Below are 72,089 nucleotides of genomic sequence, written 5' to 3'. Positions count from 1 at the left end.
AGGCAGCTAGTGGCACAGTGGATAGAGCACCAGCCTTGAATTCAGGAGGACCCGAGTTCAAATCTGGTCTCAGACAGTTAACACTAGCTGTGTGACCCTGGGCAAGTCACTTAACCCCAGCCTCAGGGGGAAAAAAAAGAAATTAGAAAATTAGAGGAGACATTAATAAATAAAATGTTAAAAAAATTTGAACAATTTAAAAAAAAATCTGTGACATGGAAATAGCATCTGTCTCCCAGGATTGTTGTGAGAATTAGTTAAAGACCTGGATTTGAATCCCAAATCTGCCACTTAGTACCTGTGTGACCTTAAACAAGTGATTTGCCCTTTCTCTTCCTCGGTTTCCTCATCTATCAAGTGTCAGTGATGGAATTGATGGCTTAATGTACCACATTTTGCAGCTGAAGAAACTGAGGCCTGAGGAAAGTAGCAAGCTGTGAAAAATCCTAAGATGGTGATTTTAAATTGCGATTGTAGAGGTCATTGAGTCCATTTTCCTTATTTTTGTTGTTTAAAGATGGGATTTCCTATTCTTACTGAAGCTGGACATTCAGTGGTCACAGCCTGATCCTTGCCAATTGTCAGGGCAGTTTGGGCCAGTTCCTTTGCCAATCTGAGCTGGTTTACCCCGTCTTAGTAAGTATTCCTATGCGTTCACCATATTGGTATGGCTGTGTAGACACTCAACATTAGCCCTGTTATGGCTCAGACTCCCAAACTTGTCACCCCATAGCCTCAGCCATTCCAGTGACAAACTACATGCATGTGCTTATACACTGGATCAATCCCTTTATTTACAGAAGAAGAAACCAAGATTCAAGATCACATGGTTAGTAAAAGTCTGAGGTAAGACTTGAATACAGGCCTTCATAATTCCCTTTACCACATCAATGCAAGGTAAAGAAGGAAACACATCCCAAATTCTCCATGGCACAAAGGCCATCTTTCTTGTAGTGCTAATCTTTTCCCAGTAACATCATGATAGGGGTGGGGGATGGGAGGTTTCCTCCAACTTCCAGCTTTCCTCATTAAGCAGTAAACCAATGAGAAGGAAAAATGAGTCTCTTGGGGGGCTTCCCCCACTTTGTGAGACCCCGCTTTGGTCTCCTCTGTTCCCGCCTGACTCCAGGAGAAGGCTTGTTTTCTGTTCCACTCCTGCTGGTCCTGCAGTCTGTCATTGACAGAGCTGCCAGCCTCCTCGAAGAATGACCCTTGAATGGCACCAAGTTGTGTTTAAATTTTCAAAATTCACCTCTCTTTTCATCTTCCTTATCGGAGCCAGGTCAGTCCCAGCCGGGAGAGTGGTTTGGCTGCTTTCCCCTGGTATTGAAACAGATGGGCTGGGACCTGAATGCTTCAATCTAAGCCATTCTTCTTAAGTGGGAGAGGAGAAAAAGAGAAGGCTGGAAAAATGGGAAGGAAAGAGAGCTCCTTTCTTTTTTGATTCTTCTTTTTTTTTAAAGAGATTTTAAAAGTTTTCTTTTTGTTTTATACATCACCTAGATTTCTGCCATGCCCTTCCCCCTACTTTTCCTTATATTTTATAATGAAGATTTTCTTAAAAGAAGAGAAAAAAGAAAGAGAAACAATTCAGTAAAATTGATCAATATATTGAAAATAAAAACTGATATTAATATACAATATATCACAATTACGATCCCGCCATTCTCCACAAAGGAATGGAGGAGTTACTTCTTTTTTCTCTTTGTAAATTTCACAATATTCATTTTGGAAGCTGTTGTTTGCTCCACTGTATCATTGCAGTCATTATTTGTATTTTTTTTTTGCTTCCTTCACTCTGCATTGGATCATACAAATCTTTCCATGATTACCTGTATTTATCACTATCATTATCTGCTATAGCACATACTAGCATTTGTTTGGGCATTCCTCAAAATAGGGGAATTTATTTTGTTTCTAATCAATTTTGTTTGAATCTAAAAAGCAGCTGTTGTTGCAACAACATACACATAGGCACAAGGCAATTACTATTTTGGGTCATATAGAACTTTTCTTTTTGATAATGATATCCTTGGTTTATGTGTCTAACAAGAAATCTTTGGGATATGCCTATGGAATTAAAAGGTATGAAGATTTTAATGACTTTATAATTCCACATTGCTTATAAGAAGGGTGGTACTAATTTACAACTCCACTAAAAATGCATCAGTGAACCTATCTTTCTATAACTCCTCCACTGACTATTTCCATCATCTGTTACCTTTGCCTCTTTGTTGAGTGTGAGGTGAAACTTCAAGGTTGTTTTGATTTGCATTTCTCTTATTTTTAGTGGTTTGAAACATTTTTTAACATGATTGTTAATATTTTGCAATTCTTCTTTGAGAACTGGTTGTCCATATACTTTGAATATTTGTCTATTACAGAATAGCTTTTGGTCCTAAATGTTGCACTTTTATCTATTAGGGAACAGCCTTTGGTTTTATACATTTCTGTTAGTTCTCTACATATATTCAATCCCAAATCCATATTGAAGCAATTTAGTAAAATATTTTCCCATTCATCTATTTCCTTTATCCTAAAAGCACTGAATATTTATACAAAAACATTTGTATTTTATGTAGTAGAAATTGTCTAGTCTATCTTTGTAATGGTCTCTAGCTCTTATTTAGTTAAGAACATGTCATCTACACAGATCTGTGAAAGGTATATGATGTCCTTTTCTTTTAGATTTTTTTTATAATCTTTGTTATTCACACCTTTTTATCTACTTTGAATTCTTTGTGGAATATCTGGACATGTGTCACAGGCCCATTTGGCAGTCTAGAAGAACCTAATACAATTGTTTGTTTCCTACATTCAAAATTAAAAAAAAAAAAAAGATGTTAACTTTCAGTTAGAGGTTAATGAAAATATATTATTCACACACATATTTCACACACACACACACACACACACACACACACGTGTGTGTGTGTGTGTGTGTGTTTTCCTCCATCCAAATTCACAGGCTTAATAAATCTGTATACAGACCCCTTGAGGGTGTAAGAAACCCAGGTTCAAAACCCCTCTTCTGAGCCTCATGTTTGCCAGAATGTTTTCCAGTTTTCCCAGAAGGTCAATGTATGTTTTCAAGTTATTAAACACTAAATTATTGTGTTCCTTTGTTTCTGATTTTACCTTTTGTAATCTGTTCCATTGAGCTAATTTTCTATTTTTAAAACTAATGCCAAATGGATTTGATCACTGCTCCTTTATAATTTGATGTTTAGAAATACTAATCCCCTACTCTTTTTTGTGTATATGTGACTTCTCTTACTTTTCTAAAATATTTTCTTCCAAGTTAATTTTTTATTTTAAATATAGTTTTTAATACTATCACTTTGGTAGTTTTATTGGTGTGGCATTATAGTAATCTGTATAATCTATAAATTAATTTTGATAGTATAATCATTTCAAAAATAGATTAGCTCAATCTAGCCATGGATATTAACCGTCCTCTAGTCATTTAATTTTTCCTTTATTCCTTTAAATAGAAATTTGTAATTGAAGCTATAAAAATATTGAATGCACTTTTGTAGATTTAACATCTAAATTCTTTTTTTGCATTTTGTAATTATTTTGAATGAGTTTTCCCATAATGCATTTTGAAAAAGAAAAAGCAATTTCATTTTGAGTAGTTAAATTTTAAATATATTTTTATCTAAGAAATTTCAAAATTTTGCAATATATAAAGTTGCTTTTTATAAGGCTTTATAGTGATGTGTATAATTTTGATTTGTCCATGTGCATTTTCTTTAGTTTTCTATTCCATACAGAATAGACAAGGCATTTGGGAGAAGTATTCAAGTACTGTATAAAGATTTTTAGCTAGCTTCTCTTTTTTTATCCATATAGAAATGTTGTTGATTTTGGGGAGGTTATATTACAATCTACAATTGTGCTCAAAGCATTATCTCAATTAAGTTATTTTCTTGGAATTCTGTTATTTTAACATCAGTAGCAGATGGAATTAAAATAATATATATTGGTGTTGCTGGATTTGAATCCCAAGACCACTACAATACCTACTATACTAAGGCATCAAATACACAACTTGGGGAGACAGATTAAAGTGTAATAATTAATATACAAAATGTAATTAAAATTTTATTTAATAAATATATAATAAAACATAGATAATGTTAATATGTGGTTTTTCAAGTTATGTAGCCTACAGGGTTACTTGTAGACAGTTTAATGGTGTTTTATTTTAGGTTGACATCACTGCCCAACATAACCTGGGTTTGGAATGACCTAGCTTTGAGCAAGAATCCACTCTGGTCCCTGACAGTATAACTAGGGTCAATCAACAAGCCATGTCCTGTGCTGAAGCCTTGAGGTTAAAAGAAAAAGGATAAAGAGTGCCTGCTTTCTCCAAGCTTACATTTCAGTGGGGAATGGATGGCCATTGAGGTTCCTTCCATGAAATGGAAGTCTGGCAAATTCTAATGGCATCTTCCCCACTTGGAGATCTTTGGGAGACAGCTTCCTACTTCTAAGTGATGACATGGAACTTAAGAGTGATTATAGAGCATTATGGATATTCTGTAATGGGTTCAGGTTGGCCAACCTTTTGGTAGAGAAGCTCTTTGATCAGAAGCTGAGACATTCAAGGTCAACCATAACCTTTTTGTCTCAACATTCTCAGGAAGCTTCATTCATAGCAACCAGTGAAGAGAGTTGATCTTGAGGATTCAAAAGGTCTAGAAGGAGCCTTAAAATATCAATATTCCAGAGTTTAGGTTGGGGGCTAGGCCAGATAGTGTGTCCTAAGAAGCTGCCTTCTGAAGAGATCTTTGGGTTCCCAGCCCAATTGCAGTTGAGATAAGGACTCATCCAGCAGTGATGCTGTTTTTGGTATTCTGACATTTCAAAGTTTAGATTTTGAATCATCAAGTTCACGTCTGAGACATTTTTTATTCTTTTCTAACTCACAAGATCATAGACTCTACTGTCTTTACTGGTTACCATGAGTGAAGGAGGCACTGATCACCCTACAAGAATACTGTAACAAAGAAAAGAAAAAAGCAGGAGTCTGAAGCCAATGGGCCACAATGACTCTCCAGGAAGCAGACTCTATGACAATGGGTTACCCATGAGCAGATTCAGATGGACAGGACCTCTGCCAAGTGGAGACAAAAATTCAGGTCATCCAGCAAAGAGTGAAGAAAAGAAAAGTAGAACCTGGGAGGAAAACTAAAAGAAGAGACTCACAAGGAAAGAAGATGAGAGGAGGAAAAGGACATCTCCTCTTGGACTAGCTAAAGATTTCTACTGAGAGTGGATTTTTAAAAAATTCCCATTATAATTTAACCAGTATGTGAGTGAAATATGGAATAGAAATACCTAGAAAGATATAAAAATAAAAGAACACAGGCAAATCAAAATGACATAGCTCACATTATAATTCATATTGCACGAAATATTTCCAAAATATATCTTAAGATTTTTTTTTTTTGGAAAATTTCAACACTCATTTGATGCAAAATATCAACCAACTGGAATTTATCAAGTCCACATTTTACTACTGATATAAAGAAAGACAAACTACAGCCCTTGCTTTCAGAGAACTTCCAGTCTAGAGTTTAAGAGCCATATAAACAGTTCTGTAGAAACAAGACATAGACTAACTGGGAGAATTCTCAGAGACTTCAGATTCCTTCTGACTTATCAGACTGATACCTTATTTGCACTAAAACTGTGGAATACTGGGAAAACCTTCTTATGGATGATGAAACTTTAATTGAGACTAAAGGAAGCCAGAGAAGTCAGGAATATGAGGAACATTGTTCCAGGCACAGGAGATAGGCCAATACCATTGAATCCAGTTTGAGGTGTCTAGAAAGCATTTCAAGACTGAATCTTTGGGAAAGAGGTTGGGAATGGGCAAATTGATCTGAAAGTCAAAGAGAAGTCCCAATCAGTCAATCATTGGACCATTTGGAGTTTCGTTGGCATAGAACCTGGAGTGGTTTGCCATTTCCTTTTCCAGTCTATTTTACAGAGGAGAAAACTGAGGCCCAGAGAAATTGCAAGATCTTAGATTCAGAATTGGAGGGGACCTCAGAGGTCAACCTCATTTTACATATCCTCACAAAAAAGCAAAGTGACTTACCTACTAAAATCATGAGGGGTATTTACAACAGAACTTGTACTCAAACTCAGGTACTGCTGGATGAGTCCTTATCTCAACTGCAATTGGGCTTGCAACTAAAAAAGCTAGGAAAAGAACAAATTAAAACTCCCCAGTCAAATATCAAACTTGAAATTCTAAAGTGTTCTGAGTGTTCATTAACTAATTAAGTGTTCATTCTACTGTACCCTAAGATCACAGAGCAGTTGGAGGGGGGCATAGTGCATTTCAATATTCATCTTCTAGAGTTCAAATCCAGCTTCCAACAGCTGTTATGTGACACTGATCAAGTCACATCACTCTGTTTGTCTCAGTTTCTTCATCTGTTAAATGAGCCAGAGAAGCAAATAGCAAATCAGTTCAGTGTCTCTGCCAAGAAAACTCCAAATGAGGTCTTGAAGAATCAGACATGACTGAAAAGTGACTCTCTGTCTCTCCGTGTGTCTTTCTGCCTCTGTCTCTGTCTCTTTCTCTATCTCTCTCACTCTCTGTCTCTTTCTGTTTCTCTCTCTATCTCTATCTTTTTCTCTCTCAACAGTTGGGGTTAAGTGATTAGCTCAGAGCCACACAGCTATTAAGTATCTGAAGCTAGATTTGAACCAAGTCTTCCTGACTCTGTGAATCTGACAGAATGAATGCTAAATACAAAAGTGAGACAATCTCTGCTCTTAGCAAGCTCCTGTTCTAATGAGGGGAGATAACACATAAGGGAAGGTCTCTGACAGATGCAAAAGCCTCAGAGTTCTTTTGGATATACAAAATTAAAATAAGGTATGTGTATATGTGTATGTGTATTTTCTTTAGTTTTCTATTCTGTACAGAGTAGACAAGGCATTTGGGAGGAGTGGTATATCAATTCAAGTACTGTATAAAGATTTTTGAATTTTGAAAGTGAATATTAGCACCTGGGGAAGGAGGAGTAGTTCAGGAAAAACCTCATAGAGGAATTAGAACTTAAATTTAGTCCTGAAAGAAACTAGTGATTCTAAGAATCATAATTGAGATGGGAGAGCTTTCCAGCACAGTATATATATATATATATGTGTGTGTGTGTGTGTGTGTGTGTGTGTGTGTGTATATATGTGTGTATATGTGTATATATATATGTGTGTGTGTGTGTGTATGTGTGTATATGTGTATATATATATGTGTGTGTGTGTATGTGTGTGTATGTGTGTGTATATGTGTATATATATGTGTGTGTGTATGTATATATATGTATGTATGTATATGTATATATTTACTTTTGAGACAAGCTGGAATTGTAAAAGGAAAAGTTCTTTAGAGTTTTCCTATTTGAAAATTAATGGTTAGATTAGATGATGTACAAGAGCCCACCCAAATCCCTGTCAGCTCTTACACAGTCTGTTCTAAGGTTCTCCCAGCCCCGACATTCCCTGTTCTAAAGGCTCTCTAAAACCTGATATCCCTGTTCTAAGGGCCCCCCCAGCTCTGACATGTTCTGTTCTAAGGCCCTCCCAGCTCTGACCCATCCCCTCTTCTAAGATCCTCCCAGCTCTGACATCCCCTGTTCTGACATTCTAGGTTTTCTGGTCTCTCCCAGATGTCTGGCATTCTGCATCCTAATGTTGTATATTTTGAGGCCATGTCTAGCCCTGAGAGTCTATGTTCCAACACCCTGTATAGAAGTCTGATGAGCTCAGATGTTTCTTGCTCTGTTCTAAGCTACGTCTGTACCCCCTCTTTATGAACTGATGATTCTGGGCATGGAGCAGTGCCAGCAAGCCAGCTCTGGTGGCCCAGCTGCCTTCGAATGAGTGACTATAAGCAAAAGCAGAGAGGTCTGGGTCCTAAGAATGAAAGGAGATGTTAGGAGACCCCTCCCCCTGCCTCCAGCCCTCCCGGATGTCTTGCCAGGGCTAGGAGCAGGCCAGCTCTACCCATTCATCAGAGATGTCAGGCTCCCCGTGCTGGACAAGGCATAAATCAACTGCAAGAAGGGATGAAGGGGGAAAAAAGAAGTCGTGGGGAGAAGAAAAATTGGTCAAGTGAGGGGAGGAGAGAAAGGGGGAGAGAAGAAATGAGATCAAAGGCAGAAATTCGTCAGAGATAACGGAATTATTTATTTTCCCTGCTGCTCCAGCGTCTCTGCCTTTGAGGCCTCTCTGATGATGTATTTGGATGTCTCTGGCCCGTCTGTTCTCCAAGGCATCCCCCAGCCCCAAGCCAACACGTTGGTTTCATCACCCACGCCCCGGCTGCCCCCCACCCTGCCTGCCCACCAAACCTTTTGATCTCTTGCTCTGGTGGTGTTTACGTGCCACGATTTACAGTATTCACAGCCCAAGTCTGATCGTGCCTTTGGGGCTGTCTTGGGGGAGGGAAGCCAAGCTACCAAGATGTCCCTTTGAATTTCCCTCATCATTCTTTTATGTGTTTATTTATCAACCTGCTGGGACATTTCATCACTTATTAGTCAATGTCCTCAAGAAGCTCTCTCTGTATTTCAGGGAATGAACTAAGAAGGAGAAGGAAAAAATTACAGCGTTCTATGATTCTGTCCCTCAACAGCATCCTCAGTAAACTCTCTTCATCCCAACCTTGTAATGGAAAAGGCAATGGATTTGTAATCAGAAAACCAAGCTCTGGGTCCCAGAGAAGGGACGTGACCCTCATCCTATGTAAATTATGTTAGAGTGATAAAGGTTCAGTTTATTTATTCTCAACACATTGGGGAACATCCATAGGGGGAGAGAAACAAATAATTATTAGGCACCTACTGTGTGCCATGGACTGTTCTAAGTGCTTTGTAAATATTATTTCACTGGAGTCTTAAACCCTTATACAGTAAAGTGCTGTTTTGATGTCCATATTATAGATGAGGAAACTAAGATAAATAGGTTATTACAGATAGTGTCTGAGGCTGAATTTGAACTCATCTTTCTGATTCTAGGCCCTGGGTTCTATCCACTGTGCCACCTAACTATTGTAAATGTTAGAGCTTTCCCAAAAGTACGATGAAATGTCAGGAGAAAATGAGCTTCTCATCATTAGAAGTATTCAATTTCCTCAAAAAAAGGTGGATGGTCATTTATTGGCAACATAACAGTGAGGGAGTACAAATCAGATCAGATAATTTTTGATGTCTCATCCAACTGAGATCCTCTGATCAAGTCTATTTATTGAACTACTTTTCATCTCTCACATATCTAGGAGATTCTGAATATACCATCATTCCCAGAACTTGAAAAATATTTGTTTCTATTCCATTATTCATTTTAGGAAAATACAGGGAATCCCAGAAGCCTTAGGAAAGCTTTTATAGTTAGAAACTATACTTTTATCTTCTCTGGAAGGTTTTATGAAGTAGTAAGCACATTTGCCTCTATTTCTTGTAAGACTAGATCTGTGATTATTGGTATAGGGCGGAAGTGTCAAGCTCACAGAGGCAATGGTTCTTGTTTGCCTTTCATTCTCAAAAAGGGCCATATAATCAAGGAGGTGATTCCATGGCGTGCAAATGCATTGGATTTAAGTGAGGGAGGGCTTAGCAAGCTTACCTGCTTCACTTTTCCCTCAGAGCCATCTGCGTCTAGTGTCAGTTATAGATAGGGATGATTGGAGATGGTCCTGGATGTGATGGGAGGCCTTGGCCTTTTAAAACTCACTAAGAACTGGGGCCACAGAACTATTCATAAAAGTCCCTATAGGCTGCACACTTACATGAGTAATGTTAATGTGTGATTTTCCATACTACCTGTGTGATCCTGGGATCACAAAAAGTTATTTTGAGTCTGGCCTCTTTGGTTTAAAGATGAGGAAACGGAAGAAGCCCAGAATTAATGGCTTCTAAGTTTCCTTGAAATCTCTGATCTAATAAAAATCTAGAGGCCATCAAAACTGAATTTTTGATGAGTCCCAGATCTCTCCAACATGTGTTCTGAATGCTAGGACTCTGTGGACATTTCTAGGCACTAGGAGCTGGCCCAGGTAACATGCCAGACACCTGACTTCCATAGCTTCCGTTCAAATGGGATTCAATTGACTCTTCCAACATGATGTTCTTCTCAGTAAATAGGAGTTTAACTCATGCTCTCCTCTTCTTGAGATTATTTTTTATATCTTGCACTTATCTGTGTTCATGGTGTCAAAATTAGGAGGGATGTGTTAGGTCATTTAGAGACAACATCCTAATTTTACAGATGAAGAAACTGAGGTGTAAAATCGTATAGGTGATTAAATAGATCCAATGCTTCCCTCCTTACTCTATTAAGGGAATCGCTGTCCAAGTTTCTAGTGTAAAAAGCTGGAGATAGGATACAATGGAGACTGTCCCTCCTCCCTTGTCTTCCCAAAGATTTTTTTTCTTAAGCAATCTGAAGTGGGGTTGTTCTCTTCCATTTTCCCTTAAGAAGCTTGAAGCCAGAAGAGCCCAAAACAACCCTAGACTCTTAGAAGGCTGAAGCTTGATGAGTCCCAAAAGGGGCTGAATAAGGGTGAAATCCTGCTCCTGCAAGGCAAGACATTCATCTCTACCAAGGAAAATAAAAAGAGTCTCATACCAATGGGCTTTAAACAGGGGTTACATTGAACTAAAATTTATTTGCAAAAGGAAATCCTTGTATTGGAGGTATTACCTTCCTCATCACCACCAGGCACAACTGCTGGCCAACTGCCCCCAATGTGGTATAACATTTGTGGATAACAATTCTTCAAGTCTGGTGCCCTCAGATAGCATCCCTTGGAAGCAACTCCTAGAGAAATCAACCGATAATTATGTCGACAGGAGTTACAGTCATAGTTGCTGAAATCTCAAGTTCTTGGCCCTGTCTAATGGTTCAGAACCAGAAAGTGAGATAATTTTATCGGCGGAATTGACATTACAGAAGAGAAGTTACCATCTGTTTTCCCTTAAGGACCAGATTTTCCATTTCAATTGCAGCTAAAAAATTACTAATGTATTGTCTTCATTATTAGAATGTGAGCTCTTTGAGGAAGGACAGAAAGGAGGAAATACATATTTATTAATCCCTGTTCTCTGCCACACTTAGCAAATATTATCTCATTTGATCTTTATATTAACTTTATGAGATAGATACTATTATTATTCTCATTTTACAGGGGAAGAAATTAAGATAGACAGAGGTAAAAGTGACTTGCTTAGTTACTGAGATAATAAAGTAGGTTGGATTTAAACTCTTCTTTCTGACTCCAGATCCACTGCTTCTAAGAGTTGGAACTTTTACTTTTCTGTTTTGTATCTTCAGTACTTAGGATAGCACATAATAGGTGCTTAAACAATATACTTTTTTCATTCATTCATAAAACTTTATTCTTGCCTTCTGCCTCCATTCTACTGCATGAAAGGGTAGAGGATGCAACAGTACTCAGAGATCTGGATCTAGAGTTAATGTTATCTCAGACATTAGCTGTGTGACCCCTCATCTGTAAAATGGAGATCATTATACCACTTACCTTCCAGAGCAGGATAAAATGATAAAAATAGGATAAAGTAAAGATAAAAAGATCATATTTATAAAGTACTTGGCAAACTGATAGCATGATATAAATTTGAGTTTTTAGTTTTACCCAGAAGAACCACATAGGGGTAGGTAGGACAATTAAGAAAGAAGATTGATTCTGACACACTCTAAATGAGTAGTCCTAAATAATTTAACTTTCCTTATATAAGCACTCTGTAAACATCAATGGCTCCCTATTGACTTTAGGATAAAATATTAATTATGGCATTGAATAGCCCTTCAACCTTCTTCTACATTAATACATTCATACTTGATTAGTCAGCTTTCAGTCTATATATTAAGTCAAACTGGACTTCTTATTGTTCCTCACAGTAAACTTGACCTCTCAGTGAAATCATAGGTTCAATACCTATTCTTAGAGTCAGTATTTATGTGCTGTTATTGAGTCATTTCAGTCACGTCTTACACTTTATAATCTCTTTTGGGGTTTCTTGCAAAAATCTGGTGTGATTTGCCATTTCCTTCTTTAATTCATTTTATCTATGATAAAACTAACATGATTAAATGATCTGCCCATGGTCACATAGTAAATGTCCGAGACTGGATTTGAACTCAAGAAAATGAGTTTTCCTAACTCCAGGCTGTCACTCTAAGTCCCCAGCATTTATATAAAGTATCCAAATATAAAAACATATATGTGTGCAAATAACGTTTGCCTCAGTTTCCTCATCTGTAAAATGGGAATCATAATAGCACCCACCTCACAGAGCTGTTCTGAGAACCAAATTAAATAATATATGTGTAAAGTGTTTTGCAGAGTAAATATTATTTAAATTTTCTTCTTTCTCCCTATTTATATGTATATTAATTTCTGTATTCTAATCCTAATTTTCTACCAGATAATGCTTCAGATGTTGAAGCTGATGGAAATGAACTCTTTGTACATTTATTAAGGATCTTTCATATACAGATCTGTCTCCCTTTGCCCTTCAAGTCTTTTCTTTTGACAAAGCATCCTTGGTTCCTACAACTCTTCCTCACAGGACGTGAGTTCTTGGGGCTTTATTGGCTAGATTACATTATTTACGGTATTCTTCAGTTCAATATTTTTCTCAAAATGTGCTGTCCAGAGCAGCATTGAGTATTCCAGGATGGTCTGCCTAACACAGAGACATTGTTAATATAGACCCTTGACTTATCTTAAGGTCCAACCAGCTAAGAGCATTTATTTTGATGGACATGGTATATTGTTCACTCAGACCAAGGATATCCTGGTATACAGGATGAACTGGTACATGTTTAATGACTGGCTCTATGAAAAAAAAAAAAACATTCAAATATAATCTACCTTATTAGTATTCTCTCTTTCACTTTCTGAAGTCCAGAAATCAACAAAACAATAAATCAAGCATTGATCTATAGTCTTTGTTAAGTTTGCAGTGTCAGTCTTTATACCTCAGAAATCAGCAATCAGTTCTCAAGCCACTTCCAAGGGACCCCGATACACCCCAGAATCATGTTGAACTTTCCAGATAAGATCCCTAGGGGCTTTTCAAGTGAGCCTCAGTTGTTCTCAATAATTGTACAGTTGAATTTTTGAACTACAGTACAGAATTTGATGAGTAACATGAAGTTCAGAAAAATAAACCATTATTTAGGAAACTATACTTTAGGATAATAGTGACATTACTATAATTATTAATATAAGAGAAAATACTTAGCATATTAATTGACATATAAATATATTTGATGTCATGATGAAGTGATATAATCAACATATTAGTTAATAAAAATAATGGCTATATCAATCAATAGAACTAGAAATATTAAGTAGCAGGGTAATTAATAAAGCTGGTATTAATGTAATTAAAATAATTAGTGTATTAACACAATGGATAATATTAATCAATGTGTTAATTATTTATGCTATTAATGGTAATATTAATACATACTAGTACTAGTAACTATTGTTTATATAGTACTTTAAGATCTTTATGTATGTAATCTCATAAAATAATAAAAATAACAATAATAGTTACTGTTATATATAAGCACTTTACATGTTTTCCTTTAATAAATGAGATAGTAGCAATAATTAAAATAATATTCAGCATTTGCATAGCATTTTTTACTTAATGGTATTTTCCACTTACATGTAAAGATAATTTTCAACATTCATCTTTATAAGATTTTGAGCACCAAATTTTTCTGCCTCTTTCCTTTTCCTTCTCCCACCTTAAGACAGCAAGCAATCTGATATAGGTTATACATGTATAATCATGTTAAATATATTTCCACATTAGTCATATTATGAAAGACTAAGAACAAAGGGAAAAACTACAAAAGATAAAAAACAGAAAAAGTGAAAATAGTATGCTTTCATCTGCATTCAAACTCCACAATTCTTTCTCTGATGTGGTCAGCATTTTCTATCACAGGTCTCTTGGAACTGTCTTGGATCATTGCAATGGTGAGAAGAGTTAAGTTGATCATAGTTGATCCTCACACAATGTCACTCGTATTGTGTACATTGTTCTGGTTCTGTTCACTTCCTTTTGAATCAATTCATATGTTTTTCAATGTTTTTCTGAAATCTGTCTCTTCATCGTTTCATATAGGACAATAGTATTCCATTACATTCATTTATCACAACTTGTTTAGTGATTCCCCAGTTGATGGGAATCCCCTCAATTTTCAATTCTTCACCACCACAAAAAGAGCTGCTATAAATATTTTTGTTCATGTGAGTCCTTTCCTTTTTTATGATCTTTTTGTGGTACAGATTCTAGTAGTGACACTGCTGGATCAAAAGGTATGCACACTTTGGTTGCTCTTTGAGCATAGTTCTAAATTGCTATCCAGGATGGTTTAATCAGTTTACAATTCCATCAACAATACATTAGTGTTCCAATTTTCCCACGTCTCCAACATTTATTATTTTCTTTTTCTGTCATATTAGGCAATCTGATAGGTGTGAGGTTGTACATCAGAGTAGTTTTATATATATTTCTCTAATAAATTATGATTTAGAACATTTTTTCAAATGACTATAGATAGCTTTAATATTTTCATCTGAAAATTGCCTATTCATATGCTTTGACCATTTATCAATTCGGGAATGACTTGTATTCTTATAAATTTAATTCAATTCTCTATATACTTGATAAATGAAGGCTTAATCACAAACCCTAGCTGTGAAAATTATTTCTCATCATTCTGCTTTTTTTTCTAATCTTGATTGACTTAGCTTTGTTAGTGCAAAACCTTTTTATTTAATGTAATAAAAATGATCCATTTTGCATTTCATAATGTCCTCTATCTCTTATTTGATCATAAATTCTTACCTTCTCCACAGATCTGACAGATAAACTATTCCTTGTTTTCCTAATTTGCTTATGGTTATCACCCTTTATATCTAAAACATGTATCCATTTTGACCTTATCTTAGCATAGGGCCTTTTATGTTGGTCTATGCCTAGTTTGTGCCATGCTGTTTTCCAGTTTTCTCAGAAGTTTTTGTCAAATAGTGAGTTCTTATGCCAGAATCTGGCATCTTTGGGTTTATCAAATAGTAGATTACCACTGTAATTTAATATTGTGTTTTGTGTATCTAATCCATTTTTTGCTGATCTACCTCTATATTTCTTAGCCAGTACTGAATGATTTTGATGAATGCTGCTAAAACTGGTCTATCTACCTTCTTTTGCATTATTTTTCATTAATTCCCTTAATACTCTTGATCTTTTGTTCTTCAAGATTAATTTTGTTATTATTTTTCTATCATTTTTGGTAATTTGTTATGGTACTGAATAAGTAAATTAATTTAGATATAATTATCATTTAAAAAAATATTTTAGACTAGCCTACCCATGAGCAATGTATATTTTCCCAATTATTTAGATCTGACTTTTTGTGCAAAATGTTTTGTCATTGTGCTTATAAAGTTCCTGGGTTTTTTTCTTAGGTAGACTCCCAGATATTTTATATTGTCTACAGGTATTTTAAATGGATTGTCTTTTTCTATCTTTTGCTGTTGGGTTTTATTAATAATATATAGAAATGATGATTGCTTTATGTGGGTTTATTTGATATCCTACAACTTTGCTAAAATTGTTGTTAATTGTTTCAAGTATCTTTTAAATTGTTTCTATAGGATTCCCTAATTATACCATTTGCAAACCATATCATCCACAAAGTGATATTTTTGTTTCCTCATTACCTAGTCTAATTCCTAAAAGTTTTTTTCCTTATTGCTAAAGTTATCATTTTTAGTGTGATATTGAGTAACAATGGTGAAAACGAATGCTCTTTCACCCCTGATCTTATTGGAAAGGCTTCTAGTTTATTCCCATCAGAGATAATACTTGCTGATGGTTTTAGATAAAAATTGCTTATTATTTTAAGGAAAATTCAATCTATTCCTATGCTCTCTAGTGTTTTTAATAGGAATGAATTATGTATTTTGTCAAAATCTTTTTTCCATATTTATTGAGATAATCATATGATTTCTGTTTGTTTTATGTATTGATATGGTCAATTATGCCAATAGTTTTCCTAATATTGAACCAACCCTACATTCTTGATATAAATTCCACCTAGTCATAATTTACTAACCTTGTGATAAATTATCCTAATCTCTTTGCTAGTATTTTATTAAATTTTTTTGCATCAATATTCATTAGGGAAATTGGTCTATAATTTTTTTTCTCTGTTTTCATTTACTCTGATTTAGGTATCAGCATCATATAAAAGGAAATTAGTGAAACTTTAAAATTTATTTTCCCTAATAATTTATGTAGTATTGGAATTAATTTTTCTTTTTCTAAAATAGTGGGGTTTTTAATATTTTATTTCCCTTTTGTTGATCTGGGCAATTTATATTTTTGTAGATGTTTATCCATTGTCAGATTTATTGGCAAATAGTTGGGTAAAACAATTCCTAATTATTGGTTAAATTCCATTGGTAGTGAATTGTTTTCATTTTTGAACTTTTTTTCTTTTTAAAAATAAAATTAACCAAAGGTTTATCTACTTCATTATTTTCCCCCAGAAAACCAGCTCTTAGTTTTTTCTTATTAGTTCAATAGTTTTCTTACTTTCAATTTTATTAACCTCTCCTTTGATTTTCAGAATTTATGTTTTGTTATGTAATTGGGGTTAAATTTTATTCTGATATGATCTATAGTATTCTTTTTTCTAACTTTTTAAGTTAAATGACCAATTCATTGATTTGCTTTTTAAAAATTTTATTGATTTAAGCATTTAGAGATATAAAATTTCCCCTAAGTACTGTTTTAACTGCACCCCATAAGTTTTAGTGTGTTACTTCATTATTGTCATTCTCTTTGGTGAAATTATTGATCATTTCTATAATTTATTGTTTACCTCACTTATTCTTTAGGATGGGATTATATAGTCTCCAATTAATTATGACCCTTTAATACATGTAAATTTTGTTGCATCATGATCTGAAAAGGATCTTTCTGCATTTGATTTTGAAGGTTTTATGCTTTGACATATGGTCAATTTTTGTGGAGGTGCCATTTGTTGCCAAGAAAAGGAGATATTCAAATCTATCTCCTTTCAATTTCCTCCTCCCCACATATCTAACTTTCCAAAATTATTATTCACCTGTTTAATGTTTTTCTTGTTTCTTTTGTGATTAATGTCTAACTTTTCTTAAATTTTATTCACATCCTTAATGTTTTTCTTGTTTATACTACTTGGTGCATATAGGTTTAGCCTTGATATTACTTCATTGTCTATGGTATCTTTTAGCAAGTAGTTTTCTTCTATGTATCTTTTAAGTGGATCAAATTTTGCTTTTGCTTTGTCTGAGATTGAGATCACTACCACGTGTTTTTTTTTTTTTAACTGAAGCATAATTTATTCTGTTCCAACCCTTTACTTTTACTCTCTTTCTCTCTGTGTTTGCTTCAAATGTGTTTCTTTTAAGCAACATATTGTAGGATTCCAGTTTTTAATCCACTCTCCTATTCATTTTCATTTTATCAGAGAGTTTGTCCCATTCACATTCACAGTTATGACTACTAATTATATATTTCACCACCTTACTCAATCTGCTTTCCCTTCTATCAGCCCTCCTTTCCTTTTATTTCTTCTTTTCCCTCCTACTTATCTATAGTGGAAGTACCCAACTTTCTGTGTATGCTATTCTCCCTTTGAGTCAAATGTAAAGAGAATAAGGCTCAAACAATACTCACCCCTCTCCCTTCTTTCCTTCTGCTATAATAGGTCTTTCATGCCTCTTCATGTGACATAATTTAGCCTATTCTATCTCCCCCTTTCCTCTTCTTTCAGTACAATACTTTTTTTTCATCTTTTAATTATTTTTTATGATCACATAAAAGTCAACTTACACCCACACCCTTTGACTAAACACACTCCTTTTAACTGCCTTAATAGAGATATTGTTCTTAAAAGTTGCAAGTATCATCTTCCCATGTAAAAATGTAAATTTTTTCACTTTACTGAATAACATGATTTTTCTCTCATTTTTCTTTCTTTACTTTTTTATGCTTTTCTTCAGTCTTGTACTTAAAGACCAAATTTTCTCTTCAATTCTGTCCTTTTCATAATGAAAGTGTGAAAATCCTCTATTTCATTGAATGTTAATTTTTCCCCCTGAAAAATTATACTAAATTTGGCTGGGTAGTTGATTCTTGTTTGCGATCCAAGCTCTTTTGCCTACTATTATATCATATTCCAAGTTCTCTGATCCTTTAACAAAGTTGCTAAGTCCTGTACAATTCTGACTGTGGCTTCTTAATCACTGAATTGTTTCTTTCTAGTGCTTGCATTATTTTCTTCTTGACCTAATAGTTCTAGAATTTGGCTACCATATTCCTTGGAGTTTTCATTATGAGATCTTTTTCAGGAGGTGATAAGTAGATTCTTTCAATGACTATTTTATCCTCTGATTCCAGAATAATAAGACAATTTTCCTTGATAATTTCTTGAAAGATGTTGTCCTGGCTCCTTTTTTATCATAGCTTTCAAGTAGTCAAATCATTCTTAATGATCTCTCCTGAATCTATTTTCCAAGTCAAATTTTTTTTTCCAGTAAGTAATTTTACATTTTCTTTTTTTCCCCTTCTTTTGATTCTTTGTTGTCCCATAGCTTCCATTTGCCCAATTCTACTTGAGGAAGTATTTTTTTTCAATTAGCTTTTGTATCTCCTTGATGTGGTCAATTCTACTTTTAAAGGAATTTGTTTTCTTCAAGTCAATTTTTGTGTTTCTTTTCTAGAAGTGTTCATTCCTTTTTTCATAACTCTCCTGTGTAGAGAGCCATAACTCTGGAGAAGTATACTTGAAACAAGGTGTTAACTCAGAGGAACTGATGATACAAGGGTTATCTAGTTTACATATATACTTAGTACTTAGCATGGTGATGTAACGATTCTCTCAGTTCACACATAATCAGTATGCAGTAATGATATAGTTACAATAAGGTATATAATAGCCAACAAGGACTGGAAGAGAGACATTCCATTTCTCACCATCCTGGTGGTTATATACCCCTCCTTACTTGATTTTTTTAAATCCATTGTGAGCTTTTCCAAGAGGACTTCTTGGACTTCAGACCAATTCATATTCACCTTTGAAGCTTCATTTGTAGGCATTTTGACAGTGTTCTCCCCTTATGAGTCTCTGTGTTGATTTTCCTTGTGGCCATAGTAACTTTCTGTTACTATCAGGATTCTTTTTGTTTCTTGCTCATTTTTTAGCCTATTTCATGACTTTTAAAGATGAGTTCTGCTTCCGTCCTTGGGACAGAGTGCACTGAGATAGATTTCTTATATTGGGGGTTAGGAGAATGGCTTAATCAATATACTGGGATGACATAGCCTAATCATGCTTTGTTTTGCTGAGATTCCAGATCACAATTAACCTTTTGCCTCACAGCTTGCTTACTGTGTCACTGTCATGTCGAACCAAGACTCAGGGGTTGGGACTGTGGGGCCTCGATGGCTAATCTGTGCTGTGACTAAAAGTCTTCTGTTGGTTTTCCAAGACGCTACTGTGCTGGACTGTGTACCCCTATTACCCAATTGAGACAGACCATTCTTGAAGTCCTTCTAAGTTATCTTAGGCTGTAAAATTGTTTCACTTCATCTTTTTTTGTGGGATCTGTTGTTCCAGAATCTGTTTAGAGGCCTAATTTAATGCTTTTTACAAGGGAAACTAGGGAGAGCTCAGGCAATTTCTGGGTTTTTCTCTACTGTCTTGACCCTACCTACATTGTATTTTAAGGCTTGCAAAGTGCTTTCCAAATATTATTGCATTATATGTTCAAAATTGCTATTGTAGGTGCTGCTATTAATTCCCATTTTATAATAAGGAAATCAAATCTGAGAGAATGTAAGTAACTTGTCAGACTCAGACAAATAATAAGTGTTTGAGACAGACAGGATTTGAACTCACTTATTCATTTCAAATCCAACATTCTGACTGCTACAACACATAACTGCCTCTTATTAGGACTCTAATAAACTTTTCTGAGTAGAAATAATGGACTGGATATATTTGTGTCTGTGTTCAGTCTTCACCACTGTGAAACACTGCTCAGTTGTGCAAATCTTTTTTTGTTTTTTTGAATGCTTGGTGGAGATAGAGACAGATTAATTGAATAAATTGTTACTTGAACAAAATTGATATTTAAAAACCTAATTATTTGAAACTTAGTCATAATTTGGACAAAACAAAATCTCACATCAGCCATGTATGAAAACCTATATCTGTTCCTGTGTTTTAAGTTAGTTGCATTTCTTTCAGGAGTTTAGTGATGTGTTTAATCTTCATTCTTTTGGGCTAATGGTTTACCAGCATTTTAAAGCCTTTTAAAGTTACTTTTTCCCACAATGTTGTTGTTGTCACTCAGTTGTTTTTGTGTACAAGTTTTGTGACTTTATTTGAGATATGTAGTGGTTTGCCATTTCCTTCTCCAGCTCATTTTATAGATAAGGACACTGAGGCAGATGGGGTAAAATGACTTCTCAGAGTCACATTGCTAGGAAGTGTCATAGGCCAGATTTGAACTCAGGGAGATGAATCTTCCTGACTCCCAACAACGGTACCACTTAGCTGCCTTTACAATGTTGTTACTATTGTTTAAATGGTTCAGTTTTCAAAGACTCCAGTTTCTGGGATAAAACCTCACCATTTGACAAAATTGCTGGAAAAATTGGAAAAAAGTATGGCATAAACTAGGCATTGACCAACGCCTAACACACTATATACCAAGATAAGGTCAAAAATGGGTTCATGATTTGGACATAAAGAGTGATATTATAAGCAAATTAGGAGAACAAGAGATAGTTTACATCTCAAATTTGTGGAGAAGGAAGGAATTTATTGCCATAGAAGAAGTAGAGAACATTACAAAATATAAAGTGGATCATTTTGATTATATTAAAATAAACAATTTTGTACAAACAAAATCAATGCACACAAGATTAGAAAGGAAGCAGAAAACTGGGGGGAGGAATTTAAATCTAAAGATCCTGATAAAAACCTCACTTCTAAACTATACAGAGAATTGCCTCAAATTTGTATGAATATAAACCATTCTCCAATCGATAAATGCTCAAAGATTATGAATAGACAACTTTCAGATAAATTAAAATCATTTCTAGTCATATAAAAAATTGATGTAAATCACTATTGAAATACAAATTAAGACAACCCTGAAGTACCACTATACACCTCTGACTGGTTAAGATGACAGGAAAAGATAAAGATAAATGTTGGAGGGAATGTGAGCAGATGAGTACCTTAATATATTGTTGGTGGTATTGTGTACTGATCCAACTATTTTGGAGAACAATTTGGAACTATGCCCAAAGGGCTATCAAATTGTCCATACCCTTTAATCCAGCAGTATTCCTACTGGACCTGTATCGCAAAGGATCATAATAAATAGAAAAGGACCCACGTGTTCAAAAATGTAGTCGGCCTTTGTGTAGTGGCAAAGAATTGTAAACTGAGTGGATGTCCATCAGTTGGAGACTGGCTAAATAAGTTATATTTATATGAATATCATGAAATATTATTGTCCTATAAGAAATGATCATCAGGATGATGTCACAAAAGCCTGGAGAGACTTACATGAATGGATATTAAGTGAAATGAGCAGAACCAAGAAAACACTATACACAGCAACAACAAGATTAAAGTGATGATCAACTGTGATGGACTTGGTTCTTTTTTTTTTTTTTTTTTTAATCAACAAGGATTTATTAAGTACTGCTATATGTCAGGTGCTAAGAATACAAAGAAAAAAATAAGAGTTCTTCACCCTCAGGTTTACACATTTTCCAGGGGGATAACATACATGTATATGTATAAGCATATAAAAAAAATTGTTTGAAGGGGTGGGAAGGGCAAGTTAATAGTATCTTGGGAAGAGAAAAGGCTTCAGGGAGAATGCAGTGCTTGAGTTGAGCTGTGGAGAAAGCAAAGCCAGAATTTGTAACTTCCCCAAGGTCACACAGTTGGTAAATATCAGTAAAGATCTGAATTCATTATTTGTCCTAAGTTAATATATTGCTCTCTGGGCCAATTGAATTTAAGAAGCTAGTAATATGTCCAAATGAAGATGTCCTAAAGGCAAGTCAGCCATACAGGTCCTTAACAATTAATGTGACTTCCTTTCACAAAAACACTGATTCTCATAACATTCTGATTGAAGTTGTAGATATTAAGATTTAAAACCAGTGATCTTTGAAAGGACTGTTTCTCAGAATTCAGAATGACCAGAACATAAAGTAGCATAGGCAAAGGAGTAAGACTAAGTAAGGCCTGTTTTATGGTTCAAGAATACTTCAGTAAGGTACAGAAATATATTTTTAAAAGAAGGAAGAAAAGTGCCAGTTATCAATGTTAAACACATTTTCGTGAAATACACAATTACTGTATTTTAAAATTTTATCTAATAATTATCACCGTCAATATGGTAGCAAAGCATTATCACATGAATTTTCATGGAACTTAGCAAGACCAAAATTAGTCAACCAACAAATTAATATTTACAGTTTCCATGGGTGCAGAAAAGACTATTTCCCTTCTATGTGGAAAATGTGATTATCTTTCTCTTCTGCAGAGACAAATATCAGTGCTAAGATCAGCAGTGATTTTATACACAAACAAGTTCAGTGAACTCTTGAAAATGCTATTTTCTCAAAGATCTCACCATTTACTTTGTGACTATCCGAATTGATAGCCAACTTCTAAAATTAAAGAAAGCAAACAGCAATTCACCACCAATAGAAAACTTAATGTAATGTTTATAGCTTTATCCTCAGGCTTTTTTTATTTATTTATAAGTCAGCCATTCTTTCTAGCCTTCATTTTCTTTTTTTGTGTCAGGTATTAAAGATTTTCACCTATTTTCTCAAATTTGCTTATTCTTTAGCAGTTAACCAAAATAAATGACAATGCTGAATATCCCTAAACTTTAAAAGTCCTTAGTATCTGATCTAAATTACTCTCTAGTTCTGGTACACTGCTGGGCAGCCAGCGTACTATTTCATTCTTGTAGGAGGCCAAGGCTTCTTCATGAAGAATTTGGAAAATTTCACATTGAATATTGTTCTGTAGTTTCTTTACATTGTATCCTCTCTTTTCAAGTCTTGTATATAACATAGTATTATCTGTTTGGAGCACAAAAACTATATGAAACCATCATTCAGGGAAGAAGTCATAGCTATGGTAATCAACAATAATTCCACCTTCTTTCATTTTATTTTCTAACTCATCAATTACTCTGTCTTCATCCAAAATAGGACACTCATATTCTTCATCATAGCCATCACATAACTGTCCTTCTTGTGCTAAATCACCCACATTAACATATGTCATCCCTGTTCTTGATGCAAGTTCTTTACCCAGAGTAGTCTTCCCAACTCCTGGTGTACATTTAATGCATTTATGGAGACATAAGTCTGACTCAGTGATGGACAGATTAGCTGGTGCTCCCTAAGCTTCTATGACTGGATCACAGAGACGAGCTGGGCATCTTGCAAGGGTTGCAAGCTGAAATTCCTTTATAGGGCAGTGGCACATCTGACAAAATGACAATATAAGCGGCACTCACACAGCCTCATTAAAGACGCAGGTGTACACCCAAGCCATTTGCCCCAGGGTAAGTCACAACCAGGCTCCCCAACAATCATTAACCAGACATCATTTGAATGACCCCCCCACACATGTTGGGATGATTGGATCAGGGTTCCAATCTTGGGGGTGAGTCCAGTAATGGGTTGGAGGTTGGGGGGATAGCCATCCAGCCTTCAGAGTCACCACATGTAAAAGGAGACTGAATTAGCTGGGGGACCGCTCAGCTCTACATCCCTTGGATGCCCAGGACATGAGAAACTAGACAGACCAACTGAATTAATGTCCCCTACCCCGGTTGCCACTACCCCTCTACTCCCCGAACCACCACTGAGGGCCAAGCACGGCCTAACTCCTGACAAAGGAATTCGTCCAGCCCCGAAGCCAGCCCCACAAACCCCAGTCCCCAGAGACACAGCCCTGACTTGGTTCTTTTTAACAGGGCAATTCCAATAGATTTGTGATGGAGAGAGCCATCTACATTCGGAAACAGGACTATGGAGACTGAATGTACATCATAACATAGTATTTTAACCTTTTTGTTTTTCTTTGCTTGCTTTTTTCTCATTTTTTCCCTTTTTGACCTGATTTTTCTTGTGTAGCATGATAAATGTAGACATATGTATAAAATATTTACACATGTAATATATATATATTGGATTACCAACAAGATATATAAGGTAACTTGCTGTGTAGGGAGTAGGGAGAGAGAAAAATCTGAAACATAACATTTTACAATGGTGAATGTTGAAAACTATCTGTATATATATTGAAAATAAAAAGTTATTATTAAAAAAAAAAAAACAGTTCAGGCTTTACACACTTCACTCTGCATTAGTCAATAAAAGCCTCACCAATTTCCTCTGAAATGGTCTATCTTATTTTTTTAATGGAACAATATCCTATTACATTTATAGACCAAATTTTGTTCAGTCGTTTCCTAATAGGACCCCTCTCAAGTTTTTAATTTGGAGAAAACCATAAAAAAGTATGCCCTGAGTATTTTTGTACATATTTCTTCTTTAATTTTATTATGGTACAGGCCTGGGGTGATGAGTTAGCAGAGTTAAAGGGATTACAGAATTTAGCAACTTTCTGAGCACAACTTTCTGATAGTTGAATCAATTCACAGCTCCAAATAGTGGGTACCTTTGCAGGAGGTCATAAGGTCTGCTAGGTCCTATATCAAGCAAGAAAGCCTGAGCCTGGGTCCAGCAAATGACCCCGTGTCTGGAGTCCTAAGACTAACCCAAACATGTCTGGAGTTTTTCTCTCACTAGGAACTTTAAAAAAAAATAGATAATCTTTATAAATGGCCTCAAACAAGGTGTGGGAGGAGAATGTTCACAAGCTCCAGGGCTGAAGGTAGCATTGACTCCATTGAGATAAGAGATTACTTATTATTGCAAATTAGGGAGTGATTATAGCCATTATAATACAATTCTTCATTTTATAAAAAGATTAATCACAGGTTTCCTTTTCTTTCTTGTCAGTGTGGGGTTTCAGAGATTTCATGGAAAAAGTACTGACTAGACAATCAGAGGACTTAGGTTCAGTTTTTTACTAATGCTTATTCCCTATGAGAGCTTGGGCACCCCAGCTTCCTGGATCTTAGTTTCCTTGAACAACTCCTGACATATTTGGACTCTTGATACATGAGGTCAGTTGCTGGACCCATATTCAGGCTTTCTTGCTTGATAAAGAACACTATAATTAATGTTAATTGATCATGATAATGTTAATTATTATAATATCCCATTGTATCCCATGATCCCATGTAAAAATCACAATATTACAATTAGGAATTAATTACAACATTAATATCTCTCAATATTGTAATATATTATATATAGTGTTATGTTATACATTATGTCATAATATATGTTTTATATATATGTATATATATATGTTGTGATTTGATAATATATATGATATATATATATTTTTTTTCACCAGGATATGGACTAGATCTTGGATTTCATTGGCATAGATAACTCACAGGTAAGGAATCTCCACCATTTCAAGTCAACTCCCTTTATGCAAATTATATGTGACTTACCCGGGTCACAGAGGCAGGATGCATCAAACTTCCTAGTAAAAATATAGAGCTAACCTCCTAGCTAGAAAATCAGGCAAGTCTAATAGACTCTTCCTCTGTGACCTTGTTGGATTATGTCATTACTGGTTCTTATACCTAGACTTCTGAGCATCCTAGAGCAAATGCTACTTCTGGCACTGGGGAGATGCAAGTGAGTAGAGAGAAGGATATAAAGTCAGGGAATTTGGGTGATGCATAGAGAACTGGCTTTATTAAACTCTGAAGTATATAAGATAGTTGTCATCAAAGTGTGTTCCTCGAATTATGTGAGATCCTTTAAGGGGTCCTTGAGGCTGAAATATTTTTACAATAACATAAAGACATTTTAATTTCTGAGGAGGTAAATAGATAGATTGATAGAATAAGTCAATTGATAGACTCATATAAATTCATATGATACTCAATTGATATTCAATGAAACTCAAGTGATAAACTCAAACAAAAACTTTCGGTGGAGAGGGTGGACATTCCTCAATAATTAAGAGCTTTCATTCCATGCAACTTAGACCTTATGAATATTATTATAGTGACATGAATAAAAATATTGCTCATAAAAGGAGCCCTGAGGAGGGAAATGTATGATACTTTCTCTGAACTTGGACTTAGAGAAGTAGTTTTCAACCAGTATTGGTGAGAATTTTCTTCACCCCTTATCTGGTATCACAGATCTGAATGAACCTTTTTTTTATTATTATCCTTGTCTTAAAATTGATAGTGATCCACTAGATGGTGCCACGGATCAAGCGCCAGCACTGGAGCCAAGAAGCTGTGTCTAAATACATATTGTGGCGACCCTGGACTAGTCTCATTGTTCTAAGAAGCTCTCTAAGTTGCCAATGAGGTGATATCCACTTTGGTGGGGGAAGGGATTTCCTCATCTGGGAAGTCCAGTAAAGATAATGACAATATGTACTTCCCAGGGCTGTTTAGAAGCTCAGATAAGATATTTGTCAATCTCTCAGCCTCAGTTTTCTCAACTATAAAGAAGGAATAAAATAGTAATTTGAAAACCAAGACTTAAAGACTTTAAGTCCAGAGATTTACATACTGACCATAATGCCTTTCCATCTATGTTTTCATTTTCATTTTCTTTCTCTCTCTCTCTCTCTCTCTCTCTCTCTCTCTCTCTCTCTCTCTCTCTCTCTCTCTCTCTCTCTCTCATTCCCCAAAACTTAAAGGACCATCCTCTAAAATCTGAATTCTCCTGAGTGTTCATTTGAGCTTCTCTCCATAGGTATACCCAGGAAATATATTCTATCTTGAAACCTGGGAAAGATTCTGTGAGTCACAGCTTTGAAATCTGCACTGGATGCCAGCTGAAAACCGAGGCTTTGCAAAATCAAGTTGACAGATGAAGCTGGGGCTGCCCTGTTAGGCACAGACTCATCCATATTCTGAGTTAAAAGAAATATTACATTTTTAAAGAGGAAAGAAACATATTTAAAAGATAAAGGAAGAAAGAAAAAAACTTTGCTGGTCATTAATTATGATAATAAAATACGGGGGAAAATTCACTTTAAAGGCATGTTAAAGCCCCGTAATCTTCAAAGGGATAGAGAGAGCCAGCTGCCCTGGGAAGGAAGAATATACCATTTCAAATCCAGGGAACACTATAAGGGTAAGGGGTTATAGTTAACTATCAATGTAGCCCAAAAGAGGAAGAGACAAAACTTGTGGGCAGCCTAACCACATGGAAGAGAAGGATCTTCTAGGGAGTGTCACTGAAGGTCTACTCAATTCCCCCTTTCTCCAGGTATGTCTTCCGTTGATCTACCATCCCATCTGAAATCTCCCTGATACAGAAATGTGATTCATTTCTAGTCTCTAGAAAGGCCGATCACTTTCAGATTCACTTTTGACAATCATTGTAGAATTATTTCTTGTGTTTCCCTGTTTCCAGCTGGTGAGGATACAAAGCCCTATTCATCACACACTTCTGTTTTGATGGATAGATACTGAAAAAAAAAAGATGCAAAAAAGGTGAATTCAAAGCAAATCTGCCAATAGGGGGCACTTTAGGGAAACAGATTATTCCAGATTAAGCAAGTGTTGGAGCAGACAATGAGGTTTAGATTAAAAGCACTAGTGAATTGCTCCTAGAGTCAGAAGCTGATAGGTGATGCCTTCTACTTATATGACACTTGGGAAAGGCTGAGTTTAGGCTGAAGATGTATTTCAGTTTGGGAGAAAGCCAGTGAGTCAGTTCTGAAAACAGACATCTGTCGCTTTCCTCTGTTTCCCCTAAATATTGGTGCCCTGGAACAGTATTCTGTATGCCTCATCTTAGTTATTCCTTTGTGTAGAGTCAGATGAGTAGATATGAAAGGGAAGACATCCTATATGTGTGAGGAAAGGGGAAGATGCTTCACTGCCATGATTTATAAATAAGGGGGCCTTTATCCAACATCCAATTCTTTTATCTCTCTCCTGAAAATATACTATCAAGGTTCATTGTATGTTTTTGGAGGCAGTAGATAGAATTCCGAGCCTAGATATAGAAAGTCCTGAATTCAAATCCAGATTCAGACACTTACTAGCTGTATGATTCTAGAAAAGTCATTTAAGCTCTGTTTGCTTTAGTTTTCTCAGCTGTAAAATTAGGATAGTAATAGAGCCAACATCTTAGATTGTTGGGAGAATAAAATGAGATATTTGTAAACTTCTTAGCCTCAGTGGTCATCCAAACCATTTGGTACTGACTAAGAAATAGAGTAGTTGATATGTGGAACAGATTAAATTCACAAGACACAATAGTCAGTGAATATAGTAATCTAGTATTTGATAAACTCAAAGACCTCATCTTCTGGGATAAATCACTATTTGACAAAAATTGCTGATAAAATTGGATAATTCTGTGGCAAAGATTAGGCACGGATAAACACCTAACACCCTATACAAAGAGAAGGTCAAAATGGATTAGAACATAATAATAATTAGACATAATAATAATTTAGACATAGACTGATATTATAAGCAAATTAAAAGAACAAAGGATAGTCTAACTCTCAAATCTGTGTAGAAGGAAGGAATTTATGGCCAAAGAAAAACTAGAGTACATTATAAAAAGCAAAATGAATATTTTTATTATATCAAATTAAAAAGTTTTTGCATAAACAAAATCAATGCAGACAAGATTAGAAGAGAAATAGAAAACTGGGGGAAATTTTATATCCAAAGATTTTGATAGAGGTCTCATTTTAAAAATATAAAGAGTTGATTCAGAATACAAGCCATTCTCCAAATTGATACAGATCAATTTGGATCAAAGATATGAACAAATAATTTTCAGATGAAGAAATTCAAACCATTTTAGTCATATCAAAAAAATGCTCTAAATCACTATTAGAAAAATGCAAATTAAGACAACTCTGAAGAACCACTATACACCTCTCAGATTGGCTAAGATGACAGAAAAAGTTAATGACAAATGTTGGATGGGATGTGGGAAAACTGGGACAGTAATTCATTATTGTTGGAGTTGTGAGCTGATCCAACAACTTTGGAAAACAATTTGGAACTATGCCCAAAATGCTATCAAACTGTGCAAACCTTTGATCAAGCAATGTCTCTACTGGACTTGTATCCCAAAGAGATCATAAAAAACAGCCACATGTGCAAAAATGTTTGTGGCAGCCCTTTTTATAGTGGCAAAGAACTGGAAACTGAATGGATGCCCATCAGTTGGGGAATGGCTGATTAAGTTATGGTATATGAATGCTATGGAATATTATTGTTCTATAAGAAATGACTAACATGATGATTTCAGAGATGACTGGAGAGACTTACATGAACTGATGCTAAGTGATGTGAGTAGAACCAAAAGATCATTGTAAACAGCAACAAGAAGACTATGTGACAATGACCTCTGATGGATGTGGCTTTTTTCAACAATGAGGGGATTCAGGCAAATTCCAACAGATGTGTGATGGAGAGAGCCATCTGCATCCAGAAAGAGGATTGTGGAGACTGAATATAGATCACAACATAGTGTTTTCACTTTTTTGTTGTTGTTTGCTTGCTTTTTATTTTCTTTCTCATTTTTCCCTTTTTGGTCTGATTTTTCTGGTGCAACATGATAATTGTGGAAATACGTAAAGAAGAATTGCACATGTTTAAGATGTATTGGATAACTTACTGTCTAGGGAAGGAGGTGGGGGAGAGGGAGAAAAAAAATTATAGCACAAGATTTTGCAAGGGTGAATTTTGAAAACTACCTTTGCATATATTTTGAAAATAAAAAGATATTATTAAGAAAGAAACCTCTCAGCCTCAGTTTCCTCAAATATAAAATGGAAATGACGAGGGTGTAAAACTTTCAGCATTGTTGGAAGAATAAAATGAGATATTTGTAAACCTCTCAATCTCAGTTTCCTCTATTGTGAAATAGGGATAATAATAGAATCTGTCTTCCAAGGTTTGGGAAGATCAAATGAAATATTTGTAAAGTATTTAGCACAGTGCCTAGCATGTAGTGAGTGCTAAATAAATAAAATGTCTAAGCACTACAAAGAAAGAAGCAAATGAGTACATAAAGCCAAAAGTGATTAGAAGTATGTAAAGAAGAATCCACCTAGAGCAGAAGAGGTGACTTCCAAGCTTCCTAGTTTACCTTTTCTATATAATAGAAAAAAATCTAGATTTGGAATCAATCCAGTTTGAGTAGAATCTCAGCCTTGACCCTTTCTAAATGTGTGGTTGAACTCCAATAACTCATTTTCCTGCTTTGGGCTTCAGTTTCCTCAACTAGCAGTGGAGGACTAGATGATTTCTAACACATATCTTACTGGGCTCTATGAGATCTGGCTTCCAATCCAGCTTCTCCATCTAAGTCAGCACAGGCAACTTACTTTACCCTCATAAAGTTTCAGTCTCATCCTATCAGAAATTGTATTGGACCAATTGTGTTTAAAATTATTTTCTATGGATGTGGCCATTTTCAACAATGAGATGAACCAAATTAGTTTCAATAAAGCAGTAATGAATTGAACCAGCTACATCCAGTGAAAGAACTCTAAAAGATGATTATGAATCACTACATAGAATCCCCAATCCCTCTAATTTTGTCTGCCTACATTTTAGATTTCATTCACAGGCTAATGGTACACTATTTCAAAGTCCTATTTTTTTTTGTACAGCAAAATAACTGTATGGACATGTATACATACATTGTATTTAATTTATACTCTAACATATTTAACATGTATTGATCAACCTGCCATCTTGATGGGGGGAGGAGAGGAAAAATTAGAACAAAAGATTTGGCAATTGTCAATGTTGTAAAATTACCCATGCATATATCTGGTAAATAAAAACTATTAAAATAAAAATAATAAAATAAAATTCCTTTCTATTTCTAAGGTCTTAAGAAAGGAATTTTGTGAAGAAGAAACATCTGACTTTTTTTTTAAAGAATTCAACTTGCCACAGTTTCTCCTATTTGAAATAAGAAAGTTAGACAATAAAGTATTGGATTTCACAATCTCAAGTCCTTACTAGCTGAAAGATTCTGAGTCTGAGGTCAGGAAGAGAAGATATAAAAGAATGTGCATTTAAAATCTTTCTATTTCTAAAGTCCTCAGAAGGAATTTTGCACAGAAGAAACATTTGGCTTTTTCTTAAAGAATTCAATTTACTTCAGTTTCTCCTCTTTAAAATAATGTTAGTAAAATATTGGATTTCATGATGTCAAGTTCTTATTAGCTGAAAGATAGGTTAAAGCCTAGGTTGAACTCAGGAAGAGATACAAAAAGATGGAGATACAAATAAGCACAGCATTCTTGGTGGATAGGACATGGTGAATAGACCTTTTCATCTTAACTGAAGAATTGGATTCCTCAAGTTAAAGATCTGTGAAAAATTAGAAAAGTAGTTGCCACTAAAGTATAGAGATCCCCAAAGTCCAAACTAAGGCTTGCAACATAGAAGGGAAAAAAACATTAGATTAGGATTCATATGCTTGGGTAAATTATGGTATATGAAGGTTATGGAATATTATTGCTCTGTAAGAAATGACCAGCAGGAGGAATACAGAGAGGCTTGGAGAGACTTACATCAACTGATGCTGAGTGAAATGAGCAGAACCAGAAGATCTCTGTACACTTCAATGCTGTATGAAGATGTATTCTGATTGAAGTGGATATCTTCAACATAGAGAAGATCCAACTCACTTCCAGTTGATCAATGATGGACAGAAACAACTACACCCAGAGAAGGAACACTGGGAAGTGAATGTAAACTGTTAGCACTACTGTCTATCTACCCAGGTTACTTATACCTTCAGAATCTAATATTTAATGTGCAACAAGAAACTGGTATTTACACACATGTATTGTATCTAGGTTATATTGTAACACATGTAAAATTTATGGGATTGCCTGTCATCAGGGGGAGGGGGTAGAGGGAGGGAGGGGATAATTTGGAAAAATGAATACAAGTGATAATGTTATTTAAAAAATTACTCATGCATATATAATGTCAAAAAAATTTTATAAATAAATAAAATTTAAAAAAAAGATTAGGATTCAGATCCTAAGATTATAAGTTTAGAGATATAAGATTTCTACCTCAGAGGTAGTCCAACTATTTTATATGACATCTGAAGAAACTGAAGTAGAAGAGCCAAAATTTGAATCTAGGACTTCTGACCCTGGAACCTAGATGGCCCAGTGGAGAAAGTGCTGGATTTGTAGTCAGGAATCCTGCCATAATTACCAGCAGAGAGTTCCTAAGTAAGCACCCTACTTTCTCAGCCTTGATTTCTTATTTTAAAAATGGTGGTAATAGTAACACATAGTGGAGTCAATGAAATGAACATGAGATAATTCATATAAAGTATTTTGTAAACTCTGAAGTCTTTTGTATACAAATCAATACTCATACTACTGTACCACACTCCCCCCCCCAAAAAAAGGGCTGAGTTCCCAACTTGACTTATTAATTACAATCTTTAGGATTTGGGGTAAGTTCCAATCTCTCTGAGGCCATGGTTTCTCATCTATAAAATGACAACAGAGGACTAGCCTAGATGATTCCTGAGATTCCAGCTTGTGCTTGGTCTATGATCCTGTGATTTGGATTGGAACCCATCTCTGCTCCTTTCTACTTGTACAATCTTGAGCAAAACCCATGTCTTCTCTGAACTTATTTTTTAATCAACAAAATGAAGTTTAGTACTGGAAATGACCATGGAGATCATCTTGATTGGCATCCTGTGATTCTGGTCCCTAGGCTTATACTTCTGAAGTTGAAAAAGCTGTGACAGGTCATATAATTGGAATGTCCCTCGTTTTACAGATAAAGAAATTGAGGCTTAGAGAAAGTAAATGATTTGGCTAAAGACATACAGATAGTGGGGATCAAAGATAGGATTTGAATTCTGGTCCTCTTACACCACATTCAGGTTTCTTTCCATTTATTCAGGGAAGCTCTAGTTTCAAATCTATCTTATAGAAGAACAAGAACTTAAGAAGGGTGAATGGCTGACAAGTGTGTTCTTACTTTGTCCACTATCCCGTTTATCACAAGTTGTCATGAGAAACTGGTTTCAGGGAATAGCCTCACACCCTCATTCCCACTCTCAGCCCACCCCATCCAAGAATATATGCCTTCCCCAGGGAGTTCACACACCTTGATCCACTTAAGCTCCAAAATTCTGGACCGGAGATTGCAGGAACCTTCCCTCACACATGGAAAGTTTCAGCTTCAGTCTGAATCCCTTAGATTTAGAGTTCTCCATCTTTTGTCTTGTGTTTCATATGTTCCCTCTTCCTTTTTCCATTTCTTGGCTCTCCAAGTCTATAATTTTCTACCTCCCTTAGCTATTATTGGTGCCTGGTGTAAATTTAGGGACAATAAAATCATCAAAGGGGATGGTCCCAGAATAATAAGCTAGGGAGTCTTGTGAAACTTCAAGGAAACATCCTGACAAGGAGGGTGTGAGACCCTGAGGTAGGCAGAGAGTAGGTACAGTTCCTTCCCTGGAGAATCTTTCAATCAGGTTCCACACCTGGGATTGTTTAGGTTTCATCTGGTGTGGAGTCGGGGATGCAATAGCAATAATAATACAGGAGAAAGAACATATCTTTCCACTCTTGCTTGGCCATAACTCACCTAATTTCTTTGGGAATCCTATTCCTTTCTAAAGTTTTGTGGTTTAATGTGGAATACCCATGCATGGGGACTAAGGCGACGATAGAGAATTGATAGTGCTGTTCATGCTGCACAATGGATAGATCCCATAGACCTGGAGCCCAAAGCCAACTCTGAATCTTGTTGCAGATGCTTTATAGCTGTGAGACTCCACTAAATAGGTTACTCTTTGTACCTCAGTTTCCTCATTTGCCAAATGGAGAGGATGATTATAGTTTCTACTTTACAGGATTGCTATTTGTTCTAATTTTTCTCCTCCCTCCCAAGATGGCAGGTTGACCAATACATGTTAAATATATTAAAGCATAAATTAAATACCATATATGTATACATGTCCAGACAGTTGTTTTGCTGTACAAAAAGAATCGGACTTTGAAATAGTAGAGATCAAATGAAAAAATCTATCAAGTAGTTGTCAAATCTCAATGACTATGAAAAATCTTTTCTTAAATGCTATGAAGAAGGTGTTGAGCTAAATGGGAGAACACAATCTTTGTTCTCAAAAAGCTCTTATTTTAATGGAGGAAGGACAACACAAAACAGGGAAATGAAAAGTGGAAGAGGAAAAGAAGGTATTTTTTGCAGGAGCACGATAGTCTAATGAGTCAGAATCTATGCTGGAAGGGGAATTAAATAAGAAATATTCAGCTTAATTCATCCTCAAGAGGGGGGCTCTTGGAAGAAACACCAATGGGACAAGGGTCATTTTTTTTTTGCTGAGGCAATTGGGGTTAAGTGACTTGACCAGGGTCGTACAGCTAGGAAGTCTCAAGTGTCCTCAGTCAGGTCCTCCTGACTTCTGGGCTAGTGCTCTATTCACTGCACCACCTCGCTGACCCAGGTCATAGCATTTTAGAAAGACATTCAGGGTTGGAAGGTTACTGAGTTGTGGTGGAGAAGAGAGAAAAGAGAATACAAAAACACAAATGGAATGCCACCTTTAAACATAATATGTTATTAGCTGGTATAGCAAAAACATGAAATGGTTAAAATCAAGGGAAAAACTCTTTGTAGTGGCCAGAAACTGGAAACTAAGGAGGCCCATCAATTGGAGAATGGCTGAATAAATTATGGTATATGAATGTTATAGAATATTATTGCTCTGTAAGAAATGACCAGCAGGAGGAATACAGAGAGGCTTGGAGAGACTTACATCAACTGATGTGAGTGAAATGAGCAGGACCAAGAGATTATTATATATTTCAACAGCAAAACTATATGATGATCAATGCTGATGGATGATCAGTACATCTTCAACAATGAGATGCACCAAATCAGTTCCAAGAGAGCAGTAATGAACTGAACCAGCTACACCCAGTGAAAGAGCTCTGGGAGATGATTATGAACCACTACATAGAATTCCCAATCCCCCTATTTTTTGTCCACCTGCATTTTGGATTTCCTTCGCAGGCTAATTGTAAACTATTTCAAAATCCAATTCTTTTTGTACAGCAAAACAATTGTCTGGACATATATGCATATATTATATTTAATTTATACTTTAATATATTTAACATGTATTGGTCAACCTGTGATCTTGAGTGGGGGAAGGAAGGGAAAAATTAAAACAAAAGGTTTGACAATTGTGAATGCTGTAAAATTACCCATGCATATATCTAGTAAATAAAAACTATTTAAAAAAAAAGACATGAATCCAAGTTTTGTGGCTTCAAGGCCAGCTCTCAACACATTACATTATGTAATACAGGGGTTCTCAAACTACAGACTGCGGGCCAGATGCAGCGGGCTGAGGACGTTTATGCGGCCCACCGGGGTTATGGCAGATGGGCTGAGGGGTGGAGACAGAGTGAGCTTTTGTTTTTACTATAGTCTGGCCCTCCAAGAATCTGAGGGACAATGAACTGTCCCCCTATTTTAAAAGTCTGAGGACCACTGAAATATATAGTAAACTGAGAGGAAACACAAAAGTACCAACTAATTAACAATTCCAACATAGTGAGAAACTAAACCAAACCAGTTCCTCACCTTAAGAAATTTATTTTCTAAAATTTGTTTTCATATGTAAATGTGTGTTCATATAAGACAAACAAAAACCAAAGTAATCTTGAAAGACTGAGTGTGGTCTCTTTCTTAATGCAATAACTGGCTCATAAATCCTTAATGTACTAACTCCACTGACTGTAAATTAATATTAATTAGTTGGCCAGATTTTATTAACTTAAAAAGAAGTATTTACCATGGCACTATAGTAAGAATAGTTAGTATGAAAGAGACCCTCACCCCAACCCTGACAAAGTCTGTGACATAACTATCCATCAGCCTGTAGAGAGGTCAGGGAGAAGTGGGCTCAATCTTAGAGCATGTGGCAAAGGCATTAATTGTAATGTTCTCTCTAAAATCTAATGTTCTCTTTCCGTTTCCTTGGAGTTTCTGGGAGCAGCCTTCCTTTCAGTTCGGTAATCCAGGGATTAAAGGCCAAATCCTTTCTTGTCTCCTTTCCCGAGGCCTGATTAGCTTTCTTGTAGTCCAGATCCTTTCTTATCTCCTTCCTGGGGCTGGGCAGCTTTCTAGAGAGTCTTTCACTCTGGCCTTGGTCTTAGTGTGGAAGTGCAGGAGTCTACCAGGAAGATTGAAGATCAAATTGAATTTCTCCCCTTGGTTCTGAGAGCTTAAGTTCCTGGTCCTTTGTCTTCTCTCAGAATTCTCTCTGGATCTCCCTAGCTGAAGCTTCTAGTTTATATGCTCCACACTAAGTACAAACCAATCATTATATCACTAGGAAACCATTATTTGTTGTAGGATTAAATCAATGCTAAACTAGATTTAACCATTATCTCTTCAATTCCACTTAGTACCTTGTAAGCATCCTTTCTTTCAAGTTCAGAGTTCTGGCCCATAACAATTAATTCAGTTCCTGGGAGTTCCTTTGGGGAGGATCCAAAAGATATTTCTGGTAGGTATGATATAGCTTCCTGCTAGGGTTCTTTTTAAGATCTTGAAACTCCCTTTTCTTTCTGGCTTATCTTTTGCACCCCAAGCAAATGCTGCCACCAGTCACAGTTATTTCTAAGATACTCCTGATCTTTTAATGTTTGGATCATTCAAAGACAAGGATAGGAAGGTGAAAACAAAAGTTCTATTCCTTCATAAGCCCTCTCCTCAAAACTGGCAGACACTGACAAATGTTGGGTTCCCAAACTGGCTTGAGAGTATGATTTGACAAGTCATAATTAGTTTAATGCATTTGATTCAATAGAGATGTTTTATACATGATAGAATATTGGGGCTAGAACATTTTGCTAGGTTTTTTGTCTTTTGTTTGTTTGTTTTTTTTGCTGAAGCAATTGGGGCTAAGTGAGGTAATATAGCTAGGAATTAAGTGTCTGAGGCTGGATTTGAACTCAAGTCCTCCTTGTTGAGATATAACCAAATGTTGAGGTCTAGATAAGGGATACCTAAATAAAATTAGGATTGATTGAAGTCTAGTGGCAGGTTTGGGGTACAAGGAGTCAAATGGAGCTCCCCTGCAACTCCTTTGGATTCGGCACAAGGATACGGAGTTAAATGAGTTCTAGAGGTGGCACGAGAGTCCCCTGTAATTTACAGGCCCAAAAACCTAGATTGATAAAAAGAGGTTTATTGTAGGGTTTGGAAGTAAGGTTAAAGTCTGGTTAGTAAAAGGTATTAGATAGAGGAAGAAATACACCAAAGGTGGCAGACAGAGAGTATGTGATGCAAAGCATGGTGCTTGCATGTTTCAACTCTCTGCCAAGAGATGATTCCAGCTTGGCTCTTTTATCTGCTTGAAGGGGCCTATGAATGGAGTTGTAGATTGATTCCTCAAGGTCCAGAACCCACCAGGTGGGGGTTGGGCTACCTGAGCAGATCATTAGAATAAGGACTGGGTACAGCCCAAATTAGCTCAGATACGGATCTCTCCCCTTGGAATAAAAAAAGGATGGTTTTGACCAGATCTTGTAAATCAAAGGTCAGTCCCAAAGGAAGTTGGAGGTCAGAAAGGAATCTTAAAGGGGCTACTGCCCCCATCACTCCTAACATCAAGGCCAGTGCTCTATCCACTGTGCCATCTAGCTGTCCCTTGCTAGTTGTTTTAAGTAAGATACAATGATTAAATCACCATTTTTACAAAACAAAATAAGCTAATAATGATAATATGTAGAATTTATTTGAAAAAAGGGTAGAGGTAGCAATCATTAATCTCACACAAAGCCAAAATGAATTCAGCAAAAGAAAAAAATAAGGAAACTATACTGTATGCCAGTGATATTAACAAATATTGTTTCAGGTGATTTAAAATAACTAGATAGTATTAGGTTGAAATATTGTGGTGTGAAAAATGATGAGATGGTGGATTTAGAAAAATATGGAAAGACTTGGGCTTATGAAGAATTATTTGCCCACCTTCAGAGAAACAAAGGGCAAACAAATGTAATAAAGTCTTACATGGATGTATATGTATACGTTCAGATTGTAGATATCTATATCTATATATATATGCATCTATGTATAATGTGTACATATGTATGTATATGTGAATATATGTGTATGTAAACCTATATATCTTATGCATGTGTATATAAATATATCTGTGCTTAATTGTAGATTTCTTGGAGAGGTGGGGGAGAGGAAATAGAAAAAAAGAATAAAGTAAAAAATGCACAGAAGAGAACAAAAGAAAACTCATAAGGAAGCAAAGATAAGATGGATAGCTCTGAACACAATGTGTGGTATTTATCATATAAACTTTCTTGAAATGGAAATTTATTGTCTCATATTTTGAATCCTCTTTTACATTCTGCTGTGCATATGGCAATCTTTTCTTTTTTTCATTTTTTTCCTTTCCTACATATATGTGTGTGTGTGTGTGTGTGTGTGTGTGTGTGTGTGTGTGTGTGTATGTATATATATTTGGTTTAGAATTTAAGTTTCAAATAAATGAACTAATATGAAAGAAAAAGAAAAGAAGTTCTGAGAGCCAGATCATTTACTATTTAGTTTTGCTAAGCATTGGGAATAATCCATGAAACATAGTAGGTGCTTACTGAAAGCTTATTGATTTCACCTAATCTGTACCTGTAACGAGCTGTCGTCTCTAGAAGCTGCCGGATCACTCTCTGGGAAGAGATCTGCTGTGTCTTCTACTCAAATCTCTCCGACAGATTCTTCTTCCTGTAACGAACCGTTGTCTCCAGGCAGTTGCTGTTAACTCTTGTCCAGAGAAGTGACTTCCCTTCCTGCAGGGAGCCCCATCAAGCCTGATGCAATGCAGAGTCTTTCTTCTTGAATCCTGGCTCTGAATCTTCTCCAGCTCTTATCCTTCTCCAGGCCGATCTGATCTCTGCGCCCAGTGCTCTCTCTTTTATTCTCCCAGAGAATGGGCATGGGATAATGCAAGGGCTTCTGGGAAGAACCACCCCAGCCAATGAGCTTGCCCCCTCTATCAAGTCAACCTGAGTTCTCACCTTGTAACCGTCCAGAAAACCTGAGTTCTCACCCAGTAATCCTAACATCTCCCCCTTTCTTTTGATTTAGAACATAGGACAGTCATGACCTTGAAACATAAATCCATCAATATGGGAAGTATTACAGATAATTACATAAATTACATAAGCATATAGTAACATAGTAACATAATACATGCTAGAAGTATATGACAAATAACATAATCAAATAATTATAAATTGAAAATTTATAAATGTCCATAAGTCCATTGTCCATTAGTCTCATCTTGTGTGAAGAAGTCCAATGATTCCTGCTGGTTTTAAAGTTCTTTAACAGTCTTTTTATTAGCCATGCTCTTTCGGTGTAAGATGTTTCTTAGATCTTCTCCTTTATTTTGAGGTCTTTCTCTTTTTCTATCTCTCTCCAGGTGCTTGTTGCCACCCATCTATTTCCTTCTTCATCTGTTTTCTTCTGTCTGTTAAAATACAAGCAAACCCTCTCTCCCAGGCAGTTAACCTACCTAATTTTCTTCTATTTACCACTTTCTATCTCTCTTCTCATCATCTGGCAATTACATTGGAATTGTTTGCACTGGACACAGCCCTGTTGGTTTAAAAGGTCTGTATTCTCCCCAAGTGTAATCCATTCTTGCAATCTGATTGCCTTTTGACTCACTTATCAGGTAATCCCTTTCTGCCATGTGATTGCTTTTCTGCTGGTTGATTAAATCAGAGTCCTGGCCTTCTAAAGGTTCTTTGGGTGTAACATCAGCTGCCATCATGCCCCAAGTCTTTTTTGCCTGGGGCCCAGGTCCAGGGCCCCTCATCCCATTTCCCTGAATTAATCTACACTCTGATGCCCAATGGAGTCCTCTGTTGCATTTTGAACATGGGGTTTTAGGTCTTCTCTCACTCTGTCTTCTCACTGTATCTCCATATCTACACTGAGCTCTTAGATGCCCAATTTTTCCACATTGAAAACATCGCCGAGTTTCTCTAGAAGTCCCTTGCCAGGAGGGACCCTGTCTTTCCACGTTCATCATTGTCCGGGTGTAAAAAGCATTTGTTCCCACTGTAGCACAGCGTCTTATGATCTCCTCTAAAGGAGCATCTTTGTCTAATCCCCATATAATTCTTTTGCAAATCTTATTGGCATTTTCCTTAGCCAGATGTCTGGTCATTATTTCTGTAGCTGAATTTTCTCCAATAGTTCTTTTGACAGCAGTTTGCAAACGTCCCACAAAATCTGCAAAAGGTTCATTGAGACCTTGCTGTATTTTAGTGAAAGCCTCTCCACGATCTTTCTGTCCAGGAAGGACACCCTAAGCTTTTATTGCAGCCTTAGCAATTTGTTCATATATTGTCATAGTATAATGAATCTGTTCCGAATTCTCTCCATACTGACCTTCACCAGCTAAGTGCTCAAAAGTGAATTGTGTGTTAACTCCTATTTCCAAATTGCATCTGACTTGAATTTTACATAATTCATGAAATTCCGCAAGCCATAATAAATTTTCTCCAGGTTCCAGACATGTCCTTGCTATGGATTTCCAATCATTTGGGGTTAGGACTTCATAAGACAAACCATCTAGTAACATTTTAACATAAGCTGATGTAGCCCCATAAAGGGTACAACCTTTTTTCAAATCCTTAATTTTATTCAAATCTAAAGGTGCATATCTTCTCCTTTTTTTACCTACAGAGTCAGTATTTTCAATCACAGGATATGCATGTATAAAATCACTTATATCCTGTCCTTCTCTCTTAGCTTTAATCAATGCTTTTTCTAATCTTGTCATAGGCTTAGGCTGCTTCACAGGCAATTCTGTTTGTGTTTCTGCCTCTTCCCCTCCTTCTTCCTCCATCTCTGAAGGTGGGGTTGATGTGGGCCTGTCAATAATCTGTTCTCTAGGCAGGGTTGAAGCTTCTTCAAGAGAATCATACCATAATTCCTCATCTAAATCCTCTTGCTCTAGGGAAAGATCTTGATCTTTCCTTTTTTCCTCACACTTCCTCCTCTGTTCATTTTTAGAACTTTTCCTTCTCCTACAACTTGCTTGATAGTTTAAGGCTAATTGAACTATGTTGTAGATATAAAATACTTCTGCAGAAATTGAACGAGGCCCATTTTTTGCTTGAAATTCTTTCATTTCATATCCCACTAGCTTCCATTTATCTACATCTATCTTTTCTTCCTCTAAGAACCAAGGGGATGTGCGTCTTAATGCAGCCAAGAGTTTAGCAATCTGTACCCAGGTTACAAGTAAACTCTGCTCCTCAATTATGTTGATTATACTCTCTATATGTACCCTTTTTACCTTACCAAATTTCTTATACTTTAACTCTTTCCATGCACTTTATAAAATCAGTTACACTGATCTCCTTGAAGTCCTCCAGACTAATATTCCATCTTCTTTCTCCATGTCTGGAATGCTCTGCCCCTTCACCTCTGCATTTTAGTTTCCTTGGCTTATTTCAAGATTAAACTTAAATCTCACCTTATGCAATAGACCTTTCTTGGTCCCACCAGCTGCTAATGTCTTCCTCTCTGAGACCACTTTCCATCTACTCTGTACAAATCTTGTACATATCTACATATTTACGTAGTATCTTCTTCATTAATAATTGACATTAAACTAAACTCTTTAAGAGTAGGAATTTTCTTTTCTTTTCTTTGTAATCTCAGTCATTAGCTCAGGGCCTGGCACATGTAGAGACTTAAACATTTGTTCTATGTAAAAAAAAAATTCAAACAGTTTTCTTTCTTTGGAATTCTGAGACACTGACCTATCCCTAAACTTTCCCCAACAATATTGACCTTTTTTTTTCTGTCCACTCTTCATTTGGCCTTAGGGGAATCCATTTCACAAATTTAGACCTGTTTATGCAGGAATCAAAATTGTGGGCCACCACAAGTGAAATGTAAAGATATATGCTTTGCATAAAAGGGTGCTAGTCTTGTTGCCTAATAATTTTAATCATGTCCAATCATGAACCCATTTGATGGTTTTTTTGTTTGTTTGTTTGTTTATTCGTTTGTTTTCTTTCCTTTTTTTTGGCAAAGACATTGGAATGGTTTGCCATTTTTTTCTTCAGCTTGTTTTACAGAGGATGAAAGTGAACTGGGTTAAGTGACTTGCTCAGGTCACATGATTAATAAGTGTCTGAAGCCAAATTTGAACTCAGGAAGATGATAAGCATGCTGCTAAAAGATAACCATAAGATCCCAAAGCTGAACAGTGTTACACAAGATCCCAAAGCTGAACAGGTGCATCTGTAACTTGCTCAACAAACAGTGTCAGCCATATATTGTGAAAATACTTAAAAGCAAGTAAACAGTCCTTGTTGGGTAAGTGGTTTACTATGGAGGATTTAGAGAAAGATTGGTACAAGAGTTACATATGGTAAATAGGATGTGGATGGATCACCATCCTTGTAGTTGGATGAAACTGCAACATCCAGGAGATAAAGACTCATTCAAGTAATAAATGTCTTAACAAGTGTGTGAAGGTCTTAGATCTGTTTGAACCATTTTTGAAGATGGACTTTTTAATTCTCTGTTAACATTTTAACATGCTAGTTGACTTTCTAAAAAATATCATTCTGACCTTTTAGGGAAAAATCATAGAGGCTCCTGGATAAAAGCCACTATGATTGAATGTTTGTTTTTCCTTCTTTATAACCAACAAAAAACATTCAATTCAAATAAGATATCACAGCAACTATGAAGGGACTTCTGTATGAGAGTTTTTAAAAATCTATAAGATTACAAAAAATTTTTGACTCCTCTGTCCTCATAAGTTGTCATCCACACAGGCTCAGTTTGCAATCTTCAGAGGCTTATAATCAACCAGAAATATCAAAGGGTTTCATTATCTAATAAGGTTCAATAGCTATTCCAATCAATTTATTCAAAGTTTGGCTATAACTTAAGGAGACCCAACTAGAAATGAAGGGAACATGATTTTTTTTAATTGATTCACAATTGTTTTTTCATTAATTTATCCAATGATTTTTTTTATGGGAGTGGCTTGTAGAAATAAAATATTTTAAATGGAATTTTGTTAGATGGAAGAATACCTATGGCTTGTGTCCTAACAACAACAACAACAACAAAAGACAGCTACCAAGGCAGTACTAATTTTCAATTTCAATTCTATACTAAACTATTTAAAAGAGACTTTACAAACAAAATAATTCAATTCATTTGGAAAACAAAGTATCTATAATATAAAAGACAAAAAGAAAAAAGCTAAGAAGAAAATGAATGCTATTTCCAGATCTTAAACTATAATTAAAACCATAGTCATTGAAAACATTAGGTTTTGTTTAAAAAATAAAATGTAGAAGCAGCTAGATGGCACAATAGATAGAGCACTGGAATAAGGAGGATATGAGTTCAAATTTGACCTCAGACACTTAACACTTATTGTTATGGGCCAGAACTACTTGAAACAAGGATTCTTTTTTTTTTTTTTTAATTTTTTATTATATATATTTTTTTATAATATTATCCCTTGTATTCATTTTTCCAAATTATCCCCTCTCCCTCTATTCCCTCCCCCCGATGACAGGCAATCCCGTGCATTTTACATGTGTTACAATATAGTCTAGGTACAATACATGTGTGTGAATATCATTTTCTTGAAACAAGGATTCTTACAAGGTGTTAAGTCAGTGGAATTGATAATACAATGGTTATCTAGTTTAGCATGGGGATTGATAGTTCTTTAGTTCAGTATGATTGAATTAATCTTACAACAAATAACAGTTCCCTAGTGATATAATGATTGGCTTATATATATACTGCGTATAAACTGGGACAAACTCAGCCAGAGACAGAGACTCGAAGGGCTTGAAGTCAGATTCAGAGGGGAACTAGAATAGACTCAGAGAAGACAGAGGCCTGGGAGGCCAGAGCTCAAGCTTTCAGAGCCAAGGAGAGACTCTCATTCCATCTCTCACCTGTGTGGTGGCTAGAGGCTGGAGCACAAGCTCCCATGCTGAGACAGATTTCAAGACAGAGACCATTGAGGTGGTCCTCCCTCCTCCCTCACAGAAACCAAGACACAATCTGGAGGACCTCAAGAAAGCTAGCTGGGGGCCCCAGGCAAGGAAACTAGACTGTGAAGGAGATAATAAAGAATTTGGACTTTATCCTTGGCTATTCTCTTGGTGATTACTCTGCTGAAACTAAGGCTGGTCCAGAGATGTCCAGAAAACCAACCAGAACACTACAACTCATAATATAAAATGACTCTGAGCAAGTCACTTTAACCCCAGCTGCCTCACCAAAAATAAATAAAAATAAAATGTAGACCAGGAGAGTATACTAGATTAAAAAAATAAAGGCAATGGAACCATTCATTGTTCAATAAACCATTAAGGAAAAAATGCTTAGGAAAAGTAAAAAATTTTCTGTTTCAGACCAATATCTTAAACCAATTTTGCTGTTGTTCAATTGAAACAACTGAAACATATCAGATTCTTTATGACCCCATTTGAGCTTTTTTTGGGTAAAGGTACTGCAGTAGTTTGCCATTTCTTTTTCCAGCTCATTTTACAGATATGACTGTAAATGACACTGAGACAAATTAGGTTAAGTAACTTGCCCACAGTCACTCAACTATATCTAATGGTGGATCTGAAATCAGTTAGTCTTTTTGACTCCAAGCTTACCATTCAACAATTTTGAAATCATTTACTAAAATAAATTTAGAATTATTATGTGATCTAAACATGGATGAGCATATCATTAAAAAATTAGACTATAGAGCTTTCAGAGATATGAGTTGAAAATGCATTCTGAACCAAAAAAGGAATAAAATTGATTGTGAAAGAAAAAATAGGTAAGTGATTACATGAAATGAAAAGCTTCTGCACAAACAAAACCAATGTATCTAAAATAAGAAGAGAAACAATTGAATAGGAAAGTAAATCATTGACTCAAACTTCTCAACTAAAAGTTTAGTATTGAAGGTATAAAGTCAGCATATTTTACACACACACACACACACACACACACACACACACACACACACACACATAAACATAACCAAAAAGCCAAGGATATGAACAAGCCATACTCAAAAGTATAAAAATATTAACAACCACTTGAAAGAATGATACAAAACACTAATTAGAGAAGTGCAAATCAAAATGACCTTGAGATTTTACATCCCACTCATGAAAATGGTATGAAGAGTACAGAAAAGGGGAAAAATCATTGAGCACTTTTAGTGGAGCTGTTTATCAGGACTAACCTCTCCGGTAAATCAATTTGGAATTATAAAGAAAAAAGTAACTAAAATAAATACTATGGCCCAGAAATTCTACTAAAACTGTAGTGTCTTGCTAAAAAAGATTATTTTATGGAGAATGAATAAAGGACAAGTGTTTTCACAAGGGGGTAAGAAAAAAGAAATACAAGACACTTTAGAATTGATTGTGTGATGTGAGACACACCTGCACAGGACCCTCCAGCATGGTGTAACCTCATTAGAAAAGGTGATATGCTTTGTGAGTAAAAGAGAATTGAATTAGTTCAGAAGAAACACAAGATAGACACAAATTGAGATAATCCATTCCATATATTCATAGGGACTATTGGTGTTCAATCTGTGGTAGAGTATCCCAAGCTTGTTTTGATTTGGCCAGGCAGAGCTGAGCACACTGTAACTTGACTCTAATATAGTGATGTCATTTTGGTCCTCCTTGAGAACAAAGGAACTCTAAGAAAACTAAGAGAACTCTAAAGAAGTCACTATTAATAAAACAATCCCCATAAACATCAAAATATTTATAACAGGACTTTTGGTAGTAGTAAGCATTTGTATTTAAAATAGATACTCAAAACTGGGTCTTCAACAATGGAGAATGAATAAAGAAATGATGCATAAATTAATGGAGAATTATTGGGCTATAAGATATGATGAATACATAAAATTATCTATTTTGTATTCAATAATGTACTCTAGTTTTTCTTTGACCATAGATTCTTTCCTTCTGCAAAGATATGGGAGGTAAATTATCCTTTGTTCTTCTAATTTGCTTATAATATTATTCTTTATGTCTATATAGTGAACCCATTTAGACATTATCTTTGTATACAGGTGTGAGTAAATACCTTGTTTCTGCCATACTAATTTTCAATTTTCCCAGCAGTTTTTGTCAAATGCTAGGTTTTTATCCTAAAAGCTAGGCTTTGTCAAACACTAATTCCTGTAGTCATTGACTATTTTGTTCTATGACTCTAACCTAATGTAATGATCGATTACTCTCTTTCTTAGCCAGTACAAAGTGATTTTGCTGATCACTGCTTTCTAATATAATTATAGGTCTAGTACAGCTAGGTGACCTTTATTAGCATTTTTCATTAATTCCCTTGAAATAATGACCTTTTGTTCTTCCAGGTGAACAAAAAAAAGAATATTTAAATTAGCCTATTTATACAAAGGAACTATAAATGAGCTTTATAAGGGGAATAAAAAAAATAGAATGAAGGCAAGATGGATTTACAAGTAAATGCTATCAAACATTTAAAGATCACCTAATTCCAGTCTTGAGTAAACTATTTGGAAGAATAGGTGAAGAAAGAGTACTCCCAAAGGTTTTCCTGAAATAAATATGATATTGACATCTAAACAAGGAAGAAAATAAACAGAGAAAGAAAATTACAGACAAATTTCCTTGTATATAGATGCAACAAGTGGAAATAAAATACTCTCCAGGAGACTGCAAGAGTATATCACAAATTATTCATAATGATTAAATTGCTTTATATCAAGAATGGTGTCACATAAGAAATCCATTAATGTAATTATAACATATTTTTGGTACTAAAGTCAGATTTAACTAGTGTCAGAAATGATTGTTCAAATGTGGACATAAGCAATAGAAAAAAATGACCAATTGTACTTAAACTAAACAACTTATTAAATGCCATCACACTTGAACTATCAAAAACCATTTTATTTTCCCAGAAAAAAAGGAGCAATAAAATTCACTGGGAAGAACAAAAGGTCAAGAATAACAAAAGGTATTAATGAACAAAAATTTTAAAGACATTTTTAGTAGTACCAATTTCTTAAATAGTTTCTTGAATAAGGGTCTTGTATTTCAAATAGAGAACTTTTGTGTGATTATGAGGAATTCTCAATGAACAGGCTGTATTTTTATGGAAAAAAATACTTCTGGTTATAAAAATTTCTCAAAATCATTACTGATCAGAGAAATGCAAATTAAAACTAATGAAAACATCATATCACACCTATGATTGACTAAAATGATAGAAAGAGGAAATGACAAATGTTGGAGGTGATGTGGAAAAATTGGGGCATTAAAAGACTGTTGATAGAACTGTAGATTGACCCAAGCATTTTATAGAGCTTTCTGCCCACAGAATTATAAAAGTGCATTTACTCTTTGACTCCAGAGTAAGACTACTAGATCTGTTTCCTGGAGTGATCAGGGGAGAAGCAAAATAATCTATATGTCCTAAATTATTTATAATAATTCTTTTTATGGTGGCAAAGAATTGTAAATTCGGGGGATGTCCTTCAATTGTGGAATGGCTAAACAAGCTGTGGCATAAGATTGTCTTGGGATTGTACTGCATTGCAAGCTGGTTGCTCTCAGAAAACAATGGAAAGACATATGAAATAATGAATTGTGAAGTGAGTAGAACAAAGAGAATGTGGTATACAGTAACATCAATATTGTTCAGAGACTAATTGAGAACTATCAGGTTATTTCAAATATTATAAAGATTCAGCTCAACTATAAAGGATCTGTGAAGTAAGATGCTATCTACCCCCAGAGAAAGAACGCATAAACGGAAGTAAGCCTAGTATGTCACCTTAGAAGAAAATTTGGAAATATTATAATACCATTCACAATAACATGAATTTAAAAGCCTGGAACAGAGTTCTTTTTTTTAAAAAAAATGATTTTATTGACTCAGGGAGTCTCATTTGTGACCAAGATGGAATTTTGCAGCATGATGTTATATTTACATCTCTAAAAGATATCGATATTACAGGAATTTGTAAGCATATATAAACATGAATCATTTTCCAAGTTCTGATTTCTCCTCCCCTCCCCCTTCCAAAAAAAAAACAACCCCGCCCCCACCTCTTGCTTAATACTCTGAAAACAACCAATGATATCTTGTTTTACTCGGGAGAGACTGAATTGGAGTTGGGCCCTGCTAATAGCGATCCTTCATGTTCAGGCTAAGCGCACTGTTTTGACGCTGTGACGTCCCCCCAAGTCTTGATAGTCGACGGATTCTTGGAACTTCATCCTTTTGAATGGGGGTTGATAGAAGCCTGGGACCCGAGAGCTCCCCCACGTGCTGCCCTTTTCACTGTCGTGCTGGTCTGGGGCTTCGCGTTTCCCGAGAGCCGTTGCCAGGACCATAGCACTGTGCTGGTTGATCCTCTGGATGAGGGCGGCATTTCTCTTCTGCTGTATGGACGTTGAAGAGTTGGAAGGGGATGGCACAGGGGAGACCCCGTAGCCCTCACCGAAGGGGGTGTCGTGCAGAGCCGTCACATCCAGTAGTGGGTTTTTCACGCCTAGTGACAGCATCTTTTCCCACCTCTTTTCGTCCATTTGGGCACATTCTGCAAAGAGATCCTGTGAGCCCATGTAAAGGCGATCTCTGGGAAAGTAATGGGACTGCAGAAACCGGGCCCAGAACTCCCTTTCTGTCATGTTCCGTGGGACGTTCTCTGCATATTTCCTTTTCACTGCTGGGTGGGTCCTCAGTACGGACTCGATGATGTCAGAAGTCAAGTTGTAGCCGAGGCCCTCACAACCCTCTTTTTGGGGGCGGACATCGGCCAGAAACGCCGCAGAAATGCCCACGTCCTGCCTGTGATTGGCTGCCGCGGGGCTCTCCGCAGCATTCCCGCCGAAACGATTGGCCCAGAATTCTTCTGCACTCATCACGTGACTCACAACCAGGTCTTGATAAAGCTGAAACAAAGCGGGATCTTCCCGCAGCCTTCCGGTTTTCTCTTTCAGTTCTCTTCTGGCTTTCCTGTTGAATTTGGGCAGCAGCTGCTGAAGAAGGGCCTTCACGGCATCTCGCTCGCTCACAGCCGTGCGGCCATTGGAGAAATGGAAGTTGATTTTGTCTCCCGCGTGGAGGAGCAGCTGAAGCTGGACTCGAGCTTTTTCTTCTCGGCTGATTTTCTGGCATTTGATGTGCCTGTACAGATGGCTGATGGTACATGTGTCTTGGCCTTCAGGCGCCCAAGCGATCCTTTCTGCCATGAGGTACAGGGCTCCGTCTTGCTTCTTCTGGCGCACCTTCTTTACAATCAGTAAAACTTCTTCTGATGGAGTGGCCATGATGGCGGGAAGGTGTGTGCGCAAGCTCCTGCCTGGGCCCTGAGGGAGGGTCGGTGGGAGACCTCCAGTCCGTTGGCGAGGGAAGTTCTGTGGGAACAGCTCCTCTCTGCCCCAAAGTGGAGAGGTTCGGTGGCCACAGCCACCCTTTCTACAGGTTTCATTCATTCAAGCAATTCCCAAGTTATGTGACAGGAGTGTGTGCTCTTGTTTTGGCAGGTAAAGTACAAGAAACTCCTGAAAGATGTAACCATATTCTCAGAACAGTTCACAGCTTATTAAATGATGTACAATTTGGTCCATTTGGAGATGACCCAAACGAAGAAATTATGGCTTTGGAAAGGGCATTATTACACACCATAAAGTTTGATTTCCAAACGGAACATCCCTACGAATCCCTCTTAAAATATGCCCAAAAAATTCAAAGGTGATAAAAACCAAATTCAAAAGTTAGTGTAAATGGCATGGACATTTGTAAATGACACCTATGTACTAGATTAACATTACAGTGGGAACCTGTTCTCATAGTAATCTCAGTGATGTACTTGGCAGGTCATTTATGCAAATTTGAAATACAGGAATGGACATCAAAGCCATTGTACAGGAGATGGTGGGAACAGTTTGTTCCAGGCATATCTGATGATGTATTAGAAGATATTTACCATCAGATCCTGTATCTCCATTTACAAGAACACCAGCAGAGAGCTCTCCATACATGTCATCAATTGCAGCAAGCAGAATCTTTTCAGTCAATGCCTGAAGTGCCCTCACTAGAGGGCTCTCTATTTAAAATATGAGCCCTTACTACTGGGCTTATATCCCAAAGAAATACTAAAGAGGGGAAAGGGACCTGTGTGTGCCAAAATGTTTGTGGCAGCTCTTTTTGTAGTAGCTAGAAACTGGAAGATGAATGGATGTCCATCAATTGGAGAATGGTTGGGTAAATTATGATATATGAAGGTTATGGAATATTATTGCTCTGTAAGAAATGACCAGCAGGATGAATTCAGAAAGGCTTGGAGAGACTTGCATGAACTGATGCTGAGTGAAATGAGCAGAACCAGAAGATCACTGTACACTTCAACAACAGTACTGTATGAAGATGTATTCTGATGGAAGTGGATATCTTCAACATAGAGAAGATCCAACTCACTTCCAGTTGATCAATGATGGACAGAAACAACTACACCCAGAGAAGGAACACTGGGAAGTGAATGTAAACTGTTAGCACTACTGTCTATCTACCCAGGTTACTTATACCTTCGGAATCCAATACTTAACATGCAACAAGAAAATTGGATTTACACACATATATTGTATCTAGGTTATACTGTAACACATGTAAAATGTATGAGATTGCCTGTCATCTAAGAGGGAGGGAGGGGAAAATGTAAAGGGCTAGAACTGAGCAATGCACTTGGATAATAAAGCACGTGAGACTAATTGCCAATTGGACGGTTCCCTATTAACTTGTTTGAAGGTTGACCTTCCCCAGCTGTTCTGTGCTGACTTGATTGGTGGGACAAAGAGGAGGAAGTGACTTGTGTGGGAGGAGTAGGAAAAACTTGGGTCGTGGAACTCACGCTCTCTCGCACTCCTGACCTGGCGTTGGAGGGGACGGTAAAGATCAAGAATAAAGACGTTTAGTGATCCTGACTCCTGCTGATTTCTGGGAAGACAGAGTTCCAGCAGGAAAATCTGGAAAAATGAATACAAGGGATAATGTTATATTAAAAAAATTACTCATGCATATATACTATCAAAAAAAGTATAATTATAAAATTAATAAAATAAAATAAAATAAAGTATGAGCCCTTTATTAGGCAACAGTCACAGCAATCTCAAAATTCTGAACACTGGCAGCCCCAAAAGAAAGATACCCAGAAGTTAACAGCAGCATCAACATGCACAACAATCTAAGAAACCATCTCCTCAGCCTAACTCTCCCAGGAAGATTAAAAAAATCACTGGTTGTTTCTTCTAAGGAAGATAACAAGGCATCAGAATCATCACCATCTAAAATCTCCCAAATTGAGACCATACACACAGCAATATTACCTGTACATCCGCCTCTGGATGTAACTCAGGGCTTAAAAGTGCAGTTTCGATAAGAGAGCAGAATAGCAGATTGGATGTTGTAGATCTTCTAAAAGTCAAGATTCCTCTGCCCCTGTGTAACAGCCACCTCCTCTTCCTCACCATCCTCCACTACCACCTTAAAGCAACCTCACTGAGATATCAATTACAAGTTCCTACATGTCAGGAGAAGGTTATAAAAATATGCAGTCCATGATGATCAAAGAAAGACCCCTCTATGGGGTTCTGCCCCCAGCATATGGAAAACCCAATTATTTCCCATACCCTCCTCACATACATCCTCTTAACTCTATCACTTTTTCTATCTCCTCCCCTTGCATCATTTCCACCACCCATAATTCCTACACCAACATGTGTATATTTTCCCTCACCAGTATACAACTTATTTTCACCCTCCACAATTGCCTCCAACCCACGATAATCCTTCCTGTTCATGTCCAAGGCTTTGCATGCCACCTCCTAGTTACCCTCCTCTATTTGTTCCCCAAGATGGACAACCTCCCACATCCCAATCTCCCTACTTGCTATGTCTATTGTACAAGAATTAAGTCATTCATCTTGGCTGAAATAACACCCCTCATCCCTTTCTTTTTAAATCTTTTTAAATTCTTTTAAATTGGTGGAGGGACGAGCTGAAGCTTGCAGCCTCTCGAGATTAGAGGGAACCCCTTGAGAGTGAGCTTCTGAACATGATTCAGAAAGGAGGAGCTTTATTCAAACTCGTGATTCAAATTTGATTATCATTATATTAATAATAAACTGATAAAAAGAAAACATAAGTAAAAATGAGCAAGCAAAGGAAAAAGAACCATAGCTAACTATGCAGATTGGGGGTTATATTCAGAGGAATATAGGTTTAAAAAAAACAAAAAAACAAAAAAACACCTCACTCCTGCTCTTCTTTCGTGCCTTCCGCAGGGTGGACTGGCTCGAGCGTTGCAGATAGGCCCCGTGCCAGGCGTCTATAAGCCTGTGAGAGGGTGCGGAGCTTTGCGGTAGGACGATGGCTGCAGAGGCCGGCGCTCCTGCAGTCTTATTTATGATTATGAAAGCTAAAATTGCAACCTATTGTTCCATCTTCTCTTAAACTAAAGCAATGAGAAAAGGATTTGACTAAATGGTGAGAGATTTCAGAAGAGTGTGGTGAACAGCATAGGATCCCAATAGAATAAGGTTCCTTTTCTTAATCCCAACTCCTGATTTGATAATTTCATGATAACATTTAGTACAAAGAAGGGAGATCGTGAAATCACAGGAAAAACGTATTTGTCATCATGGGAAAATAGAAAACAATGGAAAACTATTGAAAGGATTTCTATAGTTCAAATATGGGGTTGATCCGGTTTTTTCCTGCTACATTGATTTGTATTAAGAATCACAGCTTTACTTACAGTTTCTGCTTTCATGTTTATATTTCAGTTAGAATATCACTTAAGTGATTGAACCCGTTTTTCATAATTACCCCCCCCTACTTTGATAGGTCTAAAATCCTATAAAGTCATAGAAATGTGTAAGAATTAAACTATGTAGGAACTTAACAATAACTTATTGCTTATAAATAGGGATTTTTAGAATGTGGAATGCTTAGTGAAAACATCCAGAACATTTCAAAATACTATTTATTAGTGTAAATTTTTCTATGTTACCATGTAAATTATTATTTTACTCTAAATGAGTTTAGATGTGGTAATATAATTTATTATATTTCCTTACCTAAAAGAAATATGACTTGAAAAATGGAATATTTAAGAATTCAACTGTTGAAATTACAAATTGTATTCACAAAATTTTTGCTGTTAAGGTATTAACTCTTTTCAGCTTAAGAGTACTTCATTGTATTTTCAAAATTTTTGGCATTAAAGTGTTAATTCTTTTCAGCTCAAGAGTACTTCATTGTAGTTTCAAAAGTTTGGGTGTTAAGGTGTTAACTCTTTTCCCCTTGAGTACTTAATACACAAATAGTCCTCCCCCTTTATAGCAGGCAAGTGTGTGTAAGACAGAGACAAAGCAGAGTAAGAGAGAGGCAGATACTTTATGGGGTACATCTAGTGCACCAAGTTGACACCTGTTACATCTTGGCCGAATTGAAAATTTGGGGTCTGAGATAAAAACTATTCCTGGGATTTTTTTTTTCTTCAGGAACTTAGCAAGTTCATCGAGGGAGGGGTGGGGCAACTCCTGGTACTTTTACGAAAGTGCAATTGGAAGTCAAGTTCACACATACACATCTTGGGTGTGAATTCAGGTTTTCACTTGTGAATCCCTCAGTCCCTCTTAAATAGAAAGGGCAACTTTATAAAGCAGCTCAGTCATAGATCAAGTCACTGCAGGGAAGGAAGTTCCATATCATTTGGCGGAGCTTTACAAAATCCCTGTGTGACAGAAGAAATCCTTTCCTTTTCCAGGAAGGGTTACTTAAGGCAGATGCATCATAGGGGAAATTTCTAACAAAAGCTGATCCACTGGAGAAGGGAAAAGCAAAGGACTCCAGCATCTTTATCAAGAAAAGAACGATAAGGATCCTCAAGATATGGAAAAGCATCTTTATCAAGAAAAGAACGATAAGGATCCCCAAGATATGGAAAAGCTGGAAACGGAGAAGAGACCTCTGGAGCGGGAAGGTGACCCAGCCGGGGGCCTGTCAGAGGAAGAGGACTACGTGCCTTATGTGCCTGTAAAGAAGAGAAAGCAGCAAAAGCTAGAGGAGTTGCTGCAGAAGCGACGGAAGACTGAGGAGGAGCGGAAAGACGGTGGCGGTGAGTCCCGAGGAGATGAAGATGTCATTCCCCTGGGCCCCCAGTCCGGTGTCAGCCTTCTGGACCAGCACCAGCTCCTGAAGGAGAAGGCGAATGCCCGCAAAGAGTCTGCTAAGGAGAAGCAGCTGAAAGAGGAGGAGAAGATCTTGGAGAGTGTGGCAGAAGAACGCGCCCTCATGTCAGTGAAGGAGATGGCCCGAGGAATCACCTACAAGGATCCCATCAAGACCAGCTGGAAGGCCCCTCGCTACGTGCTGAGCATGTCTGCAGCCAGGCATGAGCGGGTTCGCAACAAGTACCAGATCTTGGTGGAAGGAGAGGAGATCCCACCCCCCCTCAAAAGCTTCAAGGAAATGAAGTTTCCTGCAGCCATTCTGAGGGGCCTGAAGAAGAAGGGAATTCTCCAGCCCACTCCCATCCAGATCCAGGGCATCCCTGCCGTCCTCTCTGGCCGAGACATGATCGGCATTGCTTTCACTGGCTCTGGCAAGACGTTGGTGTTCACTCTGCCCCTGGTCATGTTTTGCCTGGAGCAGGAGACAAGATTACCATTCTCCAGGAGGGAGGGGCCCTATGGGCTCATTATTTGCCCTTCCAGAGAACTGGCCCGCCAGACCCATGGCATCTTGGACTATTACTGTCAGCTGCTGCAGGAGGACAACTACCCCTGCTTGTGCTGTGCCCTCTGCATTGGGGGCATGTCAGTCAGGGAGCAGATGGAAACCATCCGGCATGGGGTGCACATGATGGTGGCCACCCCTGGGCGGCTCATGGAACTCCTACAGAAGAAAATGGTGAACCTGGACGTTTGCCGCTACCTGGCCCTGGACGAGGCTGACCGCATGATTGACATGGGCTTTGAGGAAGACATCAGAACCATCTTCTCCTACTTCAAGGGCCAGAGACAGACACTGCTGTTCAGTGCTACCATGCCCCAAAAGATCCAGAACTTTGCTAAGAGTGCCCTGGTAAAGCCTGTCATCGTCAATGTGGGCCGGGCAGGGGCTGCCAGTCTGGATGTCATCCAGGAAGTGGAATATGTGAAGGAAGAGGCCAAGATGGTGTACCTGCTAGAGTGCCTGCAAAAGACAGCCCCGCCAGTGCTGATTTTTGCAGAGAAGAAGGCAGATGTGGATGCCATCCATGAGTACTTGCTTCTCAAAGGTGTGGAGGCCGTAGCCATCCATGGAGGCAGAGATCAAGCAGAACGGAGCAAGGCCATCGAGACATTCCGCGAGGGCAAGAAAGACGTCTTAGTGGCCACTGATGTGGCCTCCAAGGGCCTGGACTTTCCAGACATTCAGCACGTCATCAACTACGATATGCCTGGGGAGATTGAGAATTACGTCCATCGCATTGGCCGGACGGGACGCTCTGGGAACACGGGCATGGCCACCACCTTTATCAACAAGGCCTGTGCTGAGTCAGTACTCTTGGATCTCAAAGGCCTCCTCCTTGAAGCCAAGCAGAAGGTGCCTCCCATGCTGCAGGTCCTGCACGGAGGAGATGAGTCCATGCTGGACATTGGAGGCGAGAGAGGCTGCACCTTCTGTGGGGGTCTGGGCCATCGCATCACTGACTGCCCCAAGCTGGAGGCCATGAAGACCAAACAAGTCAGCAACATTGGCCGCAAGGACTACCTGGCCCGTGGCTCCATGGACTTCTGAGCCAGAACTGAACTGCAGTAAGAAGGCCAGGTCTCCCCAGACTTTCCTTCCTGTCTTTTCCCTTTTTTCTTATTCTGTTTTTTGTTTTTAGATTAAATAAAATTTTAAAAAATAAAAAGGTTTGGATCTCACATGTCTATGATGTTTTAAGGACTGCACAGCATCTTTGTCAAAATAACCCCTTGGTACAGTACTTGGAGGGAGTGATCGCTTTGTAAAGGCTCCTCACTTCTTTATATTCAGCAGATCTTCTCTTTTCCATAGCACAGTTGTATTTCATTACCTTCACCCACCAATATTTGTATAGTCATTTCCTAATTGGGCAGGTACTTCGATTCCAGTTATTTGCTCCCATCAACAGCAGGCTGCTTTTCAAAAGACTGTATTCATGACATAAAAAAGAGGTGACATCGGAATATGAGCCTCTTGTTTGGAAGTCATTCACTACACTACTGATGAAGAACAGAAAACAATTGCTAATAGCTTCATGTGGCTGGGAAGTGGGTAGATAACATTCAAAAGGAAACTCGGCTGCCTGTGTGTCTAGTGATGAAAGGAAAGTCCAAAAGTGTAGAGCAATATTTCTTGGGAACTTGGTATGGAAGCTCTATGAACCAGAATAAACTACATGTATTCAAACAGAAGATGGATAGATTAAACTTTATCTTTGATGTCAGTGAATTTAATTGGATAAGCAGGAGTGAGTTTAATTGAGACCATAAGAAGTAGGCTCTAAAGATTTAATGACAATAAGGTATATGGGACTAACAAGGGCTGGAAGCTAGACATTCTATCTTTGACCTTCCTTGTGGTGGCTCTTCTGTCTCCTGCACTAAGATGACACTGGCAGAGGAGACTGGGGCAGACTATGACTTACACAGACATCGAAAGGGAAAATAAAAGATTTTAGACTTTATTCCTGACTATTCTCATGGTGATTATTCTGCTGAGGCCAAGGCCCTTCTGGAGGACCTCCTGAATGCTTGCCCGAATATTACAAGTTCTCTTTTTTTTTTTTTTCTTTTAACTTTCTTTCAAAGTACCCTAAGAATGTGACCAAATTCTTGAGTGTACTCTCTTATTTGGCAGCTTCATGTTTCCATGCCCTTTTTGGCATTCAGTAACTTCTAAGCACCAAAAACTAAACAAACACAAACCCCAAAACACCTGAATTTCATATCATTCTTATTTTATCCATTCATCCATTCACCATAACATTTTTATTTCAGAAAACTTCCTCAAACTTTTTCTCAGCATTCTTACCTTTTTCCTAATCTCTCTCTGTGTATCAAGTTAGTAGAATATAAACTTATATGACATAAAATAAATATAAGGGTTTAATACAACTTGGAAAGGCGAAATAATTTGAAGCAGTTCTCCACCTAAAACAACTTTGGAGACAGGACAAGTCCTAACTCCCAGGTTAGTGGGAATTTAAAAAAAATTTCTTTTTTGTTGTTGTATTCTTTTTTTTTTTTTTTTTTTTTTTTTTTTTTACAATTAAACACATGAATTTTTAAAAATTAATTAATTAATTTTTTTATGATATTATTCCTTGTATTCATTTTTCCAAATTATCCCCTCCCTCCCTCCACTCCCTCCCCCCGATGACAGGTAATCCCATACATTTTACAAAACACTTGAATTTTTTAAAAATACACATTTGTGTATGAATCATGTTGGGAGAGAAAAATCAGAAGAAAAGGGAAAAACCATGAGAAAAAAAAAAAACAGAAGAAAAAGAAAAAAAAAAGTGAACATAGCTTCTGTTGTTTTACATTCATTCTCCATACTTGTCTCTCTGGATGCAGGTGTTTTCTATCGCAACTGTATTGGGATTGCCTCGGATCACTGAACTGCCAAGAAGAGCCAATTTTTCATAGATGATCAGCACACGATCCTGCTGTTATTGTGTACTCTGTATTCGTGGTTGTATTCCTTTTGCCCAGCATCAGTTCTTTGTAAATCTTTCCAGGCCTTTATAAAATCAGCTTATTCATCATTTTTATTAGAACAATTATATTCCATTACTTTCGTGGAACATAACTAATTCAGCCATTCCCCAGTTGATGGGCATGCACTCACTTTCCAGTTCTTTGCAACCACAAAAAGAATTGCTACAAACCCAGGTTAGTGCTTTGAACTGATTGAAGTGCAAATACTTCTGGGGCAGTGGTTAAGAAGAGACAAAAAATAAGCCTTCAGGGAAGCTTTGTAGGCATCAGTTTAGACTCCAGCAAGTTTTGCCTGAAGGACAAAGTTGCCTTTGGAAAGATGACCATAGAAAGATGGCAGTACCTGCTAGTTCGACCTTATCCAGATGAGGTGATCAGATTTAGTCCCTGACTGTGGCTGGGGGTGAGGAGAGGTGATTTCATGCTGGGTGGTATGGTCAAAAAGAAAGCTGCTGGTTTTGATCACTCTCTGAATCCCTGATGTGGGTTGCAAGGTAGAGGGGTGAGCTGAAGCTTGCAGCCTTTAGAGACTGGAGGGAGCGATAGCACTGGCAGTGGCTCATGGTTTGTGGCTCAGGAGAGGAAAACAACATCATAAAAACCTGGATTAAGCCTGAGATATCCCCAACACTTCAGGACTGTATTTCTGTATTTTATTTTCATTATTTCTGTGATTCCCCTATAACTTGTATAATATGTGCAGGTCCATATATACTTGAGCCTTGGCCAGCTATAACCATATTTACTTAACTTGAGCTTATGGCATTTATCAGTATTTGATATTTATCGAAATTTAGTCTATTAGCTGGACCACTATCTGCTTGATTAAGCCTGAAGGCCTGATTTTCTGTTTCCTAGAAATGAGGAGATTTTGGGGAAAAAGAAACCTTCCATTCCATTCTCTCCAAATAGCAACAACCAATTAGATGCCTCCCCCTCCCCTTTTCAATGCTCTCTTATTTGTGATATAATTTCTTGTATAAAAGCTGTGGATCTTTACTACTTCTTTAGCCTTCCTACTGCAAGCTTTCTCTTTCTAGTCTCTCCATGGGACAGCTCATCCTCAGGAGGTTTTCAATAAACAACTTTTCTGCCTTCTACTGAGTGATCTCTGAGTAGTCTTTGGGTAAGGGTCTTCTACATCCCTCACAGCTAACTTTAGTACAAAGTCCACAAAGAGGAAATTTGCTGCAGCTCCTGCTACTACAGATCATGAAAAAGAAGAATAAGAATCCATCTACAGATTACTTCTATGGTTATGCAGAAGATCTGGATTCAAATGCAGAAGATAGTGAAATTAAAATAGTTACTTTGATGCCTTCTGAGAAGGCAGAGCTCCAGATTCTCCATGATCAGACAGGAAATTACCACAAAATGAATATAGAGAAGCAAAAATAAAGGGGTAAAGCAGTTGCTTTCTAGGACAAAATGAGAGGACCTCAGAAAATAACAGGAATTTCAAGAACTGAGACTTAGCCAGAGAGAAGGCTAGATTACTCTAGACTGACTCCTTCACGGGTCTACAAACACAAGAAGTCAAGCCCTGGGGCAGCAGGCAGACTAATCCTCCGGAAATTTCCTCTCAACTTTCTCCTCACTCTAAGCTTGAAGGAAATTTCACCTCAGAAACTTTCATCTCCCTAATTTGTACCTCTTGAACTTTGATCTAAAGAGTAGCAGACAGCTGAGTAGAAGAAGATGGAAGGACTCCCAATATTTCCCGATGCCAGCTTTAGCAGTGCTGATTAGAAGTGATCTGGGGCTGTTGGCTGAACAGCAATCACCATGCCAGGTGACTACAGTTTCATACAGAAACTGAAGAAGCATTTTCAGGATAGTGTGGTTAAGGCCCTAATTGTGGCTAATGGGAAAAGAGTAGTCTCTGAGATTGAGCTCCTGAACATAATTCAGAAAGAAAGATCTGAGGACTATATTAACCAAATTCGGCATTAAAACTTAATTATAATAATAAATTGCTAAGAAATAAAATAAGAACAAAAGTTAACAAGCAAAGGAAAAAGAACCCTAGATAACTATGAAAACAAGGGTTTACATTCAGAGGAAGATAGATTTTAAAAATCAAAAAACAAAAAAACAAAACTTCTACCACAAAGAGTAATGTCAAAACATAAAAAAACCAAGAACAAAAACAAAAACAAAAACTGAGAAGAACTGAGAAAGGAACTTAGAAATCAAAACAGGGAGATGAAGGGGGGAAAACACCAAAAGCAATCCAAAAAATGTGAAAAGAAAGATAATTAGTATAAAATCTTAGAAAGAAAATAAATCCTTGAAAATTAAAATTGGGCAAATGGAATTCAATGATATTTTAAAACACCAAAAAAAATTAATAATAAAACTAGGAAAAATAGAAGAGAATCTGAAAAATCTTCTTAGAAAAATAAAGGATGAGAAAAACAGATTGAGGAGAGAATATAAAATTTATGGAGTTCTTGAAGGTAATGATTTTAAAAATCTGGATACAATTTTGCAGGAAATTATTAAAGAAAATTTCCCTGAAGTTAAAGAACAAGTGAATAAAATAAAAATAGGAGGAAAATAAAAACTACTGTTCACCACATAAAAGAGATTCCAGGAAGAAAACTTACAGGAATGTCTTAGCCAAGTTTCAAAACTCCCGAAGTAGAAAATATGGCAAGCAACAAGAAAAGAAAACAATTTAAATATTGTAGAAATAATCAGGATTTCAGAAGATCCATCCGCTACTATACTAAAAGATTGTAGATCTTGGATCATTATATTTTGAAGAAAAAAAGAGCTGGTTGTGTCCAAAAATAACTTCCCTAGCAAAGTTGAATATGATTTTGAATAATAATTTTAAAAGGAAATTTGATGAATTGAAAGACTTTTAGATATTTATGACAAAAGACCAGAACTCAATGGAAATATTGATATACAAGATCCAGAAGAAATATGAGGAAAATATTAAAATTTATTATAATAAGGCACTCTTTAAGGTCAAACTGTTTTCTTCATATGTAGCATCATTCTTTTTTTTATTTATTATATATATTTTTATAATATTATCCCTTGCATTCAGTTTTCCAAATTATTCCCCCCTGCCTTTACTCCCTCCCCCCCCCCATGACAGGCAGTCCCATACATTTTACAATATAACCTAGATACAATACATGTGTGTAAATACCATTTTCTTATTGCACAATAAGCATTAAATTCCGAAAGTACATGTAATCTGGGCAAACAGATATTAGTGCTAACAATTTACACTCACTTCCCATTGTTTCTTCTCTGGGTGTAGCTACCTCTGTCCATCATTGATCAACTGGAAGTGAGTTGGCTCTTCTTTATGTTGAAGATTTCCACTTCCATCAGAATACATCCTCATACAGTGTTGTTGTTGAAGTGTACAGTGATCTTCTGGTTCTGCTCATTTCACTCAGCATCAGTTGATGTAAATCTCTCCAAGCCTCTCTGTATTCCTTCTGCTGGTCATTTCTTACAGAGCAATAATATTCCATAACCTTCATATACCATAATTTACCCAACCATTCTCCAACTGATGACATCCATTCTTCTTCCAGTTTCTAGCTACAACAAAAAGGGCTGCCACAAACATTTTGGCACATACAGGTCTCTTTCCGCTCTTTAGTATTTCTTTGGGATATAAGCCCAGTTCAGTAGTACTGCTGGGTAAAAGGGTATGCACAGTTTGATAACTTTTTGGGCATAGTTCCAAATTGCTCTCCAGAATGGCTGGATTCTTTCACAACTCCACCAACAATGTATTAGTGTCCCAGTTTTCCCACATCCCCTCCAACATTCATCATGATTTGTTCCTGTCATGTTAGCCAATCTGACAGGTGTGTAGTGATATCTCAGAATTGTCTTAATTTGCATTTTTCTGATCAGTAATGATTTGGAACACTCTTTCATATGAGTGGATTTAGTTTCAATGTCATCATCTGAGAATTGTCTGTTCATATCCTTTGATCATTTATCAATTGGAGAATGGTTTGATTTCTTATAAATTAGGATCAATTCTCTATATATTTTGGAAATGAGACCTTTATCAGAACCTTTAACTGTAAAAATGTTTTCCCAATTTGTTACTTCCCTTCTAATCTTGTTTGCATTAGTAGTGTTTGTACAGAAACTTTTTAGTTTGATGTAATCAAAATCTTCTATTTTGTGATCAATAATGATCTCTAGTTCTCCTCTGGTCATAAATTCCTTCCTCCTCCACAAGTCTGAGAGGTAAACTATCCTCTCTTCCTCTAATCTATTTATTATCTCACTCTTTATGTAGCATCATTCTTAAAACAGTCATCATTATTAACATACTTTGAAAGAAAGATTGGGGCTGGGTTTTCATGTGGCAGTGAGTCTGAAAAATGAAACTGAGTAAGAAAAATTAAAAAGGAACAAACGTATGAATTGGATGTGAAAGGAAGAATTAATACAGAAGAAATAAACTGATGGAGGGCTGATCATATTAAAATCTTATTTTCACCATATTTGAAATGAAAAAGAAATAACATGTATATCTCAAAGGTTATAGAATTCTTCTGAACTTGTAGAGGTTAAAGTATTTGGGTAAAGTATAGGAGGTAAAGGAAAAATAAGCCTAAGAAGGGAAATTGTAAGTAAAAATAAGATGGAAGGAAATGAAGAAATAGTAATGATTTCTTTGAATGTGAATAGGATGAACTTGCTTATAAAAGAGAAATATATAGCAGAATGGATGAAAAATGAGAGTCCAGCAATATGTTGTTTACAAGAAAGACATTTAAGAATGAGAGAAGCACAGAGAGTTAAAATGGAAGATTGGGAGTTAGAGCCAAGATGTCAAAGGCAAGGATTTGCCTGAGGCATTCGCAAAACCCCTTTAAAATAATGATTCTAAACAAATACTTTAGCTCCAGAACCCACAAGATGATAGAGGGAAATATTTATTCACCACTAGATAACTTAAAAGTTTGGCAGGTTTAGCAAGTTTTCTTTGTTTAATGGATATTGAATAAAGTGATTCTAAGTTATCAATTTTAAAAGGTGAAGGCGGGGAGTGGGGTGGGGGGGAGGGGGCCTCGGCATGAAATGTTGGTTGCACTAGAGTGAGAATGGTCGCTACCTCAGCAACCAGGTCTCAGGAATACAGGAGCAGCCATGAGGGCCAGCTAATCATTGGAAGTAGTGGTGATTTTCAGACCTCTCAAACCACAGGTACCAAAGAAAGTAAATAGGTTATCAGGAATGCACACTTCAATGAAATGGAGCACAGACAATGCAGCCCCAAAGAGTAAAAGTTATTATGTCAGAGCCCCCAAGAGTAAAAGTTACTATGTTTCAACTGATGTGGATTAGCAATTAGGATCTCAGACAAATTCATGGATAAAATAGATTTAATTAAAAGTGATAAACAAGGTAGCTACCTTTTGATTTTTTTAAAATACCATAGACATCGAATCAATACTATTAAATCCCATATGCACCAAATTCTATAGCACATTTCAAAAGAAAAAAAGAATTCATTAAATAACCCCATCCTGCGATCAGAAGGATCTGACTTCAAAGAATTTAACCTGCTTGGATTGACAGGGGAAAAAAAGAACATTTTTTCTTTTTTAAAAATTTTTTTATTTTTAAAACACATGCACAGGTAATTTTACACATTAACCCTTGAAAAACCTTGTCTTCCAATTTTTCTCTCCTTTCCCCTCACTACTTCCCGTAGATGGCTCGTAATCCAATATATGTAAAACATTTGCAATTCTTCTATGCATATTTCCCTTATCATGCTGCACAAGAAAAAATAAATCACAAAGGAAAAAAAATTAAGAAAAAAATACAAGCAAGCAAACAACAAAGAATGAAAACACTATGTTATGATGCATACTCAGTCTCCACAGTCTCTCTCTGGGTTCAGATGACTCTCTTCATCACAAGAACATTGGAACTGACCAGAATCATCTAATTGTTGAAAAAAGCCACATTCATTAGAATTAAACATGCTCTCTTTCTTTTTTTATTTTTTTATTTATTTTTATTTTTAATTTAATTTTATTTATTTAGAATTTTCCCACAGTATATATGCATGAGTAATTTTTTTATAATATTAACCCTTGTATTCATTTTTCCAAATTTCCCCTCCTCCCTCCACTCCCTCCCCCCAATGACAGGCAATCCCATACATTTTACATGTGTTACAATATAACCTAGATACAATATATGTGTGTAAATACCATTTTCTTGTTGCACGTTAAGTATTAGATTCCGAAGGTGTAAGTAACCTGGTTAGATAGACAGTAGTGCTAACAATTTACATTCACTTCCCAGTGTTCCTTCTCTGGGTATAGTTATTTCTGTCCATCATTGATCAACTGGAAGTGAGTTGGATCTTCTTTATGTTGAAGATATCCACTTCCATCAGAATACATCTTCATACAACATTGAAGTGTACAGCGATCTTCTGGTTCTATTCATTTCACTCAGCATCAGTTGATGTAAGTCTCTCCAAGCCTCTCTGTATTCCTCCTGCTGGTCATTTCTTACAGACATGCTCTCTTTCTTGCTGTATACAATGATCTGCTAGTTCTGCTCAATTCAGCATCAGTTGATGTAAATCTTTCCAGGCTTCTCTGAAATCATCCTGCTAATGGTTTTTTTTTATAGAACAATAATATTCCATAACTCATTCAGCCATTCCCCAATTGATGGGCAGTTTCTTGCCACTATAAAAAGGGCTGCTGTCACAAACATTTTTGCACTTGTGGGTCCATTCCCTCCTCTATGATCTCTTTGGGATACAATCCCATTAGAAACACTGCTGGATCAAAGGGTATATGCAGTTTGATAGAGCTTTGGGCATAGTTTCAAATTGCTCTAGCATGGTTCAATTATTTCACAACTCCACCAACATTGTATTAGTGTGCCAGTTTCCCCACATTCCCTCCAACATTTGTCAGCTTTTCCTGTCATCTTAGAAAATCTGAGAGGTGTGTAGTGATACCTCAGAGTTGTCTTAATTTGCATTTCTCTGTTCAATTGTGATTTAGAGCACCTTTTCATATGACTAAGAATGTTTCCAATTCATTCCCCTGAAAATTGTCTGTTTGTATCCTCTGACCATTTATCAATTGAAGAATGGCTTCAATTCTTAGAAATTTGAGTCAATTCTCTATATATTTTAGAAATGAGGCTTTATCAGAATCTTTGAATGTAATAATTGCTTACCCAGGCATATATCACCGTAAATAAAAAGTTACAATAAAAAAAAATGGGGCACTAAAACACTGTTTATACAACTGTGAACTAATCCAAGCATTTTATAGAGCTATCTGCCCACAGAATTATCAAAGTGCATTTACTCTTTGACTCCAGAGTAAGACAATTAGATGTGTTTCCCGGAGTGATCGGGGTGAAAGAAACGGACTAATATATATTCTAACAATCTATCCAATCTAATAATACTCAAAATAATAATATCCAATCTAATCTAATAACAATATATATTCTAAAATATAGGAAACTCTCTGTGTGGCATCAAAGAGTTGTAAATTGAGGGGATGTACTTCAATTGTGGAATGGCTAAACAAGTTGTGGTATATGATTTTGATGGAATAGTATTACACTACAAGAAATAAGCTTATTGATTTTAGAAAACCAAGGAAAGATATATGAAATAATGAATTGTGAAGTGAGCAGAACTCAGAGAATGTTGTATATAATAACATCAATATTGTTCAAAGAATAATTGGGAACAATCAGATTATTTCAAATATTATAATTACTCAGCCCAAGTACAAAGGACTTGTGAAGTAAGGTGCTATCTGCCTCCAGAGAAAGAACTGATAAGTAGAAGTAAGCAAAACATGGTTGGAAAAATGTGTTTATTAAATGTCATCCTAGAAGAAAATCTACAGGAATTGGTAAGTATATATGTAAACATACATTATTTTCCAAGTTCTTGTTTACATTTCCTTGTTTCTCCTCCCTTCCCTCTTCCAAAAAACAACTACCCCCAAATAGCAGCAAATTAAACAAAGTCAGCCTGTCCAAAATGATTTTACAATTAAAGGACTGAAAAATGGTTAAACCATGAAAGTATGAAGATATGTACCAATAGAGCGTTACTGAACAGAAAACAAAATTTTGACCTTAGATGTTACTGGATTATTTAGAACTTACTTTTCAATAAAAGTAGAAATGTGTTCTTCACAAATGATTATTGATTCAATATGGTTGGTTTGTATATTCATTGGTAGAAAGTAATCCAGTGCAGCCAACAAGGGCCTTTAAATTCATCAAATGGGTAAAGTTGGATTATAATTGTCTTTGTAATAGTTATACAGGAAGACACACTGTCGAAAGTTCATTAGAGCTCACTTTATGTACTGCAGGTATATAGCATTATACAAGGTACCCAACTATTTTAATGTTTAAACAAAACTTCACTGTAGGACTTTTAAAAAAGTGGAAAAAAAAGATTTTTGATTTAAAAAGAAAAGGAATGAGGGATGTTATTTCATCCAATTTGAATAATTTAATCTTTGTACAATAGACATGCCAATTGGAAAGATGGGATTTGGTACTGGAGGTTGTCCATCTTGGGGCACAAAGGGAGGAGGATAACTAGGAGGTGGCATCTGAAGCCCTGGAGAAGAATAGGGAGGATCAGCATGATCTGCAGGCAATTGTGGAGGTTGAAAGTAAAACCGGTATTCTGGTGGGGGAAAATATACGTATGTTGGTGTCAGAATTATGGGTGGTGGAAATAATGCAAGGGTAGGAGGTGGAAAAAAGTGAAAGATATTAAGAGGATGTATGTGAGGAGGGTACGACAAATGATTGGGTTGTGTACATGCTGGGGCAGAACCCCATAGAGTTCTGTCTTTGTCCATCATGAACTGCATATGTTTATAATGTTCTCCTAACACCTCCGACATTTATCATTTCCTCCTATTATTTTAGTCAATCTAATAGGTATGATATGATATTTTAATTAGTTTTAATTTGCATTTGTCTGATCAGTAATTATTAAGAACAATTTTTTGAGTAGAAGCAGTTTTTTTTCATAGTAAAGCAGCCTGTTCATTGAGAACTTCTTATAATCGCATAAAAGTTCTCTATTTGAAATATGAGACTCTTATTCAAGAAATTATCTATAAAATGTTTTTAAAATTTTTGTTCATTAATACCTTTTGTTATTCTTGACCTTTTGTTCTTCCCAGTGAATTTTATTACTACTTTTTCTAATTAAATAAAGTGGGCTTTGGTTGTCAAGAGTAACGGGCATCGAATAAGTAGCTTATTTTAGGTAGAATTGTCATTTTTTCTATTGCTTTGTCCACATTTGAACAATTATTATTTCTTCAATTAGGTAAATCTGACTTTATTTGTACCAAAAGCATGTTTTAATTATATTAATGGATTTTTTATGTGACACCATTCTTGGTATAATCCAATTTAATCATTATGTGTAATTTGTGATATACTCTTGCAGTCTCCTGGCAAGTATTTTATTTCCACTTGTTGCAACCATATACATTAAGGAAATTTGTCTGTAATTTTCTTTCTCTGTTTATGTTCTTCCTTATTTAGATGTCAATATGATATTTATTTCATGCAAACATTTGGGAGTACTCTTTCTTCACCTATTCTTCCAAATAGTTTACTCAAGACTGGAATTAGATGATTTTTAAATGTTTGGTAGAATTTACTTGTAAATCCATCTGGTCTTCATTCTTTTTTATATTCCCCTTATAAAGATCATTTACAGTTCCTTTGTATAAATAGGCTATTTTTGTTGTTGTTGTTGTTGTTGTTGTTGTTCATCTGGAAGAACAAAAGGTCAAGAATTGCAAGGGAATTAATGAAAAAATTCTAATAAAGATCACCTAGGAGTACTAGACCTAAAACTATAGTAGAAAGTCATTAGCAAAAACAATTTTTTACTGGCTAAGAAAGAGAGTAGTCAATCGTAACAATAGGTTAGATTCACAGAGCAAAATAGTCACTGACTACTAAAATCTAGTGTTTGACAAACCCCAGCTTTTGGGATTAAAAACCTACTGTTTGACAAAAACTGCTGGGAAAATTGGAAATTAGTATGGCAGAAAATAGGTATTTATTCACACCAAGATAAAGTCTAAATGAGTTCATTATATAGACATAAAAATAATATTATATGCAAATTAGAAGAACAAAGATTAACTTACCTCCCATCTAGGATATTTTGATTATATTAAGTTAAAAGTTTTCTGTACAAACATAACCAAAGCAGACAAGATTAGAAGGGAAGCAATAAACTGTAAAACAGTTTTTACCTTCAAGGATTCTGATAAAGGCCCCATTTCTAAAACATATAAAGAATTGACTCAAATTTATAAAAATGTAGGTCATTCTCCAATTGATAAATGGTTAGAGGACACGAAGAGACAATTTTCAGATGAATGAATCGGAACACTTTTAGTCATATGGAAAGGTGCTCTACATCAATTTTGATCAAAGAAATGAAAATTAAGATATCCCTAAGATACCACTACACACCTGTCATATTGGCGAAGATGGCAGGAAAAAATAATGACACAAGCTGGAGGGGATGTGGGAGAATTGGGATACTAATATATAGTTAGTGAACTGCAAAGGGATCCAAGCATTCTGGAAAGAAATTTGGAAGCATGTCTAAAGTGCTATCAAATTGTACATATCCTTTGATCCATCCATGTTTCTACTGGTCTTGTATTCCAAAGAAATCATAGAGAATGGAATGGACCCACAGGTGCAAAAATATTTCTGGCAGCCCTGTTTGTAGTGACAAGAAACTGGAAACTGAGTGGATACCTATCAGCTGGACAATGGCTGAATAAGATATGGCGTATGAATGTCATAGAATATTATTGTTGTATAAGAAATGATGAATAGGATGATTTGAAAGAGGCCTAGAAAGACTTACATGCATTGATGCCAAGTGAATTGAGCAGGACCAACAGATAACTGTAAATGGTAAGAAGGAGACTATGCAAAGATCAATTCTGATGGACATGCTCTTTTCATCAAGGAGATGATTCAGGTCAATTCAGATGGTCTTGTGATAAAAAGAGCCATCTGAACCCAGAGAGAGGACTGTGGGAACTGAATGTGGATTACAACAGAGTATTTTCAATCTTTTTGTTGTTGTTTACTTGTGTTTTTTTCTTAAATTTTTCCTTTGGAATTTGATATTTCTTGTGCAGCATGATAATTGTGGAAATATGTATAGAGGAAGTGCACATGTTTAACATATATTAGATTACATGCCATCTAGGGGAGGTAGTGGGGGAAAGGGAGGGAAAAAATTTGAATGCAAGGTTTTGCAAGCATTGATGTTGAACATTATGCATGCATATGTTTTTGAAAAGCAAAAGCTTTAATTTTAAAAAAGAGAAAAAAGAAATATTTTTCCCCTGTCAATCTAAGCAGTGTAGATGTTTTGAACTCCTGATCCCTCATGGGGTCTTTCAACTCTTCCCATTGTTCCCACTGTATCACCTGGCTGCTCCAAATCATTCTTTAAGATTAGGGAGTTTAACCGTAAACTAGTCTTTAATCTATTTTTTCCTTGTCCATTAGTATATACATTTTACTATATTCTAATCTGAAAAGAATATTTTTAATATTTTTGTCTTTACAAAATTTTTATATCTTTACTATATATCACTCAAAAAGGGTGTGTCGCTCTGTATTTTCATTCAATTCTCTCCAGATGTCTATCATATTTCACTTGTCTAAAATTCTATTTATTTTCTTGATTTCTACCCTTTTTTTTGGCTGGGAGGGAATTTAAATTTATCTCATTATGAGAAATACCAAAGGGAAATGGGGAACCAAACCCTACATTGTCAGCAGGTTCTCTCTGTGCTGAAGGGTCTTATGCCTTACCCAGAGTTCACCCACTATCCTGCTTTCTTTTGTTTCACTTGAAAGAGGTATACATAAATCCATCAGCATGGGAGGTGTTGCACAGGCAAGTAGTAATGTAACAAACAATATGAATTTACATGGTATTATGAAAGATTTCCCTGAGTCCTGGAAGGAGGGTATATAAATAACAATCACACATCCACCTCCTTCAGCAGACAAGAGATAGTCCAAAACCAATCTATTTTCCATTACAACATATGTCAGGGAATCCAATGATTCCTGAGAGTTTTAAAGTCCTGCATCAGTCTCATCATGTGTCAGGGAATCCAAAGATTCTTGCAGATTTTGAAGTCCTACAACAGTCTCAATAACAATTTTTTATGTTCTTGAATCAATTGGGTTAATAGTCATGCTCTTTCAGAGGCATAATTACTATGGAACTATTATCTATCTTCCCCTTGAATTCATTTAAACTTTTCTTTTAAAATGTGGGTTCTATAGTATTTAGTGCAAATGGGTTCAGTAGCATTGATTCATTGTTTATGATAATTTTAAATAAAAATAAACTTTGCTTATGACTTTTGATTAAATCTATTTTATCCATAAAATTGTCTGAGATCATAATTGCTAATCCATATCAGTTGAAACATAAAAACTTTTACTCTTGGGGGCTGCACTGTCTGTGTTCCACTCTCACTGGACTGTGCATTCCTGATAACCTATTTTCTTTGGCATCTGTGAATTGAGAGGTCTGAAAATCAGCACTACTTCCAATGATTAGGAGGCCCTGATGGCTACTCCTGTTTTCCTGAGACCTGGTGGCTGAGGCAGCATATAATGGGCTGGTCTCTAGTGCAACCAACTTTCATTCCAACCCCCCCTTTTTTAATTGATAAATTAAAATCACTTTATTCAATATCCATTAAACAAAGATAACTTAAAATTTTGGCAGGTTTAGTAATTTATTTTGGGCTGGAAAAGTACTTCTTGTACCTCTACCTTCTTGTTGGTTCTGGAGCTCTACTATTTGCTTAGAGTCATTATTTTGAAGAGGAATAGGGAATGCTCAGACCTTTGACACGTTGGCTCTGATTCCCAATCTTCCATTTTAACTTTCCATGCTTCTCTCATTCTTAAAAGTCTTGTAAACAACATATTGCTGGACTCTGATTTATAATCCATTTTTCTATGTTTTTCTGTTTTATGGGCAAGTTCATTCTATTTACATTCAAAGTAATAATTATTAGTTGTTCATTTACTTCCATCTTATTTTTACTTACAATTTCCCTTCTCAGCCATATTTTTCCCCTTACCCTCCTATTCCTTATTTTCTCCTTTTCTTTATTTTCCCACTCCTCTAAAAAGGGAGACTTCATCTTTTCCCTCTACATTCATATAGCTTAATATAGTCAGTATCTCTCAAATATTTGAACCTCTCTACAAGTTAAGAACACTTCTATATCCTTCTAGATGTACGTGTTTTTTTTTTTTTCAATCCAGATCTGTTGAGAGTAAGGTTTTAATATTATCAGCCCTTGATCAGCTTATTTCTTCAGTATTAGTTCTTGCTTTCACAGCCAGTCTTTATAATTGCTCCTTTTTAACTTTCCTTACTCAATTTTGTTTTTTAGACTCACTGCATCATACATACTCAGCCCCAGTCTTTCTTTCAAACTACTTTAGTAATGATGACTGTTTTAATAATACTAATATCATTTTCCTACATATGAAGAAAACAGTTTGACCTTAAAGACACTCTTATTAAAGGTTTTTAATATTTTCCTCATATTTCTTCTGAATCCTGTATATCAATTTTTCCATTGAGTTCTGGTATTTTTGTCACAAATATCTAAAAGTCTTTCAATTCATCAAATGTCCTTTTAAAATTATTATTCAGAATTATACTCAACTTTGTAGGGAAATTATTCTTGGACACAACCCCAGCTCTTTTTCTCTTCAAAACATAATGTTCCAACATCTACAGTTTTTTAGTA

At 36.3% G+C, this 72,089-nt stretch overlaps 3 pseudogenes; 2 read left to right on the top strand and 1 right to left on the bottom strand.

Moving 5' to 3' along the window:
- Window positions 1–48,162: 48,162 nt before the first annotated feature.
- Window positions 48,163–49,743, bottom strand: LOC141544469 (general transcription factor IIH subunit 1 pseudogene; annotated as a pseudogene).
- Window position 49,744: 1 nt separating this feature from the next.
- LOC141544423 (cyclin-K pseudogene) lies at window positions 49,745–52,385 on the top strand (annotated as a pseudogene).
- A 2,030-nt stretch (window positions 52,386–54,415) lies between these two features.
- Window positions 54,416–56,260, top strand: LOC141551791 (putative ATP-dependent RNA helicase DDX41 pseudogene; annotated as a pseudogene).
- Window positions 56,261–72,089: the final 15,829 nt, after the last annotated feature.

The sequence above is a fragment of the Sminthopsis crassicaudata genome, chromosome 1 (assembly GCF_048593235.1).
Source record: "Sminthopsis crassicaudata isolate SCR6 chromosome 1, ASM4859323v1, whole genome shotgun sequence".
Taxonomy (NCBI): Eukaryota; Metazoa; Chordata; class Mammalia; order Dasyuromorphia; family Dasyuridae; genus Sminthopsis; species Sminthopsis crassicaudata.
Note: the sequence above shows the minus strand (reverse complement) of the source record. Positions and strands in the feature narration are given on the sequence as shown.